The sequence below is a fragment of the Podarcis melisellensis genome (genome assembly GCF_964234715.1).
Source record: "Podarcis melisellensis genome assembly, chromosome: 8".
In the NCBI taxonomy this organism is placed as follows: Eukaryota; Metazoa; Chordata; class Lepidosauria; order Squamata; family Lacertidae; genus Podarcis; species Podarcis melisellensis.
The window spans coordinates 67,532,737-67,604,085 of record NC_138540.1 but is presented as its reverse complement, the minus strand read 5'-3'; the positions used below and the strand labels follow the sequence as shown (position 1 = coordinate 67,604,085).

At 43.8% G+C, this 71,349-nt stretch overlaps 2 protein-coding genes across 8 annotated transcripts in view; both read left to right on the top strand.

Moving 5' to 3' along the window:
• The window catches only part of GMEB1 (glucocorticoid modulatory element binding protein 1), a 23,479-nt gene extending 5,382 nt beyond the window's left edge, over positions 1–18,097 (top strand). For all 4 annotated transcript variants that reach the window (XM_081920688.1, XM_081920685.1, XM_081920686.1 and 1 more), the window contains 8 exons: positions 1–35; positions 710–834; positions 3,515–3,618; positions 5,037–5,191; positions 10,184–10,312; positions 12,394–12,531; positions 15,025–15,147; positions 17,263–18,097. The exon at positions 1–35 is cut by the window's left edge. In XM_081920688.1, the coding sequence (XP_081776814.1) occupies positions 1–35; positions 710–834; positions 3,515–3,618; positions 5,037–5,191; positions 10,184–10,312; positions 12,394–12,531; positions 15,025–15,147; positions 17,263–17,969 (1,516 nt within the window). In that variant the 3' untranslated portion in view covers positions 17,970–18,097. The remainder of the gene's footprint in view (positions 36–709; positions 835–3,514; positions 3,619–5,036; positions 5,192–10,183; positions 10,313–12,393; positions 12,532–15,024; positions 15,148–17,262) is intronic.
• Positions 18,098–23,897: 5,800 nt separating this feature from the next.
• On the top strand, positions 23,898–46,628 carry YTHDF2 (YTH N6-methyladenosine RNA binding protein F2). 4 transcript variants are annotated; one of them, XM_081920651.1, is made up of 7 exons: positions 23,898–24,170; positions 24,552–24,576; positions 26,187–26,266; positions 27,592–27,720; positions 32,718–34,304; positions 42,842–42,874; positions 45,746–46,628. In XM_081920651.1, the coding sequence occupies exons 1-7, from the start codon at positions 24,144–24,146 to the stop codon at positions 45,767–45,769; spliced, it is 1,905 nt and encodes a 634-aa protein (XP_081776777.1). In that variant the 5' UTR covers positions 23,898–24,143; the 3' UTR covers positions 45,770–46,628. The 4 variants fall into 4 exon arrangements, with proteins under 4 accessions (XP_081776777.1, XP_081776779.1, XP_081776778.1 ...); XM_081920653.1 differs by lacking the exon at positions 27,592–27,720 and having other exon boundaries at positions 23,900–24,170; XM_081920652.1 differs by lacking the exon at positions 42,842–42,874 and having other exon boundaries at positions 23,900–24,170.
• The last annotated feature ends 24,721 nt before the right edge of the window (positions 46,629–71,349 follow it).

Sequence of the window (71,349 nt, the reverse complement as noted above, 5' to 3'; positions counted from 1 at the left end):
AACGCACACCATACACAAGCTGGAAGAAGGCATTGGTAAGTTTCCTCTGTGGCAATATGATGCATTGACACCATTTCAACAGAGTTGTCATGGAGCATAATTTGCGGCTTTTGTGTACCAAGGTTCTTCTACTCCCATGGTTGGGTGAAGTTAGGGCCCCAAGAGTAGTAATAAGAGTGCTATGTGGTTCAAAACCAGTTCAAGCAAGGTCTTATAGAAGCAATTATGGTTAATGTAGGCAGAGACTCCATTCAGATGTAATGATAAGTCATGGTTATCCATGATCATGCCATCCCTTTCCCCTTTGCATGTAAGGTGAGAAGAGTAGCCTTTACTTCTAGTTAGCATCAAACCATAGCTCAATGTTTTCTTTGAGTGCAGCACACTCCGGTTTGTGTGACCATAGCTTGGTGCATTTGGTTAAGTGAGCCAAACACTTGCCTCTTCCTTTAAGGAAGGGGCTGTAGCTCAGTGGTAGAGCACGTACTTTATATGCAGAAGGTCTCGGGTTCAATCTGTACATCTCCAGGTAAAAGGATATCTGGTAAGCAAGCCGGGGGAAATGTCTGCTTGAGATCTTGGGAGTGTCGTTGCTGCTCACTGATGAAGCAGTAGTCTGACTTGATACAAGGCAGCAGCATATATTTATATAAATGGCATGTGCTTTGCAGAGGAATTGTCTCTTATTTTCACCTGCTTCTACCAACAGACCCCAGCACCATCGAAACAAATGAAGAAATTGAGATTGCCTACCCCATCACCTGTGGAGAGAGCAAAGCCATTCTGCTCTGGAAGAAATTTGTTTGCCCAGGAATCAATGTCAAATGTGTCAAGGTAACAGCACAGTAAAACTGTCCTTGCCAGCTCCCCCCCACCTCCTCCGTTCTCTGTTGCTTGTTTTTTTGACATAACTGTTCTCATTTATTTATTATTTTCTAGTTTCACTGGAATTTCCATAGGAGGATTATTTGAAGTACATGCAGGCCCCACTTTCCAAATGTTCATCATACAGAATTATCTGAATATAAGGAATTAGGACCCAAACCGCACTATACACACTGCAGATTCAGATATCCAAATAGCTGGACCTATGTGTAGTACTGTAAGCAAATAACCAGCCTTAAGCAAGCTTTAATTTTTTGTGTGTTTTGCTGGTCTGCGACAGCTGTTTCAACAGAAACCATGAGGGAGGGGAGGGGGAGAGATTGGATAAATAAGAAAGCATTTTGTTTCCTTCCTTGTTTGCCTTTTGTAAGGTTTTGGAGGGTTTTTACAGTTTTTTTTCATAGTTTGGGGGTCAAAATTCTGTGGTCGGGAACACATTAAAAATTTCCCCATTGGAATAAATGAAAATCGCCAACTCGTTATGTGGACACCCACCTAATGTACTATGTTTGGATAGTGGGACTGTGTGTGTGCACATTTCCTAGTGTTAGCACTATCAGTTCAGGAGGCAGAATCTTGCTTGTAGGCTTTCTGGAGGCCACTGTAGGAAAAGGATGCTGGACTAGGTGGACTTCTAATCTGACTCAGCAGGATTCTTGTTATGGAAATCCCACCTGGGGCACATGGAAGGGTTTGGGAAGTTTGAACCATCTTATTCATTAGCCTTTCTTTTGCCTCCAACCGGTTTACGCTGGGCAGTTGGCTTCAGCCAGTAATTGTATGCCCCAGCTTATAGGAAACTGGCAGGGGCCATCTTGTAGCAGTGTTGGGAAAAGAGAATATGGAATGCTGAAGGTGCTCCATTGGTCACCACGATCCATACATTTTGTGATAAAGCCTTGAAAGACAAATGTGAAAAGTCTGGCATGTAAGTCTGGATGGAGGTAATGGTAAAAGGGGCCCAGTTTCTAACCCAACATTAGAGAAAGCACATCACACCAACTAGTCAGTGGTGGGAAGTAGATTAAAGTGGATGAATAGCTGAGCTGGCCCACTTAGCATGCCTACCACGTCTGCTGATTCTCTGGTATGCCACAATGCTGACCAATGGGAACCAGAACACTCAGTTCAATTAATCCAGCGATGGACCCAGTTGCGATTCCAGTGAGATTTGAAATTTCTTCAGTTTGCTGATTCTTCTTTTCCGTTTCCTATAAGCCAGCCCTGCAGCTTATCAGGGCAGTAGCATAATTGGATCCTGAAGCAATGGCAGGAGGTACCTATGGAAATGACTTGGAAGGGGAGGCCTCACAACTTATAACCACACACTCGAGGCAGAATAGGAATGCAGGGTATCTTGACCTCAGTCTTGGAGGAGATGCCGTATTTTGAGGCAAGTGTTGGGGCTCACAAGTGAGTTGTGCCCTGGCCTAAGGCAATTCATAGTACAGTGATACCTCAGGTTACATACGCTTCAGGTTACATGCACTTCAGGTTAAAGACTCCACTAACCCAGAAATAATGCTTCAGGTTAAGAACTTTGCTTCAGGATGAGAACAGAAATCGTGCTCTGGCGGCGCGGCGGCAGCGGGAGGCCCCATAGCTAAAGTGGTGCTTCAGGTTAAGAACAGTTCAGGTTAAGAACAGTTTCAGGTTAAGAACGGACCTCCAGAATGAATTAAGTACTTAACCCGAGGTACCACTGTAGTGTCATTGCCACTGTCTTTGTTTCTTATTGCCTGGGATGTTTTGCTTTGTTTCTGAAGGCAAATAAAAACAGAGGTGATCAGGTGCAAAGAATGACAGAGCACAAGAGCCCTGTGGGACCAGACCTAAGCCCTGTCTAGCTCAGCATCCTGTTTTCTGCAATGGGCAGCCAGATGCTTCTGGGAAGGCCACAAGCGAAATGCGAGGGCACAATCCCTCCCAACTCTCCTACTCTTGTTTCCCAGCAATTGGCATTCAAAGCATTTCCCTCTGATCCTGATTAAGCCTGGTGAACCTGTAATAGCAGTGTTGGAGATGAAATTTTTGCAATGCTGTTTGTCATATAGCGGTATTAAAGATACAGTATCCCGCCTGTTCTCCCTTGTATCTGATCATTGCAGAGAGAAGAGCAGAAAGATGGCCGTGCATCATTTAATATATTAGTGTAAGAGAGGGTACCAAGAGAGAATGTAGTACTTTTTTCATGCAGTGCAAGTTAAACTGTGGAACTCGCAGGAGGCAGTGATGGCCACCAGCTTGGATGGCTTTGAAAGATGATTGTACAAATTCATGGAGAACCAGGTTATGAATGGCTACTCGCCATGATGGCTATGCTCTGCCTCCACAATCAAGGTAGCATGCTTCTGAATACCAGTCCTGCTTGTGGGTTTCCCACAGGCATCAGGTTGGCCACCGTGAGAGTAGGATGCTGGACTAGATGGGCCACTGGCCTGAGATAGGATACTGGGATAAAGGAAGCCCTGTTGGCCCTTTCTCTCTCTAGATGTGAAAACTAAGCTCACTAGTTCCTGGTGTGATTTGATCAATGTCCACCTGTGATTGATGGCGGCTGATGTGCTGACTTGGAGATGGCTTATGAGACAGAGTGTCTCCCATTTACCCTCTTCTTTCTCTTTGTTAGTTCAATGATCAACTTATCAGCCCAAAGCATTTTGTTCATCTGGCTGGCAAATCTACCCTGAAGGACTGGAAGAGAGCCATTCGCCTGGGAGGAATCATGCTGAGGTAATAGCCTTCTGCCACTGTAGCAGCCTTCCACCAAAAGCATAATTTTCTGTGCAGTATTCCTCCCGCCCCCATTTAAGTTCCCATCTTTCATTTGTTGGTTAAAAGTGGTGCTGTGGGTTTGGCATGGTGAGATAACAAATGTTTAAGATAGGATTGAATCCTTTTGGCAATTGCATGTTCCCTCAAAGAACGCCGGAAGAGTGTCTTAGGGCAGAAATATGAACAATAAAAATGGAGGGAGTGGCCAATAATTAGCACTTTTTTTTCACAGCATGGGCTGTGTTTGGACATGCAGTCTCTATCAAATGAGCATTTCCTCTGACCATGATACCCTGGACTTGATGTCTACTGAGATTCCAAATACCTTGGCTTCAGTAATGGAACAAAGAGCAATCGCTCCATGGCAGCCCCCCCCCACTAGACTAAATCTGGGGTTGATAACAGTGTCTGGATCAGGATATCAAGGGTACTGTTGCTGCCAAGTCCTTCCTACTGACAGCTGACTTGACGGCAGTGTCCCCTGCCACAAAAGGGGGGGTGTTCATGGGGTTGCCATTTTTTCTCACCAATGCCAGTGGTAATCCTGGGTTGGCTTGCTTTGGTGATGAGTCAGAAAGCAGCTGAGTCCCAGAAACAGTCCTTCCTGGACTAAATGTGTGTGTGGAGCACATAACCATATTAGAGCTTTACCTTTACCTTTTTATTAGAGCTTTTGCTATGGGGTTGTCCCCACAAAATCTGAATTCTTCAACTTTTATAAATCACAGTTATATACCCTGAAAGGTGGGATAAATATCTATTTGAGAAATAAATACATAACTCTTGCAAATTTGTGATTTGTTTAGTCTGTTTCTTGCAGTTATAAAAGAGGGCAAAGAGCTATGATGGGCACAGAAAGGTCTGCTCAGCTTCCCGATTGGCTTCTGAGATTTTGCCCACAAACTTTTCTAACCTTTCTTTGCTAATTAATTAATTGCATGTATATACCACCTTTCCTTCAAGGTCTGCAAGGTACTGTACTTGCTTTTCCACCTCCTCTTATCTGTACAACAACCCTGTGAAGTAGGTTAAGCTGAGACAGTGACTAGCCCAGGGTCACCCATGACTGAGTGGGGATTTGAACCCTGGTCTCTCAGGTCCTAGTCTGATGCTCTAACCAATACACCACATTGGCAAAAATTACACCAGGTAAAATTTACAAGAAAGAAGCATGCTGAGCAATGCATCTGATACCAAGTTCTGGCATTGTTCTGTGTGATTGCAAAAGTGCCCAGTACCACAGGGCCCTGAGTGCCTCTAAAAATGCACCATGCCAAAAATGCTTCATCTTTTTGCCTTGAGGACTTCAGGCAAGAATCCAAACAGAAGGTTCATTTCCCACGATCTCTTCTCCCCCCCCCCCATTCTCTTTGCAGAAAGATGATGGATTCTGGGCAAATTGACTTCTACCAGCATGACAAGGTTTGCACAAACACCTGTCGCAGCACCAAGTTTGACCTCCTGATCAGCAGTGCCAGGGCACCGGTGCCAGGGCAGCAAAGCCTGGTACAGACTCCCACCTCCGCTGACGGTAGGGAACAGGTGAACAGGAGTAGAATTCATCCCTGCCATGGGGCACTGCTGTCTACCATTTCCCTTTCATCCTGTCTTCTCTCTTTTTTTTTTATATATAATTTTTTATTGAGTTTTTTTCATACAAATGCATATTTAACAAACAAAATAGGTTTCATAACATCCTTTCATTCTATTGTGGACTCCCTCACGTCTCCCGCTTCCACTTTCATCATTACAAACAAATTTTTCCAAGCAAATTATCATCTTGTTTATGATCTTAAATCCAATATTTAGGTTAAACTCAAATATAAAATTGTAATTTAATGGTAGACAGTTATTTCTACTCTGACTTCCTTGTTAAGATTCAACCAAATTACAATACTTTTGTAAATAAATCTTGAATTTCTTCCAGTCTTCTTCAACCCTCTCCTCTCCCAGGTCACGGATTCTGCCCGTCATCTCAGCTAATTGCATATAGTCCATCAGCTGCATCTGCCATTCTTCCAGTGTGGGTAGATCTTGGGTTTTCCAGTTCTTAGCAATAAGTATCCTTGCCGCCGTTGTAGCATACATAAAAAATGTTCTGTCCTTCTTTAACACGTTCTGGCCGACCATGCCCAGAAGGAAGGCCTCTGGTTTCTTGGTGAAGGTATACTTAAACACCTTTTTTAACTCATTATATATCATTTCCCAGAAGGCCTTCACTCTAGGACAGGTCCACCAGAGGTGAAAGAATGTTCCTTCATTTTCCTTACATTTCCAACATTTATTATCAGACGAATGGTATATTTTAGCCAATTTCACTGGGGTCATGTACCATCTATATATCATTTTCATTACATTTTCCTTCAGAGCATTACATGCTGTGAAGTTCAGCCCAGTGGTCCATAACCTTTCCCAGTCCTCAAACATAATGTTGTGCCCAATATCCTGGGCCCACTTTATCATAGCCGATTTAACCATTTCGTCTTGTGTGTTCCATTTCAGCAGCAAGTTATACATTTTTGAAAGTACCTTGGTCTTAGGTTCTAACAATTCTGTTTCCAATTTCGATTTCTCCACCTGGAATCCTAACTTTTTATCATTCTTAAACACTTCTTTAATCTGAGCATAGTGTAACCAGTCTCGCACTTTATCTTTCATTTTCTCTAAACTCTGCAGTTTCCAATTGTCTCCATCTCTTTCTAGTATTTCCCAATATTTTGGCCAATTGGCCTCCATATTAGGTCTTTTTCGGGCCTTAGCCTCCAAGGGTGACAGCCACCTCGGTGTTTTGTTCTCTAATAAGTCTTTGTATCTTGTCCAGACATTAAATATTGCTTTTCTGACAATATGGTTCTTAAAGACCTTGTTAATCTTAACCTTATCATACCATAAGTATGCATGCCATCCAAATGCATTGTTAAAACCTTCCAAATCCAGCACGTCCGTGTCCTCAAGAAGTAGCCAATCTTTTAGCCAGCAGAAAGCTGCGGCTTCATAGTACAACTTTAAGTCTGGCAGGGCAAAGCCCCCTCTTTCTTTTGCGTCCGTTAGTATCTTAAACTTAATTCTGGGCTTTTTGCCCTGCCAGACAAATTTAGAAATATCTTTCTGCCACTTCCGGAAGCACTCCGTTTTATCTACAATCTGCAATGTCTGAAACAAAAACAACATTTTTGGCAATACATTCATCTTGATAGCAGCTATTCGACCTAACAATGAAAGTTTTAATTTTGACCAGCTATCCAAGTCTCTCTTAATTTCAGACCAACATTTTTCATAGTTATCTTTAAACAGACTCAGATTTTTTGCTGTTATGTTTACCCCTAGGTATTTGACTTTCTTAACCACAGTTAACTCTGTCTCTCTCTGAAACCGTTCCGACTCAATATCTGTCAAGTTTTTTCCCAACACCTTAGTTTTTTGCTTATTTAGTTTAAATCCCGCCACCCGACCAAAGTCTTGAATTAGTTGTAGTACTCTTTTCGTACTAGATTCTGGCTCCTGTAATGTCAAAACTAAGTCATCTGCAAACGCTTTAAGTTTATATTGTTTCGCTCCGACCCGTATCCCTTCCACCAACCTGTCCCCTCTAATCATGTTCAAGAGCACTTCCAGGACCGAAATAAATAATAACGGGGAGATCGGACAGCCTTGTCGTGTTCCTTTTTCAATTTTAAACTCTTCTGTAACCACATTGTTAACTATCAATTTAGCCTTTTGTTCTGAATATATTGCATCAATCCCATTCTCAAATCCCCGGCCCACTCCCATTCCTTTTAAATTCCCCTTCATAAACTTCCAGGATATATTGTCAAAGGCCTTCTCCGCATCTATGAAAATTAAAACAGCTTTAGTATTTATGTCTGTTTGTAGAAGCTCCAATATATCTATAATGTTCCTTGTATCCTGTCTTCTCTTAATGAGCTAACGCTAAAACAGTTTTCTTCCTACTCCCTTTCCCCATGAGATTTACTTTGCCTGGGAGGGACCCCAGTGACAGAACAGTAAAGTGGAAATAGGGCGAAAGTAGTAGACCTTCTGAATTTCCTATCCTTGGGGAAATCATAATGATTTATCTGTTGAGGCCCTACCCCCCCGCCTGCTCTACCCACTGCTGGATCTCTCTGTTTTTAATGAATTCTGAACTGTTTTTCTCTTTCTTTGAGAAACAGTTGACAAATGAATGGGAATTTCTATGGTTCCAGGAAACAATTTTTAAGTGTATAGACAACTGAGAACCTTCTTCTCAGTGTGCTGAATCCTCCCCCTTATTTTTGGTTCTTAAAAATGTGCAGAATGGTGTATTTTACAGCTAAACCATTCAGGCTTTCTTCTGGCAAATTCATACTCTCTGGAGCCTTACCACTATTCATGCTACAGGTGGCAACAATTGCAGCTTCAAAAAGAAAGGAAGGAAAAAGGGTTGTTGTTTTTTAGAGTGCCACGTACAGTACATGGCATGAGTTCCTTTGTAATACAAATTCTAAGAAAGGGTTTTTTCATTTAATTTGCATTCCTTATTTCATACGAACAGGATTATGATATTTCGCCAACCTTTTAGTCAACTTTTAGTCATGCTAGTGAGAGAAACTTTTCCATTTCCTCTTTTTTCCATTTTTTTTTATTTATTTTTTTGCTGCAGTTAGAAGATTAGCTTCAAAGTCTTTATCTGTGGGTGGAACTGAAGCTTTTAAAAAATGCATTAAATCAATCTGATCCTGATTTAGTCCGCAGCTGGTACATTTTATGCACAGTACCTGGGTTTATTCATTTTGCATCAAAAAAATTAAAAAAGAAATGTTTTCACCAACATAGCCCAAATGCTGTGCCAGTACAAGCTAATTTTTAAAAATAAATCATGCAAATTTGCTTGTAATTCCATATATTTGCTTAATTTACTTTGCTTCTCCTAGTTGTAAAAAGGAGCAAAATGCCAAGCAGAGCAGTGAAGCCCTACCCCTGACCACTGGACATCCTGTTTGGATTACCTGCTGGCTTCTGAAATGTCACCGAATGTTGCCCACACACTTACAAGTGCATCGATATGGACTAGAATCTTGCAAGAAAGAAAGAAAGAAAGATTAGATTCTCAGCATGCAGAACAATTTGCCCAATACTAAATCATGCCATTGTGTTGTGCAGTTGCAAAATGGCACATTACTCATGCCCCTGAGTGTATACCAAAAATGTGAATTGTCTTTCACTTCCACCAAATGTGTAAAATAAAATAAGAATAAGAATAATCAGCTGTCCTGTGATTACATTTCAAACATTTAGCTTGTTTTGCCTATGTGGAGTCAAATACCTTGGTTCCTTTTGAAATGTATTTATTTCATTTTGACTTGTAGCTCATCTCATCTCAAAGGCTTGGGATGGGTAAGAAACAGTATGTTAATCATAAAGCCCCAGTTGCCAACCTTTAAACCCATGTCTCTCAAATTCAGACATTACCATAAAACTGTGCCCAAGCCACTTAATATAAGTCTGTAGGCATTACACACACATACACACAAATATTTGACTATTTTTCTTATCATAATCCTCCATTGCTTGATGAGCACATACAAGTTATTTATGCATTTACTGAATTTGTGTACCATCCTTCATCTGTGGACAGTTCACAACGTAAAAATATAAAATACGTAATAAAAACAAGAACAAAACCAAAACAAACCCATAACATCTCACTCCAGCTGTACCTGAGAATCTACTATTTGTTGAAATTCCTTCTGTTCCCATAGATTTACTTTTTCCTTTACACTTTTTGTTAATCCAGTGCCTTGCTCGTTGATGGTGGTGCAACTGAGATCTTGATCCTATTGCATTTTGGGACGTTAGAGCACATCATGGTCCCTTCCTTCCATGAATCTGGTTGACCATGGCCTGGGCCAATAAGTGAGCCTTGCCTTCTGTCATCTTTGTCTCATCTCAAGGCCAGAGATAGATGGTTCCTTCTTCCAGTTGGATAGGGGAAACACATGTAAAATCACACATGCATAGGTCACCTCCTGGACTATATGTGAAATATTGGCTTGTGCAGCTCAGGCCTGTACATGACAGTTATACGCATGTAGGTCACGTGAAAAAATTATGCCCATGCATAAGAACATCGAAGAGCTTGCAGGCAGAGAGGTGTGCTCAGTGAGCATGGGAATATGATCTGGCTTCCCTCATTACACTGTTGCTTCTGGATAAGTTTGTTTCCCCCCCTTAACCAGCCCATTATGGCTTCCACATGGAAACTCCCCCCCCCCCAATTGTTTACCCAAAGTGGACATAGTTTAAAAGACAATTACACCCGCTCAGTATCTGCATGGCTGATGCTTGGAATATACAACAAGGGTATTGTGGTTTTGTCAGCTGCTGTCGTTATTGGTCTTTAAACTGGCCCTTGGTTTTTTACTTTGCTTAGTTCAATCCATGTATTACGAATCAGGGTGGTCGTGTGTGTGTGTGTGTAGGGGGAAGCTACAGTGACAGCCTGGGCAGTGAAGCATCTTCAATTGTATACTCCCTTCTGCAGGAAGCATCACTCAAATTACAGTGTCTGAGGAGAGTGTGGAGGAAGGGATTGAATGGAACCGTGCTCTGACAGCAGCAGTCACCATGGCAACTGAGGAGGGAATCAAGAAGGACCCAGAGGAGATTTCAGGTATGTCTCTGCTGTTTGCCTGAACGGCTTAGCAGCCCACCTGCCTGGCTCCCCCTCCCCACCTTCAGGCAGCAAAATGCTGCAAAGAGCTATGTTTGTAATTTTATTTATTTAAAACATATCTCACCTTTTCTCCAGAGAAATCAAGGTGACTAGCAATAAATTTTATAAAACCATAAATTAACAAATTCAAAACCACTTTTTTACAACTGAACACTAAAACACAAAGTTGATATTAGAGATTTATTTATTTTTTTGCAAGAGGGCAGGACATTTCACCCATGTTTTAAAAATCGAACTTGCATGTAAAACTCCACACTTCAAAACCCATGCGGCTCCCCCCCCATATTCAACATTTGAATTTCCAAAATTCTGATTTGAATATTGAGTTGTTAAGTGAGTTTTTCGCAGGTGGGGTTGATGGATAGGATGGTGAGCTGTGTGAGATCGTTTTATAGTAAACATCGAGAGGGGGGTTTTTTGGAAGGGAAGAAGTGGGGTTAGCAGAGAGCTGACCTGAAGATCATTTTCATGGCCGTAGATCAGGGATGGAGAACCCACGGCCCTCCAGATGGTCCTGGATTCCAGCCCCAGCCAATGTGGCCAGTGGTCAAGCATGATGGGAATTGTAGTCCAGGAACATCTGGAAGGCCAAAGATCCCCCAAACCTGTTGTAGATGGAGACACATCAGCTGTCGGCTAGAGGCGGCTTTGGATACTACAGTGGTACCTCGGGTTACATACGCTTCAGATTACATACGCTTCAGGTTACAGACTCCGCTAATCCAGAAATATTACCTCAGGTTAAGAACTTTGCTTTAGGATGAGAACATAAATCGTGCTCCGGCAGTGCAGCAGCAGTGGGAGGCCCCATTAGCTAAAGTGGTGCTTCAGGTTAAGAACAGTTTCAGGTTAAGAACGGACCTCCGGAACAAATTAAGTACTTAACCCGAGGTACCACTGTATTTCAATTATTGGCTGGTTCATACAGGCATGCACATTGCTCACCATTGCCTCCTTGCTTGATGGCTTGTACCTAAATGTGTGAACTGCCTGAAGTACTGAGTTTGAAAAATCTGCCCCCCTCCCCTTTTGGAAACTGAGGCGCCATATGCTAATTGGTGCTAAAATTTGGAAAGCTCTGCTTTCGATCTTGGTGACTGTTTAATTGTGCAAATCATCAGTTGTTGTTTTTTTAGTCCTCTCTGGCTCCTCCTCCTAACAGCTAGTATTCAGTAGCATACTGGCTCTGCAACTGGAGGCGCCATTGACAGTCTTATCCTCCATGAATTTCTTTAATCCAGGCTGGAGGTCCAAAACAACAGGCTGGTCTAATACTGCCAAGTCCAGCACAGTCCATGCGTAATGCCCTGTGATTTGGTATTTTTAAAAATATCCAACGCCTCCGCCACAAGGATGGCTTCATTTGTCTTATTTAGAACATACTGTTCAAGCTACAAAAAGAACCCAGATTTGCATATATTGCTTTATGTGAAATATATGCTGCTTTTCAACCTGACAGTGTGTCCAAGATGGGTGAGAATTAAAGAAAAAGGACACACAGCAAGATGAACAGATTTTGGGAGACTGGTGAAGACACATGGGAGGAATGCAGATGTAAAATGCCCACTTCCAAGTGTTCAGATATTAATGCTGCTGCTTTAGCTGCTACAATTGCTGTTCTTTAAAGGCTTTGCAATGATTTGGGGGCATGGTGTGATGGGATGTAAAACAAACTTCTAGAAGTCATGAAATGTAGCTTTTATAGCAATATGGAATTCCCTAGTACTGCTCTCTGTATTCAGAGTTGAATTTGACTATTATTTTTTGCCGGGTGAGGGCCCTGATGGCTAGTTTTACAGCACAGTTCTATGCAAGCCTATTCATGACTAAGCCCCATTAAATTTAGCAGCACGTGCTTCCATGGAAATGTGTGCAGCTTTGCAGCCTTAGAAGCCAGTTTCCAGAGATGCCTCCTGCTATACAACGTTTTGCTGGTCTTGGCATGATTGCCAGTATAGCTTTGCAGTGCAATTGCCAACTGATCCTTCCTTCCAAATCTTTCTCTTCCCTTGTGCCAGAGGACACACTGATGTTCTGGAAAGGAATCGCTGATGTGGGGTTGATGGAAGAAGTTGTCTGCAACATTCAGAAGGAGATAGAAGAGGTGCTGAGAGGTGTTCAGGAGAGGCTTGGCCAGTCACCCTTCCAGGTTACCGGTGGGTAGGAGGTCAGCAGTTTCCATGTCAATATGAAATGACTACCAGTGGGATAGACTTTCATGCTCTTTTTATCTTTGTGACGTGTAGCTGTGCACTGTATTTAATAAGTCAGATTATAATCCTCCCTTCAGTAACAGGACTCCCAGGGCGGTGTATGGTTTGAAACTTAAGAATGAGTTTTATTCAGCTGAGTTCCACTCACAGTACATTCATTTAAGTTAGTCATACCTATTCATTTCAGTGAGTTTGTTCTGAGTATGATTATCATTCCATACAACCCTTGAAAATTGCAGAAGCCACAGCTAAACTCACTAAAATCCAGAATGGCTGTAAAACAATACTAATGTTGCGATCCCATAAACCACCCTAGTGGGGAACTGAATGGGGCTTAGTTCTTGGCAGACATGCATAGTACTGTGTTGTTACCAGCCATAAAACATGTTGGAATGGTCAAGCAAATAAAAGTAAATACAGTCTTCACCTTATGCCAAAAACACATCAACATCAATGCCAAGCAAGCTTATCTGGGAAGTACCATGACCAGGTACTGACCACTTGGGATGGGGAAAATAATTACTTTAGAATATTTATGTTTGTCTTTTCAACAAAAAAAGTTCTCTCAAGTGGTTTCTATAGTAAAACAGGGCAACAAGCGAAAACATTCTGTTTCCTAAACCATTTCCCCCCTAAAGCTACTAGAATACTCTATGCAGTTCATAAGAGTCTTGATGGCGGAATCGGGAAAGTGGGCATAAGCAGCTCTTGGCTTTCAGACCTCTTGGTGAAGGCCATTGGAGGTTTGGGGGTCAGTGATGTAAAAGTCCTTTCTCTGTCCTTCTAGTTGCTGTGGTTGCCTTTTCAGGGCTACATTAGCCATAAGAGAAAAGTCTCCAGTACAATACAGTAATCAGTTGGCTTGATGGATTATTGTGTTTTATCCTACTCTTCCATAAGGGAGCTCAGGGTGGCATACATGTTTCTCCTGCTTCTGTTTTATCCTTGCAACGCGCTAGGTTAGACACACACAGAAAGAGAGTGTGTATGCTAAATGTAACTGATTTCTTTGTCACTAACACAAAGCATGCGAACCAGCATGCATAAAAATGTAACATGGGGATTTGCTTTGAGATGCCTGGGTTTTGTTTTGTTTATTATTATTTTAATTAAAATGATTTCTTTCCCCAATGAAACTTCCACAGCAGTTTACATAATAGCAATAAAGTCAATTCAACCAGTCCCTGCCCACAGGTATACATAACACAAAAGGAAAAAGAGATGAGGAGGGAAGAGAAAACATGCTCTAATTCAATAATAGTTTTTACATTGACCAAATGAAATAGAACAGGAGCTTTTTCGTGCCAACTGATTGTTATAAGGGTACTGCCAGTGGCGTAGCGTGGGTTGTCAGCACCCGGGGCAAGGCAGGTAATTTGTGCCCCCTAACCCATGGATTTGCGCCCCCTAATCCTAACCCCCAGATGTTGCGCCCGGTGCGGCCGGCCCCCCCTGCACCCCCCACGCTACGCCACTGGGTACTGCGCAGGATTTTCTTTTATAGGTTGCAGTTCTAAACTAGGGAGCACAGTGGGAGTTACTTCTGAGTAAATCTATACAGTGGTGCCTTGGTTCTCAAACTCAATCTGCTTTGGAAGTCTGTTCAACTTTGAAAACGTTTGGCTGATTGATTGGCTGATTGGCCCCGGAAACAATGCCAACAGCCAAAACAGATGTTCGGCTTCCGAAAAATATTTGCAAACCAGAACACTTACTTCCGGGTTTGCGGCGTTTGGGAGCCGATTTGTTTGTCAACTAAGCCATTCAGGAACCAAAGTTCCACTGTATCAGATTGTGCTGTAAATGGGCCAGATGTGGATGGGATGCATGGATGGTTGAAATAGCTCTCACTTGCATTTGCACAAGCATGCCACTGACTTGCAGTCACTGGGAAACAACAGTGGGATATACAATTGCCCTCGTATCCCATAGTCATCTGGCTGGCCACTGTGGAAAACAAATTGCTAGAGTAGATAGGCCTTTAGTTGATTCACCAGGACTCTTATGACGCTCTTAAGGAGACTTCTGGCCTAATCCTCAAAGGCCTATTTTCTGCTTTTATTCAAATATCCAAGGATCTCACTGCCAATGTTAAATGCCAGCAGAGATGCTTTGACATCCCAAAGCAACAGTTTTCCATGTGCGGTTCTCGTGAGAGGAACTGTCAAGAGGAACTTTTCATGGCTTTTGATTTTGATTTCCTTCTGATGTAAATCTTGACCCATTGCACTGTATTATTAATATTCAAAATGAAGATGATGTAAACGACCTCTGTACTTCATTCAAGATCACTTGCGTTAGCTGCAGAAGCATTAGGTAATGCAGTACTGGTGAAGAGGTTCAAGCTCTTTGTGATGAGGTGCTCTCTCTCTGTCTGTCTGGATGTTGGATTCTGTTTAGAAAACTAGACAATAACCCATGGAAGTTTTTCTGTAGATGCTGCTGTCCTAAATAATGTTGCTCACACTTTTGGCCTGATGGACACTGTCAAGAGAGTGCTGGACAACAGGAAGAGTCAAACGGAGCAGGGAGAAGAACAGATTCTTTATACTCTGGCAGGTATGTTAATGACTGGGAGCACATTTCTTGGGATGTTCTAAATCTATCATCTCACTGTGCAATAAATGTGCTTTTGTTGTTCATTTTGCCTCACAGCCTAGTCAACTATTCTCAAGACTGCCCTTCTTCTGCTAAAGTGTTCGGATTCCCGTATTCCGTTGATGTCGCCAGTGTTCTCCAATGCTTGTATCGTTTTGTAAACTTGTGTTTTTTCCCCCCTTTTCAAATATTCTGTGAGGACAGTGTGATTCCCTGCTATACAGTTTCGGCCCAGGAGTGCTATTTTTAGCCTTGTCATTTTTAAAAAATAACAGCAACTTGCATTTGCAAGACAGCCCTCTCCTTTCTTCTTGAAGCAATGCCCCAGGAGTCGTTGTAGTGGTAGAAGTAGCCCCCGCTACAGTAAGTTATGGAGCAAGGCTGTAGCCTTTTTCAGGAAGATCCAGGTCTTAGTGGTAGAACACATGTTCTACATGCAAAAAAAAAATTCCCAAGTTCAATCTTTGGCAACTTCGGTAAATGCTCAGGTAGCAGGTGTTGGGAAAGTCACAATGGACAATACTGGGTCAGGTGAACCAATGATCCAACTTTGTATAGGGCAGTTCCGTAGGTCCACAAGGACCCAGGATTTAGGCTTCCTACAGTAAGAGGTCCTGGCAGTGAATTGGCTCAAAATAGTTAACATCTATTGCCATTCTGAGTCCCTCCCTTTCTTACTATATTTCCCACAATCATTTTTTTTTTAATGCAAATAGCAGTCATGGGAAATGCTGAGCAGGGTCTGGACTGTGGGGAGTTTTTAACCATTTCCCCTTTTATGGTTTCTCTCTCTCTCTCTCTCTCTCTCTCTCTCTCTCTCTCTCTCTCTCTCTCTCTCTCATCTTACCTGCTCTTTGCATTTGGAAGAAAGCTCCCTTTGATGCCAATGGTGGCTTCCCTTGCTATTTAAATAGAAGTTAGAGGACTTTTGTTGTTACTGTGACTCCCTTTCCTTGGTCCCTAAAGTCCTGACACAGTAACACCCACACACAGAGAGGATAATATGGGTGGGGTGTTTCCGGCTATCCTACCCCTTGCCTTCAGAAGTTTACAAGCTGCTCTAGGAGAGAGATTGTGAGCAACATCATGGGAGGGGCTTTTCTTAGACCAAGCTCACTTATTATTTTGGCTTTTGGATGTTGTTAATATACTTTTGCTATATTTACAATGCTAAAATGTTGGTGGAGGGTTTGTATGTTGTTATATTTGATTGTCTTGTTGTTGTATCATGTTATTAAAAAATTGTTCCTGTATGGTTTGATTTTGAAATGCGTTCCTGAGCTAATTTGGGCATGGTTTCTTTCCTTCTTTTTTTGTAGAAAAGCGACACACAAATAAAATTACAAACAAAAGAGTACTGGCATTCTTAAAATGTGCATTTTAATTGCATTCATACCTAATTTTTCCATAAGTTAAAGCACTGTTTCTCTACCTAATACCAATGATTATGTTTTGGCATGTGTGCATATGTGTGTTCCACTTCCTTTGATAACTATTGTGTACAGTGACTTTTTAAATTTAAGATTATTGGTAGGGTTAGTATTAGCTGTGTATGGATTTCCATTTCTTGCCAGAAGGTATGAATTGCATACCAATGCTCTGGATTTCTGTACACAAGTATGATAGCCTCATCCCACAGTTTTCTAATGTTTGAGGACACTTTTGATGGTTTAAATACATGTTGTAGGCTTGAATATTTAACACATGATGCATCTTTCATTCGAATAGCTTGTTGCCTGCCCTCCATAGCGTTGTTCTTGGGAGGTTAGTATTTAGCGAGGGAGATTCTTGGCTGTCATTTCCCCCCTCCCACCCCCTTCCCATTTTTGTTCCCTGAAAGAATTGGATTTGTCTGCAGAGACAATCTGTTCCGCCCACCTTTCCATCCTTTTGATGGGGAGCAGCAGAAGTGGCTGAAAACTCTTTCCCTGCCAAGAAGCTGCTTTGCTACTCTTGCGAAAATAATCTGTTTTTCTCACTCCCCCCCTCTATTGGCGCTTTGAGGAGCCCCTGTATTCTTGGCAGCTTCTCAAAGGTTTCTCCCGCTTGACTGTGTAACTTAATTTTTCCTTGCAGACCTGGACCGCCAGCTGGAGGAGCAGAAGAAGTTTGCCAGGGATCAGAAACTAAAGTCCCAGACTGTTCAGAACGTGGTCCTCATGCCCGTCAGCACTCCCAAGCCGCCTAAGAGGCCCCGGCTGCAGCGTCCAGCCTCGGCCACCGTCCTGAGCCCTTCCGCCCCCATCCAGCAGCCTCAGTTCACAGTGATTTCGCCCATCACCATTGCACCCATGGGGCAGCAGTTCTCTGTGAGCAACATTCCAATGGCAACCATCAGCCAGGGCTCCAGCCCAGTGACTGTCCATACTTTGCCATCAGGCTCACAGTTGTTCCGCTACGCCACGATGGTCTCTTCCTCCAAGACCAGCTCCTCCGACACGGTGACCCTTCACCCGTCTTCCAGCTTGGCCCTGCTGAGTTCAGCTGCCATGCAGGACAGCAGCACCCTTGCCAATGTGGCCACAGTGGTGAATCCTGTGGAACTGGTGGCCATGGAGTCTGGCCTGACCTCTACTCTCCAGGCTGTCGAGGGCACTTCAGACGAAGGACAGACCATCATAGAAATAGACCCGGCACCTGATCCGGAAGCTGAGTCGGAGGAATCCGGGGCTAAAGCTGTGATTCTGGGAACAGAACTGAGGACTGAGGAGAAGGTGGTGGCTGAGGTCGATGAGCACCAGCATCAGGTCCACAACGTAGAGATTGTGGTCTTGGAGGACTAGCCAAGAAGCCAGATTGTAATGTTGCTTTGGGGTTCATCGATTGCTTATTTGTTTTTTCTTTCCTTTTTTTACAGCCTTTCAGGTAAGTTCCCATAGGATATTAAAGGAAAACAAAGATTTTCACATGGGAGAGAGCAGCGTCCATTTTTACTGAAGGGGGAAGGGAAAGGAAACATATTATCCTGCCTAATCCTAAGCACTCCCACAGAAGGGAAACAAGCCCCTGCAGTTACCAAGATCGCACAGCGTGTGATTACAGCCCATAGACCCAGTTTTGGAAAAGACACTTTGTCTACACCTTGTTTACACTTCAGTTGTTTTGTCTTAGAAATTAATGGAGCCGGGTACCCGAAATGCATCTGACTAATGGATGAGAGTGATTGTGGGGAAATGGGATCCTTACTTATTCCTCAGCTCTCAACCACCATAAGAAATTACGTTCTGTGTTACCTTATCAACTGTGCTAGACTTTTGATTTTTGCAGAGAGGGGGAGAAAAAGAAATTGCAACCCCCCCCCACTTCATCCCGATTTGAGAGACCACAGTCCCCTTCACTCAGATGCTGACGTTTTTTGTTTAATTGTCTTCAACTTTCTGCAGCAGCTCACACCCTTGAACTGTTTTTGCCCTTTTGTGGCTCTTAGAACTGGATTCTCAGCTCTCCCTTTTCAAACCTTGCACGCACATGCACACATACACACAAATCAGACATAGCACCCAAGCACCACCTGCCCTTTTGAGTATTGGATTGTCGTCCTGGATGTATCAAATGTGGGTTGTGCTGTTGCTGTGGGCTCAGCAGGCCAAGTATACCTGCTGCTTACTCTGCATGCTGGGAACATACCAAGCTTACTAGATAAATATATATATATACGTGTGTGTGTGTGTGTGTGTGTGTGTGTATGCATGTTTGGTGTTCCTAACACTTTGAGAAATAGGTCAACAGAATTCTAGCCTGGCACATCACTTCAGCAATGTGACTGCCTGGTCTCTCCCTCCCTCTCTCTTGTTTCCTTAAGGAAAGGGGAAGGAGTGAAAAGGGATTTCCTCCCCCCCCCCTTCCCACTTGGTTCATTTCTTAAAAATTGGAAAAATGAGAAGACTTTGGGGGAATCTGACAGAAATTTCTAAAGCCAGCAGTAAGAATACAATACTTTGGGGCATGGGTGGAGTGCCATTTGTTTTTTTGTTTGTTCATTTTTTGCATTAAAAATTAAAACAGAAACCAAAGGCTAACTGGATTATTATGGTTATATCAGGTTCTTCCTTTCTCACCCATTTATCATAGAGCAACCCCATGGAGTAGATTAGGCTGCGGGTATAACTCTCCCAAGATCACTCAGTGCCTTCAATTGAGTGTGGGGCTATCCTATTCTAACCATGACACCATACTGATACTCAGTTAATGGATATGTAGACTGGGTTGTATCCAGTGCTGTTTTTCTAGAAAAAGAGGTGCCGGAAAACACCATGAACACCTCCCTCATTCTCCTGGAATGGAGGTGGCTCCTACCTGAGAGGTGCTGGAACTGAGTTCTGGATGGGAAAAAAAGCCTTGGTTGTATCCAACTAAGCTCGGATCAGAGTAGACCCGTTGTGCCTGTTGATTTCTGTAGCTCTATTCTGATTGGGACTTAACATTGGAGACACCACACTGTTTATGAAACACTTCCAATTGGACTGGCAATGCCATGTCCTTCCCTTCACCTCTGCAGTCAGAGGGCAACTATTACCTCTCCATGTTAAAGATTGGCTTGCCTAAGGCCACCGTATAAGCTCACGGCAGGCAGGCGTGATATTCATGCTGATTTGCAGCTCCACCTCTTAGACATGCACCATGGCAACTTTCTGTAGTTCCTGCTGCACAAGCGCAACTTGGGTCAGCTATCCACAGCTAATCTCAGTTTGCTTTTGCACTCAATTGTGAATGGCTATCCAGTGTTAAATAGACACATACAACTTATAACCCCTTTTCTGGAGGTGCCTGATTTTTCCCCCATTGGTACATGGAATTGTTGATTCACAGTTCCACTGGGCATGTGGGCGTCTCCAAGGGTGTACGAGGGCACAGTTGGATCTACTGGATTTCTGAACCCCAATTAACAATGTCAACAAGAGCATTACTCCCCTAAAATGTACTGCTGAAATGAATTCAGAGTGGATTTTGTGTGTGTCAAGAGTACTGTGATCTCACTTCAGTTCAGGGATTCAGAAGAGAGTTCTGGGTTCTGAATTATTTAATTCATAGTTACAGATAGGTAGCCGTGTTGGTCTGCCATAGTCAAAACAAAAAAAAATCTAACTAAGTTAGTTCTTGGTGTGAGCTTTCGTGTGCATGCACTTCATCTGAAGAAGTGTGCATGCACACGAAAGCTCATACCAAGAACTAACTTAGTTGGTCTTTAAGGTGCTACTGGAAGGAATTTTGTTTTTGTTTTAATTCATAGTGTGTGTCTTTGTGTGTGTGTGTCCTGGCTCCAGTTGTTAATTTTAGAGTTCTGATAACAAAGTAGATTCTGCATGTCTCAGGTCTTGCCAACCCTGTCATAGGGGTCACTTCAAACAAGAGGTTTAAAGTATGCACCTTAAAAAACGTTGAAATGCAAACATATTATCGTCTGGGTGTGCTTGCCAGTGCATTTGCATCATGTGTGAAGTTACCTTAGAAATGGACCTATGGGTTTCATGCCTGCCAAATGAAGAGCGATAGGTTCTTGATCAACTGTTACATCTGTTTCCTTGCAATTTCTCAGAACACTTCTGAGAAAGAGAAAAGACAGTTTTTATCTCATTCATCCTCACAACGATCTGGTGTGGGAGGCTGTGTTGAGTGATGGCATTTTGTACAAGGCAAGCTTGTGTTTATTGCTGAGGGAGGTTGGGAGGAGACTGCTGTGAAGGGCAATGCTGGGGCTCCCAAAGTTGCCACCATTAGATTGTAGACAACCACAGTCAGATTGCTATCTCTAGCGATTCTGGTTTGAGAACCTTCAAATCTTTAAATGCATTTATTATCATTGTTTATTTCCTTCCTGGGGTAATGTACACTAACAGTCAATATTCTGTGGCTGCAGAGCGTGATGGTGAGGGTGGCTATAATTAATTTGATTTCTTATCCTGACCTTCACCACAGGGTCTCAGGGAGGGATGCCACAGTTTAAAACTGAGTAGCAAAAGCAGTTTAGGACAAATTACAGTCACAGGAATAGGGTGGGCCATGGAAAAAATATCTTGGGTATGAAGGCCAGGGTAAAAAGAGGTGTGTCTTCAGCATACAATGGGGAACTATGTAATGAAGGTACCAGGCACACCTCTGTGGGGAGGGAATTTCACAACCTAGGAGTTGCTACAGAAAATGTCCACTTCCCAGCATCTTCCTCAACCTCTGAGGGTGGTGGAACTTGTGCCAGTTTAAACACCTGAGAAGGTCTGCAGGGATGGGGACGGTCTTTCAGATATTTGGGGCCTAAGTCCTAGAGTACAGGGGCTCCCAGTCTGTGGTCCACAGAGCAGTAGTGGTCCTCAGGGCTCATTCAGGTGGTCTGTGGCACGTCCCCATTAAATATTCATATTGATTTTTAATTGCATTTTTATTGCTTCTTTTATTTCTCATACTGTATTGTATTTTATTGTGGCTGCAATATGAATTCTGTGGAATTCAAACTGTAAACTCAGTAAGATACATACAATATAAGAAATAAAAAGCAATAAAAGTACAATTAAAAACTATACATCATCTAGCCCAGCTCATTACAACTGCTACAACATGCAGAAAAATCATTAAGTGGTCTGCCAAGACCCTTAGCAATTTCTAAGTGGTCCATGGCGGGAGGAGTTTGGGAGCCACTGGTTTCAGGCTTTAAACACTAATGGGAGCACCTTGAATTGGGCCGGAAATGAATTGGCAACCCATGCAGCTGTTTTAAAACAGGGCCTATAAAACATGAATTATTCCTCACTGGACTTCTTTTGTTTGTTTGTATGGAGTGGTTTGTCTGTGTTATGAGAAAAAAAACTGCTCCTTTTCCCTTATGGGGTACCCAAGAGCCCATATAGAGTCCTTTTGTAGGTTCTCTTATCGGTACGAGAAAACATATACCAACCAGAAAATGTTGAGAAGCAAAGCAGCTGATCTTTATTAAAGCTGTTACAACAGGGTGCTCCCCCCCCAAACATAACTTGTTGTTTAGTCATTTAGTCGTGTCCAACTCTTCGTGACCCCATGGCCAGAGCACGCCAGGCACTTCTGTCTTCCACTGCCTCCCGCAGTTATGATAACTACTCAGTTCCTAAATCCAGATCACAGGTCACAGGCTCACACCCTATTCATATCTTAAATGAGGCCTTAAGACAGGATTTGTGAAAGAGACAATGAGGAGATTTCCCATTTCCTTCAACCTTGCAGAGAAATATTTGAGGTCATTTTGGGAGAGAAAATGGTTTCAGGACTTTTCTTTGGGTTTGACATGTGGTTTACATACAGTGGTACCTCGCAAGATGAAATTAATTCATTCTGCGAGTTTTTTCGTTTTGCGAATTTTTCGTCTTGCGAAGCACGGATTCCCATAGGAATGCATTGAAAATCAAAAGGAAATCAACTTGCAAGACGTTTTCGTCTTGCAAAGCAAGCCCATAGGGAAATTCGTCTTGCGAATCAACTCAAAAAATGAAAAACTCTTTCGTCTTGCGAGTTTTTCATCTTACGAGGCATTCGTCTTGTGAGGTACCACTGTATTTGTATGTGTTTGCTTGGTACATTTATGAACATCTATTTTGTATTCATAAGACCTTAAAATTCTTATAACATCCATTTAGGGCTGCATTCAGACAGCACTTTATTCTGTTTCCCCAAAGTTTCCTTACCTGATAATTTCCAAGGTTTATGTGGTATTTCACAAGATGTAAAAGTTACTTCTGGAAAACTAACAGAAGCTTAGTGCTCATATCCATGTTAATTTGCTTCAGGAAAAGAAAAATCTGTTTGCAACACCCATTGACCTGTAAAATCACAGGAGTTTGCATTGTAATTTCCTGTGAGGGAATTTGGGGCAGCATCCCAATTTTATGACTCTGGAGAAAAGCCTAGGCTCCAGTTGCAAACTGCTGTGCACGATGTCACCTGCATCTGCTAGGGCCTTAAACTATATACATGGGCAAAGCCAGGATTTTTGGTTGGGGGGGCAGAACTGACTTGATTGGTCAGTTACAGATAGGTAGCCGTGTTGGTCTGCCATAGTCAAAACAAAAAAAAATCCTTCCAGTAGCACCTTAAAGACCAACTAAGTCAGTTCTTGGTATGAGCTTTCGTGTGCATGCACACTTCTTCAGATACACTCAGATACACTTCAGATGTGTATCTGAAGAAGTGTGCATGCACACGAAAGCTCATACCAAGAACTGACTTAGTTGGTCTTTAAGGTGCTACTGGAAGGAATTTTTTTTGTTTTGATTGGTCAGTTAGTTAAGTATTTCTATTTTTTTTACTGCCCCCCGGGTACGCCCATGGCTGTGCGTGTGTGTGTGCGTTTTATTAAAAATATAATAAAAAAGCAGCCAAGGTTGTTAAAGGCATAGGCCCCCTTTCAATAAATTAACAGCCTCCGCCGTCTTCCTTGGCTGCATTTTTTATACATATTATAAAGCTTACAGCACCTTTCCGGAAGGGGGCGCTAGTGACAACTCTCCCTCCTCCTCCTCCATCGCCCCACCCCTTTCCCAGAGCGGTTCAGCACATTTACCCATCATGCTTTTCTCTGCCCCCGCATCTTCCCCTCTCCCCCCCCCCCCCACCAGCGCGGTCTCTCACCGCGCGCTCCCTTTACCGCGTGACACCCAACCCTCGCCGAGTGCGCGCATGCGTGCGCGCGCGGGGGCGGACCATAGAGAGTGGGGGTTGTTGTGGTAGAGGGACGGGGGCTAGAGCGTCGAGGCGAGAAGCGGGCGGAGCCGCGGGCGGGGCGAGCCAGTCAGAGTCCGCCAGGAAGCCGAGAGCGAGCCGCGCGGTGTGTCTCCTCCTCCTCCTCCTCCTCCTCCTCGCTCCCCGGACAAAGCCGCCGCGGTCTCCGCCACCACTACCGCCCCCGCCCCTTCGCTTCCCCCCCGGGCCCCCCCCTCGCCTCACCGGCGCAGCTCACCTCGGAACGAGGCCGCCGCCAGACGCCGCCGCACGGAGCCATGTCGGCCAGCAGCCTCTTGGAGCAGGTAACCGGGGTGGGGGGTGAAACTGGCTGGCGGCGGCGGGGAGCTGGAGGTGCCGCGCTGGGAAAGGCCCCGGCTTCGGGCCTACCGGGCGGCTGTGGTGGTGGGAGCATAAACGGGCAGCGAGGAGGCCCCGCGCGCCCTCCCTCCTCTCCTCGCGTCGCTCCCGTTTCAAACGAACCCCCGCCGTCAAGCAGGGCCCGGCCTTCCTCCCGCCGAAGCCTCCCCGAGTCAGGCGGAGAGGCCTAGGTCTTGCTCTCCGGCTCTTCCCTTCCTTCGCGTCTCCGTCGGACTCGGAGTTCGGGTTCCTCCTCTTTTTGCCTCATCACCTTATGTTTCCCTTTCTTTCTCTTTTTCTCCTCGCCGCCGCCGCCGCCGCTGCAGAGACCTAAGGGCCAAGGCACCAAAGGTGAGTTGAGGGACCAGCCGCCGTGGCGGGACCGGGAGAGATCCATGAGGGGTGGCCGGGGAGGTGGTGTTTTCCTTTTTTTTGGGTGGGGGGGGAGTGTGGGTGGGGGGAAGGTAGCGCGTTTTCCGTTCATGGAGGATAAGGGAGGGACGCCTCCCGTCCCATTTTTCGATCGGACCTCTTGTTTCCTGAAAGGCATGCAGGTGAGGCGAGTTCCTGCCGTGCCGCCGTCTCTCCAGGAAACCGTAGCGTGGGTTGCCGCATGGGCAACACACATACGTATCCGTGTGACTTTTGAGAAATAAAATGAAACAGAACGTGGCAGGGAGGAATGCAGCGTGTTTTCCCGTAAGCAATGATGCCCCCTTGGGGGGAAGAAACTGGAGGAAGTCGTCATTGCCTTACGGTTTAAAACTTCGTTCTAGTTATATGTGTGTGTGTGTGTGTGGTGTAAGGGAATCCCAAATTAGTTGATTGAGATGAGAGTGACGAGTTATCCCTGGTTAAGAGGGAAAGTGTGACGTATTTAATAGGCTCTTTAATTCGGCAGAGCAAGGAGCTGGGTGCTTGGAAATTAACGTTTTGAGCTAATTGCAGAAGTGAGTCATAGTTAAGAGGGTGCAGTGCACATTAAAAGGTGGCAGTGGCCAGTTTATGTTAGTGGACTGAGGGGGTATTGCATGTTCCCATTTTCTCTAGGCTTCACCCACCCTCAAAGCAAAACCAAAAAACAACAACACACAAACACAACAAGTTTTAATAAAAAGATAATGTATGGCTTACTGCTGGGGTAGTAATTGTGGTGCCATCCGGATGTTGTTGGACCCTAATTCTCCAGCATGCATGGGCAGTGGTCAGGTATGATGGGAGTTGTAGTCTAGCAACATCTGGAAACTGCCCCATTGGTTATCCTTGGATTGCAATATGAAGATAACAGCTCAGAAAAGGGCCCTTTGACAGCTTTTTCAGGAGGAGATCCTTTAAGCAAAATTGGTGGCAGTGAATAACTGGAGATTGGTGGTTTGCCTGAATATTCAGGCTACAGGAGAAGGAATGGACTCATTAAGTTTCTACAGATCTTTTAAGGTGAACATAAAGGAGAGAAGCTTTAAAAGGCCATATAAATGAGAATAGTTTGTAATGTTAAAAAAAGTTAAGGGGATCATTTCATGGGTTCCAGTTGCAGAACAAAATTCTGCCAAAGCCTGTACCTGTGTTTCTCCCTGCCTCACTTTGAAATGCTTGTGCGTATGAGATGGGCTGCTCGAAGGGGAAAGTTCCTATTAATGAAGTTGCTCCTTAACTAAGTTTAAATGTAAAGCTAAAAGATGCTTTTTGTGGCTCATGTAGCTGTAAACAGTGTAAAGAGAGTTCAGTTGTGTGTTTGATAATGGCAGCATATACAGGGAGTAATTTGCCCTTTAGTTCCCCAACCTTGACAGTGGAAGGGGACAGAATTGAAACAGAAGGAAAATTGACATATTTCATTTTCTATGTGCAGATATAGGGATCAGGTGGCAAGACTTTCTAGGTCACAGGGTGTGGTTTTTAGACAAGATAGAATAAACTATATTGGTATTGAATAATGCTTGTTATACATTTGTTTTTAGTGCAAAATGGATCGGTGCATCAGAAAGATGGATTAAATGATGATGATATTGAACCTTATTTGAGTCCTCAGGCCAGACCGGTAAGTGATAGAAAACGTACCTATTTGTTTAATGGGTGGGGTGCATTATTAGTAATTGTTTCCTTTTCTGCTATCTAGCTTTCAGGATGCCTTTTGGGCTTGACATTGTACAGTTAACTAACGGCTGACTGAATTGGCAATGCTATATAGATACTCATATGTAACTTATATGGAAATATGCAGTGCACTGTGCTGGAAGCATGTGGTAACAACTGAGTGTTAGCTGAACAATGCTTATAAATGTTGCAAACCTAGCATTAAGTAAATATTCCCCCCCCCCAACTCCTCACCCAGTTCTCCTTAACATGGGACCCGGTGCAAACGTCTTTCAGCTTCCTAAAGGAAGTGTAGACTACATATAAACTTCTATCTCTGTTTTTATCTGTATAAATTGTTTAAGCCTCTTTAGTGGACCAAGGCCACAATCCTCAGCACACTTACATCCTAAATTCTGTGCTTGAAATTCTGCAATTAGCTAAACTGTAAAAGTGCCATTGATTTCACTGGGACTTGCTTTGAAGTAAATGTGCTTAGACTTGTAGAATAAATCAGAGTACAGAATGACTTAGTTCTAGGAGATTTCATTTAGAACACTTACCTTTTTGATCTTCACCAGCAGTTTAATTGTGTGTGAAAGGAGGGGTGCTTCTACTTTTGTTAGATTCAGTCTTCTGATTTAGATGAGAGCTAAAAGTTTCATTTTGACTACTTAAAGACAGCCGTTATTCTCCCTACTTCTGGAAGGTGTTTAGGTTCACACTGTGGCTGGGATCTGCTGGGAGAGAATTCCATCATTGTCCAATAATACATTACCGCATGCCATAGTGTATTCTAGTGCACATTTAGCACGATCACGTAGACATATCTAGTCAGTCTTTGAGTTTGTGACAGGATTAAAGTAGCCTCAAGCTGTTCAGTGCTTCCTGGATACATGAGTATCTTGAATTGTTCCCAGAAGACCATTGCCTCTTGAATCATGTTTTAAGGTGTTCCCAATCACTGATGTGTCAAGACTAGCTGTAGGCAGGTAAAAACATTGCAGTAGCATTCAAAAAATATTGCAAAAACATTCAAAGTTGCAAAGGCACAACAGGTGACTTTCAATTCTGAATTGATAAGAAGGGGCAGTTGCCTTTTCTGCTGATAACTTTGTGAAAAGTGTTCATGCCACTGAAGCTACAGCTGTATGAACAGATATAAGAACATTCCATGCATGTAAACCTGAGGAACCCAGGGCAGACCATCCCCCATACATGCTGGATGTTCCTATTTTCCTGCAATCAAAGGTCTGCTACTCATCATTACCTCACTTTTATTGGCTTCAGCTCCAGTTGGCTTGTCTGCATCCCGTTCCCCACTTACCCTGGATATCAAGTAAACTGACTACAGGACCTTGGTCGGATGAAAAGAAAAGAGCTGGGTGTTACCAGCGTACTTATGACACCTCATGCCAGGTCTTCACTTGATCTTGCTTAGTGGCCTTATGTTATATATACATGTTAAATAGTAGAGGGTGGAATCCTGTGGTGCCTGGAAGTTTACAGGGAGCTGGGTGGTTCATAGTGCTTCAGGAATTCCCTGCCAGGAATGAATGGAAATTTTTGAGTAATTGTGTAAATATCTTACAGGCCTTGTAGTAGTGATAGCAAAACCATGTGATCTGTTCTTCCAGAGCACAGTATGTTGCAATTACTTATTTGTGCCATGGTGAAAAATAATTAGATTTGGGGGCTCAAAAACAGTTTTCCTACTGGACATGATTGAACATTAGAGTGGCCGTCCCAGAAAACAGTCATCTGGATGCATCTAAAGTGATAGGAAAATGGATCTATTTGGCAGCCTGTGACAACTGGCTGGAGTTATCTAGGGTGCTTTCAAGCAGAGCAGAGTCCTGGACAGTCTTAAATCTCATTTGATTTTGCTTAACGCTGATCCCTTCTACCCTGATCATTGCCCAGTGTTTTGTTAATAAAAAAAATGTGCACATGGGTGTTACTTGCGCCTGGGTTCCTATCATCACACCCCTCACAACTGGTAGACGATGCCAACAAAAAGTCAATCAAGATGAGAGGAAGCCCCTAGATGCCAACTTTTAAACTCCAAATTAAAGCATTGCTTTATTTGTGAAGTAGATGTCAACCTAATATTGGTAGGCTTGAGATAACTATGTCTTTGGATGTAGGGAACCTTGGTTTTACCACTTCATTAACTGGGCCTTGGTTGTTACATTATAATCCTTAGTCTTCGCCTTGGAAAGTTTGCATTGCTAGATATGGAATGTCATCTTTGTACTCTTCAGCTCTTCAATTTCTTAAGTAGTAGGTCTTCTGTAAACAAGAGAGATTTTGTTAAGTAGTGGGTGATTATTGTGGTCAGTTTTGCATTTGGGGCAGTTCAATGACAGTTCACTATCAAGATCAGGAGTAGGCAACCTAAGGTCCGTGGGCCGGATGCGGCTCAATCGCCTTCTCAATCTGGCCCACAGACGGTGCAGGAGTCAGCATGTTTTTACATGAGTAGAATGTGTCCTTTTATTTAAAATGCATCTCTGGGTTATTTGGTGGGCCTGCCTGCCTGGTGTTTCTACATGAGTAGAATGCATCTCTGGGGCATAGGAATTCGGCTGAAAAAGGTTGCTGACCCCTGATCAAGATCAATGAGGGGTTTTTATGTGCCTACCCCCGCCCCTGGTTCTGCAATAAATTTGGGTGTGGGTGAACTGGACCAGTGTCAGTGTTTTGTGAAGTGGAGCACATCCAGCATACAGTGAGCCCAGTGCTATCAGTTTACATCCTTAATCTTTAGGTGGTGGTGGAACATATTCTTGATTAACTTCAATTAAGATTTAAAAATTCATGGTTTTTGTGTGCAGCAGTATGCTCAGTTATGCCATTAATGCCTGTTTATTTGCTGGCATTAAAAGGAAGAGTTCTGACAGGCTTGAGAGATATGTTTACACTGTTAAAGCAGTTGGTCCTTGGGGGAGCTGTTTGGTTCCTGGAGTACATCTCAAATGCATAGCCTCAAAAGAGCTTACAGAAGTAACATTTTGCAATGATTATTTAATGTGATGCCATGCTGGCAACTGATATTTCAAGTTAATGACAGAGACTTGCAGGTCACAAGTTCATCCTTTGAAAGGCTTAGGGCTGCGCCCAAAGTTAGCGCTAATCAAAATTGATCCATTGAAGTTAATGTGCATAACTTAACTTATGTCCACAAATTTCAATGGGTCTTCTCTGAGTTGAACTTAGTTGGATACAACCCTTAGTTTCAAATTTTCACACTCTCAGCATGTCAGATTCTTCCTTTTCTCACTCTTTGATCAGTTCAGTTATCTGAAAGAAACCACAGTTGATTTTCCTGCTTCTACGGTGACTGTGTTATGTCCTATTTGAAACTGGCGGGTAGGGAAGCCCAAACTGGACATGAGAATCACCATGAGTGCTCTCAAAAGAAGCAGACATGCTTGTTGTCTGCCGCCCCTCCCCGCCTCACTTCTTGATGATATTTTTAAAAAACTTTAACAATGTGGAGTGATATGACATAATCAGTTGCTACTCCTGCCACACATCACACCTGTGATACAAAGTTTTGTAGTGGGTAAACTGAACATTATCATGCCATATGTATTGAGTTGTGTCCAGCTGAACTTTACTAAGAGCAGGCCCACCAAATTTAACAAACTGAACTTCATCATGGTTATTATTTTCAATGGGTCCAGTCTGAGTAGTACTGGCATTGGATACAAGCCATTATCCTTAAGCATTAGGGAGTTGTGGGTTTGTGACAGCCATGATTTGCCTTTAATGTTATGTTTTGGTCTAAGTCACCACTTAAATGCAATGTAGGTTCCTGAAGCAGAGAGAGGTTGAATTTGCCAACTTTTCATTCTTTTAGTAGCAGCAGTTATGGTACAGATATTATAGCATTGGCCATTGATGAGCATACATCACAGAATTATTGTGAATGAATGAGAACTTTCTTGCTTACAGTACAGGTATGGGCGACCTGTGTCTCTCCAGATGCTATTGGACTCCTGTCAGCCCCAGCCAGCATGATTGGGAAGCTGTTGTAGCTGAACAAAATCTGGAGGGTCATAGGTTTCCTATCTGTGCTATAGTACCTTTGCAACCTAATCCTATGCCAGTCTAAAGGTTAGTGCTGTGAGCGGAAGATTGCACTTCAGTGATCTACAATGCAGCTGCACAAGGCGGAGATGCCACTTACTTTTTGAACTGCTCATAACTTAATATTATTTCTAGAAACCATAAGGTTGTATGTGCAGAACTGCATATGTTCTTCCGCTGTGCACATGGTGCTAAAGAGGCAGTCGGGTATTAATAATTTTAGCAGGTGTGGTCTCCTTGCTTGGCATAAATCAGGCAGTTCTTTCCACCACCTGCAAAGTTTCTTCTCACACATTCAGAAGTGTATGATCCCCTTGCCCTCCATCACAGCTTGTATTCTATTTGAAGCCAATAAATATAAGTTGCAGCATTCATGGCACATCCTCTGCAAGGTGTCTGTGTCTTTCATGGATAGGGGGATGAAGTACAAGTACTACCTTACTGTTGACAAAGAAGGCATCTTTGCTGCGGCCTCTGGAAACTGTTCGTTGGCTTATGAAGCATAGCCATAGCCCTTTTCCCAATGTATCTGAATGTTTTTACTTACATTAGTTGAATCTATCCTATGCTTCCTGCAGGGAGCTTCTCCCTGGTCTCCAAAAGCCCTTTGGGCAACTCACCAGTTGCTGCAGAGTGTTGGGCTGGCTCCCAGGTGTAGAGTGACACTGTAAGGTGTTCCCTTGAGCTGGGTGTCCTGTGCCCAGTCTTATAATCTACTCAGACTACACAGCAAAACACATGAAGAGGGTCTTGGTTTAAATGGCTTTGAAATCTGAGACTTGTCAAATACAAAACTACTCATTCTTGTAGGTCCAGAGACAAAAGATTTTATCCTTTCATAGCTTGTTGCTGTTCTAACCTTATGTGGGTCTGCTGAACAAGTAACATGGGCTGAGAGATGTTTAAATGAGAACACTTTATCAAGAAGGAATGTTTCTGCTGCTGTGGGGTCGACAACTTATATTGTAGCTGAATGATCAAATAACTTTCACCTATGATCTTGCATTCTAGAACAAGATGAAGCTTTAGGCAAATTAATTAGTATCTCAACCTAGTCTGCCTCACTACTTTGGGCTTCTTGATGGAAGATCAAGAGACATACAAAAATTCATGGGTGCTGTCCAACAGCTGTGCACATCTTATTATGGCTTGTACAGGGGGAACTCTAAATGTGCCCACTAACTGGAGCGTGGGTTTTGTCTACATTTCTTTAAATCTTATACTTACTGGTAGATCATAGAAAATGCATGATCCCTTCTTATTTGTAGAGTGGGGCTCAATGTAAGGTTAATTCTTAGTTATTGGCAGAGACTCTGGGTATAAACCCCAGAAACAACTTAATAACTTCAAATAATAAACACATAATTAAAAACTATTCTGAACTTTATTTGGATTTTTAAATTTGAAATTGTAGTGAATTTTCAATCCACACTCAAGTGTAAAGAACACAGTTAAAATACAACCTGGTCAGAACTCTTTATCAGTGGTAAAATACAGTGATCTTGATAATGTCTTGGGCTAAAGTCCTTAATGTGCTAGTGCTTTGTGAAGCACCAACCAGATACTTTCAAATGTTTGAGCCACTTTGGATCTTAATGTTTTCTGAGCCCAAAGGCATGTAAGTTTAAACTGCACCAAATTATTTAGAAAGAAAAAAAGAATTGCAAGAACTGAGTCCTCCCTTCACTTTTTCATTTTTGTTTGAAGTATTTACGTGTATAAATTTTGTTAAATATATAAATTTTGATTGTAATAAGACCTCCAAGTGCCTTTGTAAGGAAATATTAAGTCTTACCAGCCTGGTAACCACGTAATAGTCATCATTTGAAACCTGTTATTTGCTTTCTGTTCTTCACTGGTATCAATATGCCAACAACCTTTGATTGTATCAATGGTGTCTACTGCACTTATCAATTTACTTAGCCTTAATTGTGATTACTTTTAGTACAGTAATCTTAGTTTATATCCTGCTAACCCACAATATAGGTCAGAAGTGCAAACACCACATGTGCTAGACAAGTGGGCACATTTTGGAATATCTTTGTGGTTTAGGGTAAAATGCAGAATGATTCAATTTTCACTGATACTTTAAAACCAATATGTAGCTTATTTTTAATTTTATTATTTCATTTGTCAGTTGTTTTGTACAATAAAAAGTCTCAAAGCAACTTGACGAAAGTGTTCAGTGTTAGCTACAGGTTTCAGTAAATAGGCTTGCCTTGAAAGTTCAATGTGGGGGAAAGGTCTGTGGAAAGCATATATTGTTTCATGCTGCAATGTGCTATTCATTTAACTGTTCAGTTCTTGCTTTTCTCTTCCAGAACAACGCGTACACTGCAATGTCTGATTCCTATATGCCGAATTACTACAGTCCATCCATTGGATTCTCCTACTCTTTGGGTGAAGCTGCTTGGTCTACAGGGGGTGATCCACCAATGCCCTACTTAACATCTTATGGACAGATAAGCAATGGAGAACCTCACTTTCTCCCAGATGCCATGTTCGGACAGCCAGGGGCCCTTGGCAGCACACCATTTCTTGGACAGCATGGCTTTAACTTTTTTCCAAGTGGAATTGACTTCTCAGCTTGGGGCAATAACAGTTCTCAGGGGCAATCAACTCAGAGTTCTGGATATAGTAGCAACTATGCTTATGCACCAAGCTCATTGGGTGGAGCCATGATTGATGGACAGTCTGCTTTTGCTAGTGAGACCCTGAATAAGGCACCTGGCATGAATACCATTGACCAAGGGATGGCAGCTTTGAAGCTAGGCAGCACTGATGTAGCAAGCAACGTCCCAAAAGTTGTTGGCTCTGCTGTTGGCAGTGGGTCTATTGCCAGCAATATTGTAGCTTCCAATAGCTTGCCTCCAGCTACCATTGCTCCTCCAAAGCCAGCATCCTGGGCTGATATTGCCAGCAAACCTGCAAAACAGCAACCCAAGTTGAAGACCAAGAATGGCATTGCAGGGACAAGTCTTCCACCACCTCCCATAAAACATAACATGGATATTGGAACTTGGGATAACAAAGGGCCAGTGACAAAAAATGCTTCCCAGGCTTTAGTTCAGAATATTGGTCAACCACCAACCCAAATATCTCCCCAACCGATGGGTCAGCAAATGAGTAACAGCCCTCCAGCTGTGCAGCCTTCCGCTGGACAACAGCCACAACCCCTGCCACCTCCACCACCCCAACCAACTCAGCTGCCAGTGCAGCAACAGGCAGCTCAGCCTGCCCGCTGGGTTGCACCTCGTAACCGTGGCAATGGGTTTGGCCAGAATGGAGTGGATGGTAGTGCAGTTGGACAGTCTCAGGCCACTTCTGGTTCTGCCCCTTCGGAGCCACACCCAGTCTTGGAGAAGTTGAGGTCCATCAACAACTATAACCCTAAGGATTTTGACTGGAACCCGAAACATGGTCGGGTTTTCATTATCAAGAGTTACTCTGAGGATGATATCCACCGTTCCATTAAATATAACATCTGGTGCAGTACAGAGCATGGTAATAAGAGACTGGATGCTGCTTACCGCTCCATGAATGGAAAAGGTCCTGTTTACTTACTTTTCAGTGTCAATGGCAGTGGTCATTTCTGCGGAGTTGCAGAAATGAAATCTGCTGTGGACTACAACACATGCGCAGGCGTGTGGTCCCAGGACAAATGGAAGGGACGCTTTGATGTCCGGTGGATTTTTGTGAAGGACGTTCCCAACAGCCAACTGCGGCACATTCGCCTAGAGAACAATGAGAATAAACCAGTGACCAACTCCAGGGACACTCAGGAGGTTCCTCTGGAAAAGGCTAAGCAGGTGCTGAAAATCATTGCTACTTACAAGCACACCACTTCCATCTTTGATGACTTCTCACACTATGAGAAACGCCAAGAGGAGGAGGAAAATGTGAAAAAGGTAACTTGCCAAACTGCCAGGATTTAGTAGGGAGTAGAAACAAAGGGGAAGAATTAGGTGTGATTATATGACCATGGCCTCCTCCTCCTTATAAGTGAGTTTGAAGGGGGTGTCATTGCTCTGTAAACATTTATTGAGAAGCTTGTGTAGCACAAAAATACATTATATTGGAATACTGTTAGCAAACTTCAAATAGGCCTCTTTCCACTGACACAGTGAAAGGGCTAGATGAGGCTTCTTGCAGTCTTATTCATGTGTGACTTTAACGAAGATCAAATTGTTGAGCTTCAGTGAAAAGTATGACTGCATTTTTGTTTTTGGCCAAAACATTTAATATGATTTCCCCATTTTGTACTTGCAGTTTGTTTGTATTCCTATATCTATGGTCTTTTGACTAGAGCAATAAAATTAACTTGACATCTCTAAAAGATATGCTGAGGAAAGTGTTGCTTCTTGGTGAGAAGATGCTAATAAATGGGAAGCAGAAACATAGGGCAAGATCCAAACACCTACTTTGGGCATGTCCAAGGCATTGAGAACATCTGGTGGAATACTTGACTTCTGAATAGGAGGCCCTTATTTCATATCAAACTGCTTATGAAACTTCACTGTTTTGAAAAAGCCATGTCATATGACATGAGGATTGTCTTTTGAGGAACACAAGTCCATACCTCCGTTGGGCATCGGAAGCCAGTTGCATTAGTTTTCTTATGTAGGTCTTTGAAAGATACTTTATATACATCAGGAATGGGGAATCTCTGGCCCTCCAGATGTTGCTGGACTCCAGCTCTCATAATCTTTGTCTATTGGCTGAGCCAGCTGGGGCTGATGGGTAGTCCAACAACATTTGGAGGGCTGCAGGTGCCCAATTCCTGGTACAGAGTAAGGATGAAATCCAGTGCTGCTGTTCTGCTTGCAACCCTGGGTTGGAGGACTGAAGGGGAAATAAAAGATTTTCCTCCCTATCTCCTTTGCTGGATCAGAAACACGTGGGATGACAGCATTAACACTAAAACAAATCCTGTGACATCTCAAAGACTAACACATTTATTATGGCCTAAACGCTTCACAAGATAGACTCCCTTCAACAGATGCATGTATGGACTAGAATAATTCCAAATGTATGCCACTGTAAACCAGCATAAGTGTTTGCTTCCCCTTTTGGTATACATAAGTGCAGGTTTTCTGGCACTGATGATGAAGAAATGGTTGTAACCTACCCTAGGACCTCATGGTGAAGGGCAGGTAATAAATTGAATGAGTAATAATAGGGCACACGTTCTTTAAAAAGTGTTGCATGGGAAAGGTTAATGTGCACAACCACCTATGGGTCTCAGGTTACTTTGCGAACCTGGAAGGGTGTTGTTTTTTTAAAGACTGAAATACGACCTCCATCATTTTTACAACAGTGGCTTATGAGCCACCTATGTTGTAAAAATGCAATGAGCAAGGAAGCAAAACTAAGTGGGCAAAATAGACCTTGGAGGTGCTTATGTTTATGGTTTGTAGAACTTCAAAGAAGGTGCAGGAAGGAAGAATGGCAGAGTAGTACAAGTATATTAATTCTTTCAAGTCCAGTGGGTACTTGATGGTTTCAGGCACTCCTTTTAAAAATTGAAGTACTTTTGTTAAAATTCAGCTTATGTATTAACAGCAATGCAGACAATGTTAAAAGCTGATACGCTGCTGGAAAAGCATGCTTTTAAGTTAAAAGCTCCATGAGTTGCCTTTTGTTCCTCCTTGGAGTTAGATCAGTGGACCCTCAAATAGACAAATAAAAACAGTATTATTTTGTCCTTAGTATTGTCTAAGCAAAGTGATTTTTTTTTAAAAGTATGTACATTTGTTTTATATAAGACTGCCACAGTCTGAAAAGTACATTAAAAGTGGTTTGGTTTGTAATAGTTCAGTGTTTAGCATATCAGTTTTGGATGTGTCCTCCATGTTATGAGAATCTGACCCTAGCCATGAATAGGCAGAAACTCTTTAAGTGGGAGCTGACTTTTACTTTTAATGGAATGTAGTAATGGTTTTAAGAAGAAGTGGTGCATGTCATCCTCTGTAGCCTGTTCTGTTGGCTTCTGGAGAAGAACTTCCCCATCTAAGTTGTCCACGCAGCTGTAAAGTGGCATAAGGCTTATTGGTCCACTACCATTTGTAACAGAGGTCGTTTTTCAAAGAGCTTGTTGTCTTGACAGTTGGCAGGAAGATGGTAAGAGATTCTCCATCCCTGCTCTTTGAAAGATCAACACTTCAATTTGCCTGATGTGTAACTTTTTAAAGCTACAGTTAATTTCATTGGTTGGGGACCCACCTAATACTGTAACTCCTCAAGTGCTACTTTGACATGGTAATATTGGGAAAACTTGTATTTTCAAGGGGCTTTAGATTTATAACAGTATTCTGTGAAACTGTAGCACCCTAACAGCAGTCAGAATGTAGGGATACAGTCAAACCTCTGTTCCCAAACTCCTCCATTGTTGGACGTTTTGGCTCCCAAACGCTGAAAACCCATAAGTAAGTGTTCCAGTTTTTGAAGTTTTTCGGAAGCCGAACGACCAACACTGCTTCTGCTTGAGTGCAAGAAGCTCTTGCAGCCAATCAGAAGCCGTGCCTCAGTTGTCAAATGTTTCAGAAGCTGAACGGGCTTACGGAATGGATTATGTTCTACAACCGAATTTTGACTGTACACTCTTAAACCCAGGCAAGAGCAGCTGTTTTTTGTATTCTCATGAACCACTTGTTGTTCCAAGCAGTGTTGGGGGGCGGAGGTATATTTTGCTACACAACCAACTTCTTTATGAGTGATCAGGTTCTATAATAAAGCACCACCTGGCAGCAAGTGTGAAACATTTTTATGAGTTCCTTGCAGTCTTGCATATCTGAGACATCATATGTAAAACCAATAGAAAGCAGTAATGAGTGGAACATCTCTTAAAATATAGTTTCAGAAGTCATGGTGAGAGACGCTCTTAATGTTTTACCACATCCTTATGAAAATGTTCTCAGGATGGATAAAATTGGATCATAGGAACCTGGGAAGCTGCAAGTTAGAACATTTGTCTACTTCGCCTGCAGCTCTCCAGGGTCTCAGGCAGATGGTCTTCCCCATAACCTGCAACATGATCCTTTAACTGGAGGTGTCAGACATTGAGCCTAGGACCTGCTGCATGCAAAGCATGTTCTGCACTACTGAACTGTGGACACGTGCAATATCAGGATCATGGGCTGCCAGTTGGCCATCTCTGCCTAACATGACCTACTTGGAAGTAAATCTCAGTGAAATTGGTAAGCTTTTAATGTGCCACAGTGCTCCATTGTTGATAGAAAACATTTGTTCATCTTTTTTAGAGCTCTGGACTATGTAAGCAAAGTACATACTGTACATACTGTTTAGAGCTTTAAGAATTTGCCTAAAGATTTGCATTCTGCAATGGCATTTTTTGTTTTTGGCTGTCCAGAGTTCTCTCTGCATATCTCAGAGCAATGTTTCTCAAACTTAGTTCTTCAGCTGTTTTTGGACTACAACTCCCATCAGGAAGTTGTGGTCAAGGATGATGGGAGTTGTAGTCCAGCAACACCTGGAGGCCCAAGTTAGAGAAACACTGTGAGGGTGAGAAGCCCAGAGGAGTGGGCATAATCACTTGGAGACTCGCACACCTCTGATAGCCTCAGCAGCTATTTAGGCAAGCATTTTTTCCTTAGAGAGTTACAGTGGTACCCCGCAAGACGAACGCCTCGCGAGACGAAAAACTCGCAAAACGAAAGGTTTTTTCGTTTTCGAGTTGCCTCGCAAGACGAATTTCCCTATGGGCTTGCTTCGCAAAACGAAGCTTGCCCCGGGGACAGCGGGTCTTCTCTTTTGAAGCAAGGGGCGGCGGGGAGATCGCTTCTCCCCACCGCCCCTTGCTTCAAAAGAGGTCCGGGGGCAGCTCTTCCCGCTGCCCCCGGACCTCTTTTGAAGCAAGCGGCTGCGGGGAGATCGCTTCTCTCCGCAGCCGCTTGCTTCAAAAGAGATCCCGGACCTCTTTTGAAGCAAGCGGCTGCGGGGAGATCGCGTCTCTTCGCAGCCGCTTGCTTCAAAAGAGATCCCGGACCTCTTTTGAAGCAAGCGGCTGCAGGGAGATCGCGTCTCTCCGCAGCCGCTTGCTTCAAAAGAGATCCCAGACACCTGCCCCAGCCGCTGGGCTTCGTAGCGCTGCTGCGAAGCCGGGCGGGGGGGCGGGAACACCTGCCCCAGCCACCCCGCTTCGGAACGCTGCTCCGAAGCGGGGTGGGGGGGCGGGAACACCTGCCCCAGCCGCCGGGCTTCGTAGCGCTGCTGCGAAGCCGGGCGGGGGGCGGGAACACCTGCCCCAGCCACCCCGCTTCGGAACGCTGCTCCGAAGCGGGGTGGGGGGGCGTGAACACCTGCCCCAGCCGCCGGGCTTCGTAGCGCTGCTGCGAAGCCGGGCGGGGGGGCGGGAACACCTGCCCCAGCCACCCCGCTTCGGAACGCTGCTCCGAAGCGGGGTGGGGGGGCGGGAACACCTGCCCCAGCCGCCGGGCTTCGTAGCGCTGCTGCGAAGCCGGGCGGGGGGGCGGGAACACCTGCCCCAGCCACCCCGCTTCGGAACGCTGCTCCGAAGCAGGGGGGGGCGGGAACACCTGCCCCAGCCGCCGGGCTTCGTAGCGCTGCTGCGAAGCCCGCGCCCCCCAGCCTTCAGAAGAGGTCCGGGGACAGACTGTCCCCGGACCTGGTCTGAAGGCGGTTTCCCTAGGAACGCATTAATTGATTTTCAATGCATTCCTATGGGAAACCGTGCATCGCAAGACGAAAAAACCGCAAGATGAAGAGACTTGCGGAACGAATTAATTTCGTCTTGCGAGGCACCACTGTATTTGGAGAATACTCCTTTCAAGAGGCCTGTCTCCCATTCATACTTAAGGAAGAAAGCCTTCTCTGTTCTATGGTTATTGATAGTTATAATCAATAAAATAGCAGGATAAGTAAAAACAAACAAACAACCCCAACCCCACCAAAATGAGTGCTCAGAACTTGATTCAAGCAAGTATAGAAAAACTGTAAATTCCCTGGTCTGGTGATCACTAAGTGAGGAACTATGGACTGTGGAGACCACCTTTCACATAAGGGAGCTCCATTCCTCCAAAAATATCAGAAATGTAAATCACTGAGTAGTCACATTCTATGAATACTATACCTGAGCACTTGGAACTTGGTTGTTGAGCGTTCAGTGACTTACACATTTGCTTTGCTCTGATTCAGAGTGTTCAGATTTGCTCCCTTTTTCTTTTGTGCTGCTCCCAAAGCTAGTGTGTTTAGAAGAGATGATTGATTGTAACAAAAGTGGAGTCAGAGGGGAGCTTGTGGCTTAAAGACACTCCTATACCTCTGTCATTTGAACACTGTTCTTAGTCCTCAAGCCAGTTGCTTTGGCCTCTATTTGGGACTAGATTTAAGGGGCTTGAACTTTGCCCTTGAGTCAGAGCCATAGCCAAGCTAGACTTGCTGTTCCTTCTTGCAGCAGGATGGTTTGAACAGTAAGCAGGCAAACTATATTTCAGAATCCTGTGATGAAGCCTGGTTTGCAGCATTAGGGTTCAGAAAGCTCTTCACTACTTTTCCTGATTTTGCCACTACTTAAATTTCAGTTGGGGTAATAACACTAGCAAGTACCTCAATCTCCTTATCAGATCCCCTTAGAATATTCTCTGTTTTTTGTGTGTACCTAATTCTACAGGCTTGGATTTGAAAGTAAATTTTGGCAAGTTGCTAACAGAGGGCTAGTTGCCTTCATATGGGGGAAAGGCCATAGCTCAGTGACAGAGCATCAACAGGTCCAGCATTTTCAGTTAGGTCTGGGAATGTCTTCTGTCTGAAACCCTGGAGAGCTACTGCATGTCAGGGTAGACAATACTGAAATAGATGAACCAGTGGTTTGACTCAATATCAGGCAATTTCCTATGTTCCTGTGATTGTTTTAAAAACATTTCCTTAAAAACGAGTGAAGATACCGTATTTTTCAGTCTATAAGATGCCCCCATGTATAAGACCCCCCTATTTTTAGCGACTCAATTTAAAGAAAATGAGGGGAGATGGCCCAGAGTTGTTGCTCCTCCCACCCATGCAGCTGTGAGCTCCCCCCCCCCACGTTTCTCACGCGCAGTGGCATCAGGGGAAGTTGCGTTCCTGCCAGCCGGTGGGCAGGCACACAGCTTCTCCCCCCCCCCCACGCAGCTGCGGGCAGGAAATGCTCCCTAGATTGTTTCCTGCTCACTGTGGCATTGGGGGAAGTTGTGCTCCCGCTTCTATCCCCCCCGCCATTCTACTATCTGTGTATTGGATGACCCCAGTTTTTAAACATGATTTTTGAGTCAAAAAACCTTGTCTAATACACGGAAAAACATGGTAAGAGAAATATGAGCATGATGGCCACGGTGCAGAATTTCACAGATGGAAATAACTTAAGAGAGCCAGCATGAGGTAGTGGTTAGAGTAGGCTGCAGGGGAGACCCGCCTTGAAACTTACTGGATGGCCTTGGGGCAGTTGCTTTCTCTTAGCTTTTCCTTCCACTGTCTGGTGCGCTCCAGATGTTGCACTCCATTTCCCAGTGCCTCTGAACATTTGCCCATGCTGGCTGGGGCTGATAGGAGCTGGGTAATTTTGGCTTACCCTAATCCAACACAGAAGATTATTTGTGAGGATAAAATAGAGTAACCTATATCCATGTTCATTGAGTAGGATACAAATGCAGAAAATATCATTTACCTATTTTGTAAGAGTCCTGCAGCTCTGTTGGCACAATGCAACCTCTTCTTCCTCTCCTGTTCCTTCCAGTCCCCTGTTCACCCTCAAAATCAGTGCTGGAGATTTTGGGGACCTTCCAGAGCATTTTTATGGGGCACATGTGTGAAGGAGAGAAAAGGAAAATGCTATTGCACCAGTGGAACTCAATTGGCGCAGCATTGACGCAACCTTCAGTTCCTTATAGGTCTTTCTCCTTACCTCCCCACCCCTGCCATTAACTCAGTGCCCAAAGCATAGTCAGTATTTGTACAATACGTAATTAAAATAGTTTGTGAGACACTATTCATTCTAACTTCTGATAGGACTTCAAAGTGTATTAATGCTACCAATTCTTAAAAGCATCTCTAAATAGCACCTCATGTCTGTCACGTTTTTGCTTCCTGAAATAAAGTTGCAAAAAGTTTCCTTACTCTGTTGTTTCTGAAAGGTTGTTTTGAAGCTATCTTACTAGGATTTGTTAAGAAGCATCACTGCCATTTTAGTTAGGAGTTTGGTGTAATGTACTCAGTCAGGGTTGGAAGCCTCATGCCCGGGGACTGAATGTGGCCCTCCAGGCTTATCTGGTTGGCCCTTGATGCTTTCTCTTTGGCTACTCCCCTCTTCAACCTGCCCCCCCAACTTGTGCTGCTTCATGCCTTCCTTGGGTGTCTGTGGCTGGCATGTGTTGTTGAACTTTGATAATGTCTCTTTCTTGCCTGGACAGTGGATGTAGAGATGAGCATGTGGGATAAACACGTGGCCATATAAAAACCTCTGGCTTTTCCCTGGCAAGAATGTAGCCTACTACACAAGCAGAAAAGTCACATCCACTGTGCTGCCTCCTTTTGCCTCTAGTTCCTTCCTTGTGCCATGCATGCAGCCCTTGAAAAGATCTATGAAAGAATGTGGCTATCAGATTTTTCCCATCCCTGTTCCGCATTATGATAACTGCCATGCCATTAGCTCACAATGCATTCCCTTGGGTACAAAGTTGTATTTGCAAAAGTGGAAAGCACTTCTTTTGAAGGCAAATCAAAGCTGCTTGTGAGGGTTTGTCCCATCAAACACTTTAGCATATGTCATGGGTTGGTGAAGTTGACGAAATCTTGAGGGCTGTCTTGAAAAACACTTCTGCTTGCTTGAGCAAATGTGTTTTGGACACAAGCCATTGGCTATTAAGCAATTTGCAAAACATTAGTTTGGCTGATGGGGCTGTGTCTCAAGTTCTCATGTTCCCTATTCCTCTTGCACACTCAGATTTCCTGATTCAAAGTGAAGGAGGGCACCTCTGCTTTGTGTAACCATAGTATAGTTCTAGTTCTTGTTTGGAGGCAAAACAGAGGTTGCACAAATCAGTTTGTTCAGTTTTGGATATGCTGACACACCGTGGTTTGCTGGAAGTGGGGAGTGAATTGGAACATAGAAGAGGAGAAACATGCAACGTGAAAGCATGATTCCAGTGACCTAAGCATAGTTGAATTTTTACATAGAACAAGCTGAAGAGTGTAGCTATTGGGACAAGATGGCTAACGAGAATTTTACATACATTTACATACAACATCTTAGTTGGGCCCCTAGTCCATTGCTTTGTTTGCATTGATAGTGTACATACGTTCTTCTTCCAGAAGAGAGAACTTTCATATGCATAAGGCATCAGGTTTGGGAATATGACAGATGATTTGCCCCCAGCATTTGTTTTCAAGGCTATTATCAGTGCAATGAAAGCTAATAGCATTAATTGCTTTCTAGGTGCTGTACAACGATGACTTCATTCAAATTATGGTAAATCTATATAATTTGTATGGTGATAAATCTATCAGAAGCTAAATTCTTATATAGTATTTGAAATGCTGTGTTAGATAGCTAATGCATTATAGAAGTTTCAGATTGGCTTCGGTGTTTATAGTAACTACACTCAATTTGTAGAAAACACATGGTTGTGGGAATCAAGCAGTAGAGGGCATCACCTCCAGGACTTAAACTAGATAGGCAGAGCTTGGCCACAGATCTTGAATTCTGGATTACAGCTAGGTTGCAGTAATCCCGTGGTTTGTGTTCAATGCTTGTCCTACTCGAAGTATACCCACTGAAGTTAATGGATATTACTTGCTTAGTTTCATTAATTTAAATGGGTCTCCTCTGAGTGGGACTTACTTGGATACAACGTAGAGTGTTGTGATGTTTCCCTTGAAGACTCTGGATACCTTTTTATATAGGACCACTTTTCCGTACCATGTTTTAACACAGTCCCAAACTAGGTTACCATGAATTAAACAATTAAAAAATGTAATGCATGAAACTGCAGAAAATTTTTAATAAAGCGGTTAAAACAAAAACACACTTTCAGTAAAATCCCTAACACCTGGTAGAATAAAACATTTTCATTTGTCTCTGAAACAAGATTAAGAAAGAATGTTGTTGGGCTCTCAGGCAAGATTGATTAATTAAAATTAGCAAAAAGAAAAAACAGTTTATGGTTATTATTGTTGTTACTGTTTTTAACCTCCTTCCACAAATTTTCCAGTATATTAAATGTGAAAAAAGCAAACATCATTTAAATCAAGCTTCCGGTTGATTCACCTTCATACATTTCCTAAACTATGGCACAAATCTCTCAACTAAATTATGTTAACTTGCAACTAGCTAAATTATTACACTTTTAGTCTTAAAACCAGGCGTTGCATCTTCGCCACACTGTATACCCTCTAAAGCAGTCTTTTTCTGGTGTCCTGGTGTTCTTCAGATATTTTGGACCACAACTCCCATAATCCCTGACCTGCTGGCTGGAGTTGATAAAAGTTGGAGTTCAAAACATCTGGATGGCACCAGGTTGGGGAAGGCTGCAGCAGGGTGTTGTGGGATAGAATTAGATCAGAAATGTCTACATGCAGGATGTTCTAAAGGAAACATTCTGGAATAGTATACCTGATACGATTTCCAAAACAAAAGACAACACTGGATAAATTATGGAAGGATATCTTACTCAGTTGCAGCTGTGATCCATTGAGATCAGAAAGGATGTACTTTACCTTACATTTGCTTTTTGCTCTGGAGAAGTAATTTTCTTGCCGATAAGTAAAATTCCAAATTTTGTCCCAAGTCATGTGGTCTTCCCATGTAACCTGTGTCTGCTCTTCTACTTACTCTGTGATAGATAACATCTTGCAGCATTACCTCTTTGGTCATCCTCTTCTGACAGTGTTGAGGGCTGAGTCCTAGATTGTTTTTTCCTGCATTGGGTTGTTCCTGTGTTTCATCAATAGCCTTAAGGGAAAGTGGAATTAATAGCCTTTCCCCATAGATTATAGTCCTGTCTTTCACATTCCTGTTTGACAGCGGAGTAAAAGAGACAATTGGGGTTTCCCTATGGTAATCTGGTTGGCCACAAAGGGAATGACATGGCGGATAAGATAGGCTTATAGTTTGACCCAGCAGAGCTTTTCTTTTCTTACAACTTTGCCAAGACCATCTAGAAAGTTAATGAAAAAATGGGGATTTGAACTGTTGATAGGTTTGAACTATTGAATAGGCTGGCCTATCAAAAGTCTAGCATAGTTCAGCAAAGTGCCCAGGCAAACTTCTGTGATGGAGTACAAACTTAAAGCATCAGTACAATTTCCATTAAGGAGCTTTGCATTCGTATGTAACTTAAAGCTTGTCTCTGCATTCCTTTAGATTTATATGGGAGCAGAGTCTGCACTGTTGGCATCCCTGCCTTGGTATCAAACATGTGATAACCAGCTGACATGATGTTATCAGTAGCCTGAAGGGATCAGTTATGCCTGAATAGTAAAGGGATTTCTTTGCACTCTTTCTGAAGTGCTGCTAGTTAGCAGCTTAGCCTTCATCTTTTAGATGGGATGCATGCTGAGTGTCCTGCAATATATAGGTTCAGACCACATTAACTTTCTGCTTTTAGCGGTTAAATTATAAAATAATCAGGTAAATGGAAGGTGCAGCATGATTACATATAGTTTGTTCACATAAATGGAATGGAATGCAGCTAAATTCTATCCTGACACCTTTTGAGTGGGAGTGTTGTGTTTTCAGTTGCCATCACCTCTGGAGAGCTTTATGCCTTCATAGCTTAGTTTTCAGTTGGTGTGTTGATAGCACACTTTATACCAACTATTGCATTGCCACTTGTTTACTAATTTTTTCACAATGTAAAAGAGGAAGAAGAAACAGAAATTACCACTATCTGGCTATGGGGTAGCAACATTGTGCTCTCCAGGTGTTGTGAATGACAACTTCCATCAGTACTAGCCAGCATGATCAACGGTCAGGGATGACTGGAGTTGTGGTCCACAACATCTAGAGGGAGCCACGTGCCTACCCTGATCTAGTTAAGGTCCAAAAATTTGCTGATTGTTAGAAATATTGGGGTCTCTAGGAGGACGCAGACCCAAGTGAATGTTTTTCATGATACAGACTGGCTTGCTTCAAAAGATGTTTTAGGGATTAAAATGTGCACAAAGCAGGTGCTGTCTGGTATATTTGGAATATGAGGAGGTAGCTCAGCTCAGCTGAATATCCACAGAATGACTCTCATCTTAAGTCATTAACCTATTCAGCAGTGAAAATAATACTATTAAAAGTTTTACAAAACTGCCGTGCCACTAACCACCGCCTTTCTGTCTCTCTCTCCTGCAGGAACGTCAAGGCCGTGTCAAGTAAAATGCTGAGCCCTTCCACAGAGACTGCAGCAGACATGCTGCAACATGGATATCTTTCAGAAAGGACGAAAAACTACACCAGAGAAAATTAGAACTTGTTTCATTGACTTCATACAAACTCTTATAAACTTACAGTTTTAAAAAAAGTATTGGAATTTCACAAGAGACATAGGACTTAAAAACAAAAACAAAAAAAACCCTTCTAGGTAGAGTAGAGGTGAAAACTGTCCCCTTTCTTTTGGCTTTGGTTGTGATTTCAGAGCATACGCTTTGTTTTTTGTCTTTTTACTATGTTGATCGGATTTTAAAGTCCGCAAGTGGCATATGCCTTTTTCTCTAATTTTTAAACCTGCCGCTTCCCTGGTTTCCTGGCCTTCTAAACCTCTCTTCCCTCTGTTTTTTTTGACATTTGCACTTGGAACACCGAGTTGTGACTTTCTTTTGGACATCTACCATGGAAAGTGGAATAAATAACATTTTTTTCCATGGACTGGAAGAGGAATTTTATGAAGAATTTGATTTTTTATGCCTAGAAGATTTGAATGGAATCTGTCGGCAAGGTCGTGTCTGAGGGGTGGTTCATTTTCTCTCAAAGTCAAATACGAAGAGTCCTAAGAAATGTTCTGTTCTTGTGCATTATATGGATTACAGATTAAGTCTGGCTTGATTTGATTTGAAGGCTGAGAACAGTGGTAAAAACTTGTTTGTTTACAGGAACATTAATTTTGGAAGAAAAATATTGTAAACTGTGTAGTGAATGTTTCTTCAGTTTTCTTGTTAAGCCAATGAGGAATGGGCGCTGCCTTTCTTTCACCATTAATCACTTCTCAATAATAAACGTGAGATCCTGTTGAGCATCACTTTTTGGCCCCTTAGTTTTTAGTCCGTAGGCCACTGCTTTAGCGCTTGTGCACAGCAACAAGAAGCTTCAATATGAGGAATAAAAGTGGGTGTGGTGAACTTCAGTGAGGCTTTCCAGCCTCTAGTTCGTTGGCTAGTTCTGGTCTTTCTCTTTTAAGAATTCACTTCTCAGGGAGTTGCTGCCTGACTATTATCTTAACACCAAAGGTGACCCCTACTCTAAAGCAAGTAGCATTTATGAGGTCTCCTTTTACAGGCCAGGTTTTTGTAATTGCAGACCTGCTTTACATCACAGTGGTGGTCTCTTTGATATTGGGGGATGATTTGTTTGGTGGTATGGGGCATTTCTGCCTACGTAAGTGAACTCTTGTTTTCCGGGCGGGGAAAGCTATCCCAAGTTTGAAGCGTTACCTGAATTGCTGAGGTTCATTGTTAGCATATTGCAGCTGGACCAAATTGACAAGTAGAACAATGCTAGGATTAAGTAATACCTGTTTAAGTAAGTTGCAGTAGGGGATGAAGGACAAAGGGACTTGATTAGGATTGAGATGATACAACAGAAATAATGACAAAAGTTCAGGCCAAATACGACCGAGGCTGTAAAATTATGTTGAGAGCTTGTGATTAGTACTAATGTGACCTCTGTAAGCTTTTTGTCTAGACAAACAACATTTCCTCTTTTCCCATTAGTCCAAACTTCTGTTCCATGCAGTCGATTGGCTCAGGTGATATGTCTAAAAGACCCTTCCAACAATATATGCACGACTGTTCATGTAAAAATTTGCAGAAATTTGACCAAGTCAATAGCAATTGAACAGAAATGAACCCACAGGTTATAGACTATTCTGCTCAGAGTGCTATATAAACAGGTCTTAACAATGGGTAATTGAGCTAGAATAAAAGGGGACACTTATCACATGAGACCTTGCAATTGAAGGGCTGCGAGTGGTGGGAGAGAATGTGGCCACCTAGATGTTCAGTTTTCAAAATTAAAGGAACAAAAAAATGCCCTGTCCATTTTCCTTTGATCTTGCACTGCATGTTTTTGGGTGTGCTTCACAAGAATACAGAGGCAAACAAAGGTCTATACTTCTGACTTACCTCATTCATTTTTAACACGCTGCCCCTTGCTTTGCCTCTGTGTACTTGTCAGTCTCAAAATTAAGCTCATGGTTTCTTTGGAGTGAAACATACCATGTGCCTCAGTTTGGACAAACCAAATCTTGGCTTGTTTCCCGGCAGTGTTGCAGGAGTAGAGCAAGAACAAAGTTATTTCACCACCAAGTGCTAACTCAGACCTACTTGCCACCCTGGGCTCCTTTGCAAGGAAGGGCAGGATATAAATTTAATAAATGAATAAATGCAGCAACTTTGCTGCAGGTAGATATCATGGCCTTGCCAGACCATAGAGCTATATAACACTTCTTATTGTTTGTGCTTTCTAGGCCTAATAAAAGATGCAAAGAGGAGATTCATATGAGCTTTGAATCTCTAACTCTTAATAACTAAAGCAATTCACAACACTCAAAATGTCTCTGCCACTTGTGGCTAAAAGACATTGAATTTCTTGTTGTGTTAGTGGTTTTGCAAAGGGCATTCCCTTTAGGCAAGCCTTTGCCAGCTGATTCTTTCCAGATATTTTGGACGACAACTCTCATCAGCCCCAGCCAACATGGCCATGATAGCTGGGACTAATGGCAGTTGCCCTCCAGATGCTTTGCAATATCCCAGGTTGGTGATGCTTAATGTTCTAGAAAGGATACCTTTCTGGTATGTGTTCCATTTAATTGCATATACTTTGTTGTCCTCCCAACATCTGCAAAATCCTGACCATGACATCACTCAGTTGTGTATGGCACTAAATACCCACGTCTTTGCAAACATGGACCTTGATTTGAATGTGTGTGGAGTGCTGCTCTTTAGATAGGCATGGTATATACAAACAAAAAGATGTGCATGACTATCCTGCAGATTTTGAATATTGTTTGGTCCATTATGATGGAGAACTGGACTCTGATTTTTATTTTTAAAAAGGCTTCCAAAACTCAGGATAGATCCCTGCATATGAACAGGGTGGTATGCATATTCTGCTGTTGCAGTACACAAGTGCAGAAATTAACACTGGGCAATTTGAGTTTCCTGGACTGCAAAGGTTTAATGGGCGTGTGCGTAAATGGAGAGATGGGGTGGAAGGCAGAGAACAATTTCTAATTGTTTGGTGGTGTTGCTGCAACTGCAAAATATACTTAGAACTGTTGCATGATTAAAAAAAAAATCTTACCGGAGTTCTAGTAGATTCAGTTTGCATATAAAGGAAGAAAAAAGCTATAGAAAAAAATCGCACTTTGTTTTTAGAGAGTGCATTGAAGATCCATTCATTACCTTCTGTGCTGGAGCGGAAGGAGGATCCTTTTTTCTTAAGACGATACTTGCTATTTGCAGTTTTTAGAAATGCTGCTCTTTTTTTTTTAAAAAAAAAATACCCGTTTATCAAATACACTTTTTGGTCGCTTAGAAGGTTTTTTAATCTGTGAATCATAACTGAGCAAAGAGTGCAACCTTATAAATTATAGAAAAAGCCCCCACAAATAAAATTTGTACTTGTTAACACAGAGATAGCCCTGCATATGCCGCATGCTGGCTCTTTTGCAATGAAATTGCTGCAGAGATCTTTTTTAATTATTCGTAGCCAGACTTGTAGGTGAAAGCTCCACTGCAGGGTAGTTGCCAAGGTTGCTGGAAAGGAAGTGGCAGGTAGGACATGTGAAATAGGTCCCGTGAAGTGAGACTGGGGGATATATCAGTGGCCATGGCTCACAAGTACACGGGGTTGTTTTTTTTATCTAAGGCAAAAGAGACTTTAATCTTCTGCTCCTTGTAGCCTCTTCTAGACTTGCTTTGTATTGCTGCTGGTAGCAGATGTTCTAGCTTATTTGTGGTTTTTCAGAATTCAATTTGAACATCAAATGGAGCACTTAGGCGTAGAGTGGCTTGTGTGTCTAAAGCAAAACAGGCTGACTTTCCCTCCTCCCCATCCACCTATGCTGGCCTCAACCAGGGGTGGGGATCAGGGTGACCTCATAAGATAAAGTTGGTTTTTCTTAAGTAGTGTGTTGCCTTTAACAGAGAAATGCATTTTCCGTTAGGCCATTTTTTCAAAAGCATCTGACTGTACATTATAAAAACAAGTATTTCCATTTAGCTCAGTCATCCTTTGGAATCGTGGCTTGCTCATACTTGTTCATACTTGTAGTGTGTGAGAGCAAAGAGCTGTAACTTGGTGGCGGAGCAAACATTTTGCTTGCAAAAGGGTGTCAGGCTCAACACTTGGCATCTCCAGATAGGGCTTCTCTCTGAAACCATGAAGAACCACTTTCTGGGGAGACCTCAGATTTGCTGTGCATCCGCTTTATTTTTTACTAGAGCCCCAACATCCACCAGCTAGGGTACCAACCAGTGCAAATGGCATTCACATAGAACTAAATAATTCTGAGGCTTCCACAGATTGCCCCATTCCTGATGATCCCCAACTGATGTAAGTTGTGTATGTGTGCTTATGTTTGTGGAGTGGAGTCATTTTGTTACCTTTTTAAAGCAGGTGTCCTTAGGATCAATGTCTGTACCTGAGGACTGGATAGGCCAGAGTAACACCAATTTTAAAATAGGTATTAGAGGGAAATCTGATAAATTTCAAGCCAGTTAGCTTGATGTTTTTCTGGGGGAAGTGGTGGAAAGCATGGCTAAAGATAGAATTGACAAGCATACAAAAGAACAAGTCTTTGCTGAAACATGGCTTCCGCAGCCCTGCCTCGCTAACCTTTTTGTTCTTTGAGAGTGCCCAAAAGCATATAAATAGAAGTGATCCAGTCAATATTGCATACTTATAGTTTCCAATAGCATTTGATAAAGCACCTCAAAGACTACTGAGTAAATTTAGCAGCCAAGTTGTAAGAGGAAGAAGTCCTCTTACGATCAATAACTCTTTAAGAAACAGGAAGCAGAGGGTAGGAATAAATGGACAGTTCTCCCAGTGGAGGTATGTAGAAAATGGAGAGCCCTATCCAAGGATTTATATTGGGACACTTGTTCCTAAATTATCTCGAATTAGGGGTGGGCAGTGAGGTAAGACAGGTTTGCTGCCAGTACCAATTGTTCAAGGTGGGTAAAACAAAAATGGAATTGTGAAAAGTTCCAAAAGGATATCTTTGGAGCTGGGTGAACGGGCAGTAAAATGGCAAATGCAATTTACTGTAAACAAGCATAAAGTGATACACATCGAGGTTAAAATAACTTAGTTTTACTTGAACCACATAGGCTCTGGTGGTGATTGACCAGGGACAAGACCTTGGGGTAATAGTAGATGATTCAAAAACGATGTTGACAGAGTAGCTGTGGAAACGTTAAAATCCATGTTAAGTTTAATTAGGAAAGGAATTGAAAATAACACTACCAATAGTAAAGGTAAAGGTACCCCTGCCCGTACGGGCCAGTCTTGCCAGACTCTGGGGTTGTGCGCCCATCTCACTCAAGAGGCCAGGGGCCAGCGCTGTCCGAAGACACTTCCGGGTCACGTGGCCAGCGTGACATCGCTGCTCTGGCGAGCCAGAGCTTCACACGGAAACGCCGTTTACCTTCCCGCTAGAAAGCGGTCCCTATTTATCTACTTGCACCCGAGGGTGCTTTCGAGCTGCTAGGTTGGCAGGCGCTGGGACCGAACAACGGGAGCGCACCCTGCCGCGGGGATTCGAACCGCCGACCTTTCGATCGGCAAGCCCTAGGTGCTGAGGCTTTAACCCACAGCGCCACCCGCGTCCCGCGAACACTACCAATAACCTAATGCTATTGTAAAAAAAACTGTTGTGACCACACTTTGAATACTGCATACCGTTCTTGTTGCCTCACCTGAAAAAGATATTGTGGAGCTGGAAAAGATTCAAAAAGGGCAACCCAAATGATCATATTTACATATTTACTGCATTTATATTTCCAAGGTGATGTACATATTTCCATTGTACCCTCACAACAACCCTCAGGTTAGGCTGAGAGTGAATGACTGGCCCAAGGTGACCCAGTGAGCCACATGGCTGAGGATTCGAACCCTGGTCTCCCAAGTCCTAGTCCAACACCCTAACCATTACACCACACTGGCTCTCAAAGCTAGTGCCCAACATTCTACTGTGTTCTGTGACAGGCAATAGACACTTGCCTTATGCCAAGGCAGACGACTGGTCCACGTAGCCCAATGTGGTTCACACTGACTGCACACTGCAGGGTTAGGATTCCACTAGCACTTTAGGGTTTCCAACAGGATGCATTCCCAGTCCCACCTGGAGAAACTGGGGGTTGAACCTTGGACTGTTTGCATGCAGAGCATGTTCTCTGCCAACTGAGCTACATCAGTTAAGATTCATATAAAAACCCTATGAACGGCCATTTTTTTATATTGCAAACCACAGCAAAATAAAATGACTTGGTAGTTATTGCAACTTCAGTGAACTAAGTTCTTTAAAGAGCCAGATTCATTTTTCAGCTTTTGCCTGTCATCAGATCTAGATCCTTGCTTAGCAAAGCCATGGTTTGGACTTGCATATATTGATTGAAACAAGTTTTATGTTCTCTTTTTTTGGTTGAGTCCCACAACTGTGTTCTGTATCTCTGCAGACCTTTCTGTGGTCGAGATGGAGAGCCTGTGACTTTCTAGGTGGACTACAGCTCCCCTGATTCCTGCCACAGTCCATACTGGTTGGGAGATGGGCTCCAACAGCATGGAAGCGCAATCTCTTACTCCCTCTTCTAGAGCTTTTAGTCAGGGAGAAGACAATCTTGCCCCTCTCCTCAGGTAAAGAAAGCAGGTATCTGAAGAAGTGTGCATGCACATGAAAGCTCAAACCAATAACTAACTTAGTTAGTCTCTAAGGTGCAATTGGAAGGAATTTTTTAATTTAATTTTAATTGTTTTATTTTGTTTTGACTACAGCAGACCAACACTGCTACCTACCTGTAACTAGGATTCTCTGAGTGTGTTCTGACAATCTCGGTAAACTCCATTCTGCTGGGGATTCCTCTGACCATTGCCACAAATTAACTGAGAATGTCATCTCCAGTCACTGCTTAGTTATGAAAATCATGGCTGGGAACGGTGCAGATGCTGGTAAAACCTTCCCCCTGTGCAGAGCTAACCCTGGATGCTTCTACAGCTTTAAATCAGGGTGAGATTGACGCTCACCTCTTGTCTCTCTAGGGTGGGAACCTAAGTTCACATGTTCTAGGATGGGAAACCTTTGGTCTTTCAGGACTCTAATTCCCATCAGCCCCAGCCAGCTTGGTCAAAGGTCAAGGATGATAGCTGTAGCCCAACAACAGCCAAACAGCTGCAATTTCTCCATCCTTGCCCAAAGAAGTGAAGTGAGTGGTTGCCTTTTCAGTTCTCCGCTAGTTGTGCTTGCAGCAGCTACAATGAACTCAACTGCAGCAACTTGCTTTAGTCTGTCTTGGGGCCCCTCCAGACTGATCCTTGCTTTTTTGAAGGCATATTCTGCAACAACTCACTGATACAAGAATACTGTGTTAGTAGCAGATTTGGATGGGGCGTGGGTGGTGCTGTGGTCTAAACCACTGAGCCTCTTTGGATTGCTGATCAGAAGGTCGGTGGTTCGAATCCCCGTGACAGGGTGAGCTCCCTTTGCTCAGTCCCAGCTCTTGCCAACCTAGTAGTTTGAAAGCACACCAAAAAAAGTGCAAGTAGATAAATAGGTTGCGCTCCGGCGGGAAGGTAAACAGCATTTCCGTGTTCTGTTCTGGTTTCGCCAGAAGTGGCTTGGTCATGCTGGCCACATGACCCGGAAAAACTGTCTGCAGTCAAATTCTGACTCCCTCAGCCAGTAAAGCGAGATGAGCGCACAACCCCAGAGTCATCTGTGACTGGACTTAACTGTCAGGGGTCCTTTACTTTTACCTTTTTAGCGGATTTGGACTGGACAGTCCATCCTTACTTTCTTAGTTCTTCTGTGATGCTTCCATGGGCAGCTCCCCCTCCCAATCAATGAAATAAATAAAAATACTTAGCCAACTGACCAATTGTATCACAGATCTTGGTTCTGCGCCCCCCCCCCAACATCAAGCCTGCCCCATTAAAATTAATCCTGGCTATGCCTGTGGATGCTTCCCCAATATTATTCTATTGATATCTGCAGGGTGTGCTCTTGTGTAAGAAAAACAACAAAGGTAGTGGAACATTTGTGGTATGAAAAGTTATGGGATTTCAATAGAAAGCTGTGGACCTGCATTGATTGGAAATGAAACGGTATGGCTGTCCTAAAATTCTGCAGGTGCAATAGTATTCCTGCTTCGTGCCACTGCTCTCGTTTGCCCCAGCTTGTATATGCTAGTGGAGCAGAAGCACTTTGCAGGCATTTTGCTAGAAGCGCCGTGTGGCTTGGCAAGGCCACCGTATTGTCAGGTGGTTCTGCCGCCTCCCAGCTCAGCCACCTGCTCTGCAACCTGCCCATCACATTGAATTTCCTGACAATTAGGCTAACCTTCAAGCTTCTCCCACCCGCCATTCTTTTGCAAAGTTGTTGGCTGGTTCCCTTTGGTTTAAAGCCCTGATGAACCTAAATAATAATGCATGGTTTGATGGACTTCTATCAGGAATGGGAAATATTTTTCAGCCCAAGAGCTGAAAAATTACAGCTGCATTACAGTGGAAGGCAGAGTCAGAGGCAAAAGTGGGCAGAGCAATGGATCTGACCCTTGGGCAATGGACCTTTGTCCAGTATTCCAGCCATGGAATAAAACAATTATGGTGGTGGTTGTTGGCAACCACCTGTCTTGAGAGACAATGGAGTGTGCTTCCGGGGGGTGAAGTCATAGAATTATAGAGTTGGAAGAGACCACAAGGGCCATCGAGTCCAACCCCCTGCCAAGCAGGAAACACCATCAGAGCACTCCTGACATATGGTTGTCAAGCCTCTGCTTAAAGACCTCCAAAGAAGGAGACTCCACCACACTCCTTGGCAGCAAATTCCACTGTTGAACAGCTCTTACTGTCAGGAAGTTCTTCCTAATGTTTAGGTGGAATCTTCTTTCTTGTAGTTTGGATCCATTGCTCCGTGTCCACTTCTCTGGAGCAGCAGAAAACAACCTTTCTCCCTCCTCTATGTGACATCCTTTTATATATTTGAACATGGCTATCATATCACCCCTTAACCTCCTCTTCTCCAGGCTAAACATGCCCAGCTCCCTTAGCCGTTCCTCATAAGGCATCGTTTCCAGGCCTTTGACCATTTTGGTTGCCCTCCTCTGGACACGTTCCAGTTTGTCAGAGTCCTTCTTGAACTGTGGTGCCCAGAACTGGACACAGTACTCCAGGTGAGGTCTGACCAGAGCAGAACACAGTGGCACTATTACTTCCCTTGATCTAGATGCTGTACTCCTATTGATGCAGCCCAGAATTACATTGGCTTTTTTAGCTGCCGCGTCACACTGTTGGCACATGTCAAGTTTGTGGTCAACCAAGACTCCTAGATCCTTTTCACATGTACTGCTCTCAAGCTAGGTGTCACCCATCTTGTATTTGTGCCTCTCATTTTTTTTGCCCAAGTGCAATACTTTACATTTCTCCCTGTTAAAATTCATCTTGTTTGTTTTGGCCCAGTTCTCTAATCTGTCAAGGTCGTTTTCAAGTGTGATCCTGTCCTCTGGGGTGTTAGCCACCCCTCCCAGTTTGGTGTCATCTGCAAATTTGATCAGGATGCCCTTGAGTCCATCATCCAAGTCATTGATAAAGATGTTGAACAAGACCGGGCCCAAGACAGAACCCTGTGGCACCCCACTAGTCACTCTTCTCCAGGATGAAGAGGAACCATTGATGAGCACCCTTTGGTCAAAGCGCTGCATTAGCAGCACCAAAGTCCTGGAGCGCAAGCCTGAGCAGTGTGTGTGGAGTTCTTGGGCTGTCCAGAGGACAATACCTCCTTCTCGGCCTTGCTGATGTGGCCCAAAGGAAAGCACAGCAATATGTTTGGCACCAGCTTAGCCTCAGGAGTTGCTGGAAGGAACTCCTAAGGTGCCATCCAGCTGTTTTAGGATGTTCACTTTGGATTTGTGTAGAGTAAACTCCCTAGCCTTTTCTCTCTCTCTCCCCTCCCAAGATATTCTGCAAGGCAGCAGAGGTTTAGGATCAGAGTTCTCCTAGGTGAGCTACCTTCCCAGGTTGATGAGCCCCATCTGCCCCTCACTTGAAGGAGAGTCTCCACCCCCCATCGTTCTGCCCAGACACTGAGGTCCAGCACCGCGGGCCTTCTGGTGGTTCCCTCACTGCGAGAAGCCAAGGCAGAGGGCCTTCTCGGTAGTGGCACCCGCCCTGTGGAATGCCCTCCCACCAGATGTCAAAGAGAAGAACAACTACCAGACTTTTAGAAGACATCTGAAGGCAGCCCTGTTTAGGGAAGCTTTTAATGTTTAACAGACCACTGTATTTTAATACTTGGTTGGAAGCTGCCCAGGGTGGCTGGGGAGACCCAGCCAGATGGGCGGGGTATAAATCATCATCATCATCATCATCACTTCCCTCTACAGCATGTGCAATAACCACTTCCTCAACTGTTGGACCCACTGTTGGTCTCGTCTGCTCAATCCGCCAGTGTCTGTCTCTGCATGCAGGGGAAGTTCCAAACTCACTGAGGGTTTAAGACCCACCAGCTCCCCTCACCTGGTTTAGCAGCCAGTCGAAGCTGTTTCTCGGGATGTGGCCATTGTCACATGCTGACAGCTTCTCAGAGCCACAGGTGAGAGCTGAGTGCAGGGTGGGGAGCAAAGGCAGACAAACTACCCCAGAGCTACTACCCCTCCCCTAACATCCCAGACGCAACAAGAGGTTTATATCGGAACTTTCCAAAGTTGTGTCGCACAAATGCTCCCCACGCTGGAAAGGGGTTAGTTTAGCTTCCGGTTTGCTAGGAAAACTGAATTACTGCATCGTGAAATGATGCGTGTGTAAAAAGTGTGTCACCAACAAGAAAAGTCTGGAAAGCTCTGGTTTATATGCAAACGTCTTTCCTCCAAAGAAAGAAGAGGCATTATTGCAGTTGCAAGGACACATTCCAACCAGGAATGGGGACTGAGGTTGAGGTGTTGCCTAGGCAGTGTTTCCCAACCTTGTGCCTCCAGCTGTTTTTGAACTACAACTCCCATCATCCCTGACTAGCAAGACCAGTGGCAAGGGATGATGGGAATTGTAGTCCAAAAACAGCTGGAGGCACAAGGTTGGGAAACACTGGCCTAGAGCAAGTCCCAAGGGCCATATAGAGAAGTCTGGAGGGCCACATTTGGCCCTGGGCCCTGAGGTTCCCCGGTCTGTTTCCTGCAAGAAAGATGACAGCTGCAAGAGTTCTGATGCTGGCAGTTCTGTTGCTAAATTGGGACCAGGCCACAGTTATTTCTTGTCCACAGTACAGTGGTACCTCAGGTTAAAGACGCTTCAGGTTACAGACTCTGCAAACCCCGAAATAGTACCTCAGGTTAAGAACTTTGCTTCAGGATGAGAACAGAAATCGAGCGGTGGCGGTGCAGCAGCAGTGGGAGGCCCCATTAGCTAAAGTGGTACCTCAGGTTAAGAACAGTTTCAGGTTAAGAACAGACTTCCAGAACGAATTCAGTTCCTAATCTGAGGTACCACTAGCTGCTCCAAGGCAGAAGAAAGCTGTACAGCTTTGGAAGGCTTGTGGCCTCCGCTTATGATAAGTGTGGGTTCAGTATCTTGAGGCAAGAGGTTACAAGGGTTTATTAAGCAGAAGTTAAAACAAGTGCTTTTCGCTGGAGCCCTCTCAGCCAGTCAGGCTCTATAGCCTGCTTGCACCATTCTCCAGGGAACATCTCTAAACTCTCATTCCAATGTTTCCTGCAAGGAAATGTCTCTAAATCACTACAGTGGTGACACACATTTACAATTCACTTCTTCAAGATAGTATCCGTGATGTTCACTTGAGGCCTCCTATCCAGGCATAGACAGATCTCAGGCTCTGCACATGCTCCCAGTGCACTCCAGCTGCTGGCTTGTGAAACCATGTATATATGATGTATTTTTATTCCACATAAATACTGCATTTTGATGGATCTGCTCTCCCCAAGCCAGCATCAATCCAATTTGAAAATGTAAGTCCCCTCTCTCTGTACATTCCACGTTCTCTGTGCACTCACAATTTTCAAGAAAAAGAAGGAAATACAGCCATTTTGTAAGTTTAGGAAGTGCTTTGAAAGAGTAAAGGATAACTTAGGATGGATATTTTTACAGAATGCTTGACGTTTTCTCTTTATTTTACTCTTAAACTCTTACTTCTTGCTGCAAGCAAGCGAACATGCTTCTTTATTCTGAAACTGAAAAGCAAAGGAAAGTCCATAGGGTAGAATCTTATTCTAGCCCACAATGCAAAGTTCTAATATTTAATTCGTCAAGTGTTATGTTGCTACACAGATTGACTTTCCCCACGGTCACGGAAGTAATTATACGGGCTGCTTGCGATAATGCAAAATCCCTCCTCTGCCAGCGAAAGTCTTCAGTGAGTAAACACTTGGGGTTTCTTCTAGATGAGACTTTTGCTGCGCACTCACCCTGCCTTATTTGCCGAATTTTTCAGAGGATTCTGCTCTTAATTTGCTCCTGCTCTTAAAGCAAATGGCCGTTCCTTAAATGGAGGCTGTCTTAAAGGTAAAGGGACCCCTGACCATTAGGTCCAGTCGTGACCGACTCTGGGGTTGGGTGCTCATCTCGCTTTATTGGCCGAGGGAGCCGGCGTACAGCTTCCGGGTCATGTGGCCAGCATGACAAAGCCGCTTCTGGCGAACCAGAGCAGCGCACAGAAACACCGTTTACCTTCCCACCGGAGTGGTAACTATTTATCTACTTGCACTTTGACGTGCTTTCGAACAGCTAGGTTGGTAGGAGCAGGGACCGAGCAACGGGAGCTCACCCCGTTGCGGGGATTCGAACCGCTGACCTTCTGATCGGCAAGTCCTAGGCTCTGTGGTTTAACCCACAGCGCCACCCACGTCCCTGGAGGCTGTCTTATGTCACAAATGAAAAAGACAATTTCCCCAGAAAAATCCTGTGTGCGAGGAGGAAGCACCCAGCCCCCACGTCGCTACAGATCTGCTTATCAGCAGATAAGGTCTGCTGATAAGCTACCAATCTGCTTATCAGTATATTTACTCTAACTTGGGGTACAACCCAAAGGAAGGCTCCTTATGCAAATAGTTGCATTGAAAGGATGTGGCTTCCTTGGAACTGTACTTTACCCATTACAGAAGTAGAATTCCCAGTTCCTTTAACAAACTACAGTCCCCAGAATTCTTTCGGGGAAGCCACACGCTTTAACTCTATGGGGTGTGTCTACTCAGCCATGTCTTATGCAGAGTTCTCATCTTGATCGTAACCAGAACTTGTCCTTCCAAGGCCAACCAGCAGAGGGACCCCTTACCTTGCTGCAATTTTTAAAATTTTATTTTACAGAGAACCTTTAAAGAAATATAAAAATGTAGCCCTGTTGGCTGGGAAGAAAGCAGTATCTCCCCACTTTAAACAGTCACGGCTTCCCTCAAAGCTTCCTGGGAACTGTAGTTTGTGAAGAGTGGTGAGAGTTGTCAAGAGACCCCAATTTCCCTTACATAGGGCTGCCATACGTCCAGAATTTCCCAGACAAGAGACTGGGAAAATGGCATTCGGGCAGAATTTTTGCAAATCGACCAACAGCTTTTGTGTCCGGATTTTCACATTTGGAAATATGGCAACTCTGCCTCACAGAGCTACAATTTCCAGAGTCCCCCTGGGAAGAGGATTGTTGAACCACTCTTGAGAATTGTAGCTCTGTGAGAGAATTAGGTGTTTCCTGACAACTCTCAGCACCCTTAAGAACCTGCAGTTCCCATTATGCTTTTGAGGAAGCCATGATTGTTTAAAGTGGGTCAATGCTTCTTTAAAGGTATAATAATAATAATAATAATAATAATAATAATAATAATAATAATAATTAATGAAACTTGGTTTTCAAAGAATATCTGAAAAATAAATATAGTAGTTTAAATTCTGTTGCAGCATTCGAGGAACTTCAGTAATAGATGCAAGGTAAATATAAGAAATTAGATAATTTAAGAATAAGTTTAATTATGATAAAAGTGTGTATTGGCAATAAGTAATATGAAATTGAAATATGGAATAGACGGGAGGTTGGGTCTTTAGTGTTAAGACCAATATATGTTTTATTGTTTGCTAAGAAAATTATGTGTCTATGATTATTCTTGTGTGTAATTTGGTAATTGTGGTTTTTTTTCTTTTTCTTGTATCAATAAAAATCTTAAAAAACCAACAACTTGTATACTGCCCTATACTCACAGGTCTCAGGGTGGTTCAAAAGATAAAATCACAATATAAAAAGACAGAATACATAATAAAATAAAAACAATAAACCCCAATAACCCCCCCCCCAATATTTTAAAAGGGCATTGGATGTCAATCAACCAAAGGCCTGGTTAAAGAAGAATGTTTTGCTTTATAGATACATACTCTGCATATTTTATAGATACATACTCTGCATATGATCCCTGCATATTTTATATAAACTAAACCATTCAGTATTCCATTATTACATCCATCAAAAATTATTTGCACTGTTGAATTTATCTGAATGCTGCCAACATTTTCAAGTGCACACAATCCCCCCATATATTCGATAAACATTTTCCAGTTGTCTTTAAACGTACCGTATTTTTCGCTCTATAAGACGCACCAGACCACAAGACGCACCTAGTTTTTGGAGGAGGAAAACAAGAAAAAAAAATATTCTGAACCCCAGAAGCCAGAACAGCAAGAGGGATCACTGTGCAGTGAAAGCAGCAATCCCTCTCACTGTTCTGGCTTCTGGGATAGCCGCACAGCCTGCATTCGCTCCATAAGACGCACACACACATTTCCCCTTACTTTTTAGGAGGGAAAAAGTGAGTCTTAAAGAGCAAAAAATACGGTATGTTCTTCTCGTTCTCTTATTCTGGGTGTTAGGTCCGCAAGCTGCACGTATTACTAATGGCAACTTTAAAAGGGACGTTTTTGCCTGGTGCCTAAAGGTGCATAATGAAGTGCAAATGGGTCTGGAGACTTCCAAAATCTGCACCAGAACAGTACTTTCACATGCTGTCCAAACCTGGATGTCCTGATTTAATCGGGACAGTGGAGGGGTATGCTTTCATCACCCAAACATCACAAAACAGGGTGTGAGCCTCTGAGTCTTTCAGAACTCTTCATCAGGCCTAGATGGCAAACATCTAGGGGGAAGAAGAGAAGGGAGCAAGTAGGCTGATAGGGAAGCCATGGAGTCTGCATCTGGTCACCATCTTAAGATGCAATATGAGAGGAAGTAGCAGGCATTCAAGTGAGGGAAAAGTGACTAACATTTGATAAATCAAATGACTGCCTCAAAAGGAATAGTTGTAAACAAAAGCAAACCAAAGAGCCTTGTTGCACCTTAAAGTCTAACACATTGATTTTTGTTTGTGTGGCCTAAGATACATCTGATGAAGTGGGCTTGAATCTATGAAAGTTTAACATAGCATCATGTGGGAATGTTCAGGGAGGCAGGAGAGGATATATTGTTTATTAATATCCTTCCTAACTTGCGCTAGCAAGTTCTATAACTTAGCAGAGTTTTACATTCCTCTTTTTAAACGCACAGCGGGTAGCTGGTTGCAGGCTTGTTTGGTTCCTGGAAAGTTCCCTTTTATCCCTCTTCAAAGAATAAACACGCCACAATCTTGTGTAAAGTATATAAAAGAAGTTTACTCACATCATCAGTTCACAGTTGGATCCCTGAAGGCAGACTTAGTTGCAAATACAGTGGTACCTCTGGTTACAGATGCTTCAGGTTACAGACTCGCTAACCCAGAAATAGTACCTTGGGTTAAGAACTTTGCTTCAGGATGAGAACAGAAATTGTGGTGGCAGTGGCGGCAGCGGGAAGCCCCATTAGCTAAAGTGGTACCTCAGGTTAAGAACAGTTTCAGGTTAAGAACAGACCTCCAGAATGAATTAAGTTCTTAACCCGAGGTACCACTATATGTACATGTGGATCTACCCCATATGGCGGTTAATCCCAGTGACAGCAGACTGGCAGTCACTGCAGTTCACACGATGAAAGGAAGATGGAAAAAGAGGAAGTCAAAGACAGGGGGTGTGCTGCATGCCTTGCCCTTTTAAGGAAAGCTTTTAATGTTTAATAGGTTATTGTATTTTAATATTCTGTTGGAAGCCACCCAGGGCGGCTGGGGAAACCCAGCCAGATGGGTGGGGTATAAATTATTATTATTATACCTGGGTAGAAAAGGTCAGCCCACCTCTAGTCACATGCAAAGGAAGTATGTCCCAGCCAGGAGGAAACAGGAAGTTTTTGACTGGCTGGACCAAACATTCCCCCGCATGTCCACTCTAGGAAAACAAGGAATGTTGTACTTGACTGCTACTTATGTATCACATCCCACACATAGAAGTGCAGCATTGGAAGGGACCCCAAGGATCATGTAATCTAACCTCCTGCAATGCAGGAATCACAGCAATCCCTGACAGCCATCCAACCTCAGTTAAAAACTCTCCAATGAATGAAGAGTTCACCACCTCTCATGAGAGTCTGTTCCACTGCTCAACACGCTTACCATAAGAAAGTTCTTCCTAATATTTCATTGGAATCTCCTTTCTTGTAAAGCGAATCCATTGTTTTGGGTCCTACCCTCTGGAGCAGCAGAAAACAAGCTCACTCCATCTTCCATGGGACAGCTCTTCAGATATTTGAAGGTGACTATCTGATGCCACAATAAATCAAGGTATTCATCTTTAAGGTGGAACAATACTCCTTTGTAGTTGTTTTTTTTTTTTTTTTTTTGCTGCAATGTGAAGCTTATAAGCAAGTCAACTTGGGAGCCTGCCTACACAGGTTAAATGGCAGGGAATAGACATGCACCCACATTCACCAAGGGTGAGGAACCTGTGGTCTTCCAAGTTCTCTCTGACTCCATCTCCCCTCCAAAACCTTGCCTATGGGGCATGTTAGCTGGGGCGGATGGGGAGCTGAGCAACAACATCTGGAAGGCCACAGATTTCTGATCCTTGATACGTGTATAAAAATAACAATAGCAAGCCCAGGACTTTTTCCTGATGCGTCCAAGACCCCTTGATTGCCTCTGCTGCTTAAATAGCTCATCTTCTTGCTTGCCTGTCAGGTAGAGATGGGAGTTCCAGGTGGCAGATACAAAAGAAGTATTCTCTAGAGAGAGATGTGAGCCTTGTAAATCTTTTTTTTTAAAAGGGGTGGGGGTGGGGAAAGAACAGAAAGGGTTAATGAAAACAGCTAATGCTATGCATGAACCCGGTTGGGGGCGGGAAGTGGTGCAGTTGGTGCGCTCTTGCAGTCTGTTCCCTTGGGAGGCTGGTCTGTGTGTTCCTCTCTCTGAGCCTGTGGCTGCTCCGAGTGATGCATTTATGTATGAGATGCATTTATTTATGAACTGCTGGCCTCTCTACAGTGGGGAGCAGCCCTTCCCTTCCCTGTTATCATCCACGCTCTGTCAGATTAATAGAACCAAGGCCTGGAACTGCGCTGAAATATATCAGCAGGTTTGATCCTATTCATTCAGGACTCAACTGAGACCAAAGCTCTCTTTCCCACAACCAGGGTTAAATCAGCTATGGCCAAGGTAGGGAGGCTGCTGTGTTGCCCATTGCTGACTTTGTGAACGGTCTCTGTGCTTGTGTGGCACACATTTGAGCTTTGCATGAAATGTTTCCGACTGAGCGACTCCTGCCTTCTTGCCCCACAACGTAGAACTTTTTTTGCGCGTGTGTGCGCACACACATCCTTGCATATGTTATACACAGACTAAGGTTAACGCATCACATGATGTGGCCTCTCATCAACAAAATGTATAATTGGCTAGTCTTTTAAGATGCCACAAGACTCTTGGTTGTATTTTGAAAACAACCATACAGTGCCTCATCACCAGTAGTTCCAGGGTGGAACTAAATACGGGTGGGGTGGGACCCTATAAATAAGTCAGAAATTAGATTGTTAAAGCAAGAGAGGGGAAAAAATCCCTATGGAAAATCACATTTTAAAATTTCCTGCTCTCTGGTGCCATCTGGTGTTGCATGTTTATAGCACATTCAAATTGCTGTTTCTTTACTATTGTGCCCGAGTCCCCAGTCTCTCCTCTCCTATATGCTGCAGTGGCTGCACCATACTTTAGTGGGGACACTGCTCCAGCCATAGTTTAGTGTTGCATACATACCATCCATTTAAAGCACAAGGGTTGCCTTAAAGAATCCTGGGGACTGTGGTTTACCCCCACAGAACTATAATTCCCAGCACCCTTAATAAACTAAAGCCCCCAGTATTCTTTGGTGGAAGTCATGCTTTAAACATGCTTTAAATAGAGCACTGTTCCCAGTAAACTATGGCTGGGAAAAATCAAGAACTCAGAAGAAGTCAAACCAATGTCTACTGCTTCCCCTTCATTTGATGAAGAATATTATGGTAGTTGCCAGATTATTTTCAGCAACCAGGGCTGTCTGGCTCCCTGTTTGAAACCCTGGGAAGCCTCTGCCAGTCAGTCAATACTGAGTTAGATGGACTAATGGCTTGTCTCAGTATAAAGCATATTTCCTAACTTTCTCAAAGAGACTCCAAACAGTGGTTTATATTTGGAAAAACCTCTCTTGCAGTTGCAGTGACATATCAGCCAGAATCACTGGGGAGGGTAGGTGACATATTTTAAGCTATAGAGATGCAATAAAGTTATCGCAAATGTCAGTAGTTCAGTTCAGGTAGATAGTCACTTAATCACAAAGGGGATTAGGTAATATTGTGCACCTGTAAGGTGCAACAATTTCCTACATTTTGTTTTGAGTTTCTAAGCAAAGCCCCATTTCCTAGATCAGGGGTAGGCAACCTAAGGCCCGTGGGCCGGATGCGGCCCAATCAGCATGCTTTTACATGAGTAGAATGTGTCCTTTTATTTAAAATGCATCTCTGGGTTATTTGTGGGGCATGGAAATTTGTTCACCCCCCCCCAATATAGTCCAGCCCACCACATGGTCTGAGGGATGGTGGACTGGCCCACGACTGAAAAAGGTTGCTGACCCCTGTCCTAGATGGAGATGGATTTCTTCCATACACCTCCTGCTCCTCACAGAGCTATTTTGGCACTTAAATCATTGCTTCATTATTTGGTTCAGGGATTTCTATCCTCCCCTTCAACAAATCCCCAGGGTGGTAAATTTACCACAAAGAGAAACCCTTAGTTTCTATTGAGCCTTGAATGAATAGAATCAAACTTACTGCCAAACCCAAGTGGGTTAGCCTGGGCCAAAATGCTCCCCCTCCCCAAAGCCCTTGCCCCAAATGCCATGCTCATCCTTTTCCTCTTCCACTGCAAACTCATCCCTTCTCTCTGTTTGGAGGGAATTGTCCAGAAGACCAGACTGGAGACCATGTCAGAAGCATTCCTTCGATCCTTCTTGTTGATGCAGCAGCTGCTGTCTGGATCAGGCTGCTGGTCCATCTGTCAACCTACCCACCCGAAGTCCATGTCTTCTGAGGACGTGCATAAGCCCCTTTCTTGTTTGTGTGTGCATGCACACACACACACACACACACACACACACACACACCCTTCTTGGTCAGCCTTGTGCATCCAGGAAAGTAGGCTGTTTCTAACCAGAGCCCATTTCAGCCTAACACTCTTGGCAGAATCCCATTCGTCTTTCTATAGGGCTGGTTTGTACTCCGTCTACAAGAAGAGAAGAAGATGCTGCCCTGTGGGTAAGAAAATTTACCAATAAAACCAGCATGTTTGCATTTTGTCTTATAGATAGAGCAGTAGTTGTAAAAGGATCAAACAGCACTTCATGCAAGCTTGGTTTAGATCCCTTTTAGGATCCAGTTAATCAGTAACATAGTATACCTGTTACTGTGATTAACAAATTGGAGTTTTTTCAAATTTACATGGCAACACATTCCGACTTTTGCATTCATCAGCTGCTCTGTATACCTGAAGGAGCATCTCCACCCCCATTGTTCAGCTCTGAGGGCCTTCTGGCGGTTCCCTCACTGCGACAAGTGAAGTTACAGGGAACCAGGCAAAGGGCCTTCTCGGTAGTGGCACCCACCCTGTGGAATGGCCTCCCATCAGATGCCAAGGAAATAAACAACTATCTGACTTTTAGAAGGCATCTGAAGGCAGCCCTGTTTAGGGAGGTTTTTTAATGTTTGATGTTTGATTGTATTTTTAATATTTTGTTGGAAGCCGCCCAGAGTGGCTGGGGAAACCCAACTAGATGGGCGGGGTATAGATGACGACGACAACAACAACAACTCTGATAAAAATGAAATGATGTTATTTCCAAGGTGGCAGTTATAGAGCTTTGAGGATGCAGTGCTCAGAGGGGCTTCATTCACTGAAGGTAAGTGATGGCTGAGACCATAGAATCATAGAGTTGGAAGGGACTGCAAGGGTCATCTAGTCCAACCATCTGCAATGCAGGAATCTTTTGCCCTATATGGGGCTCGAATCTACAACCCTGAGATTAAGGTTCTCAATGTTCTACCAACTGAGCTTTCCCCCATGTCCTGTTAATGTGTCCAGTGTGCACACCCATAAGTTATTCCTCTTTGCTAACATTGTTAGATCTGTTGGTATCTCCATAGCCATTATTGATAGGTCTGACAAGCTGTGGTTCTCAGAACCAAATGTTTAGCAACTGGCTGCTTCACCTTTTCTTTTTTGGAAAATATTGTAGATTTGTGGTTTCTAAAACATCTACATAGGCTGGCTGTAGTTTTACCTACGTACTAGATGTGGCATTCAAAAAAATTTGCACTCTGTGATATGGCTTATATTGTAGGGCCTGCAGGTGGTCGGCGTTTGTTTGGTTTTTGAAATAAGCAGCTAGTCCTTACTGAGGCTGAGAAGTTCTTGGAAGTGTATAAGGTGACACCTCCAAAATGTTACATAGTGTGTGCTTGTGTGTATATTGTATGGCAAGTGACATTTCTTAATAGCTTTTTACATGTAGTCGCCTCTTCGTGGCTATGACAAGCAGGCTATCTTATGGCAAACATACACATAAAACACAATTGCACGCCCATTTTTTCGGAGTATGGACTTTTGAGAGTTAAAACATTCTGTCAGAATCGGACACAGAGCACTGACTGTTCTGCTTGTAGTAGAGGTGTATGCAAAATGTCACCGTATAGCATAAATATTGTGCGGCTGGAATGAGTGCAGCACAGATAGCTTGAGTTGCCCTCACAGGTGATGGGAGTTAATGCATTACAATGATCCACTGAATCGACACAGTGACCCACTTTGTGTATCTGCATGTGTAGTGGACAGGGAGAAGGAGTGCCGTGAACCAAGTCCTTTATATATAGCAGGACCTGGGTGTGTGCGTGGTGGTCCAGAGAGAGGGAGCGAGAGAGCGCACAGCCATGCTTCGTCAGCCTGCAAAACTGCTCCGCAGCCACTGCCAACACGGTCTTGATGAGTGCGACTTTCCCCTCTGCAGTACGTCAGTTGCACAGAATGTTCTTTGTGCTGGAGCAGATGCCTCTTGTATGCAATCTGGCCATGTTTGCAAAGCCGGGACCAGGATGGGGGCAGGGGAAGGAGGGAGGGAAGCGAATGAGCTCAATTACGTAAGTGGCAGAGCAGCATTTGGGCAAAGAGGTCCTGATGATGCGTAACAGTTTGGAGGATCTTTAAAAATAGCGTGTGGGGTGGGTGGGTGGCTGCGTGGAAAGTCCAGAGGAAGCCAAATGGTGCATTGCTTGCTTGTTGCAAAAGTAAGCAAAGGGAGGGATGCTTCTTCTGAATTTCTGTGTAACCTCCTTCAGTGCCCTGCGGATCCTCTCCTTTCTGATTGCTAAACCTTGCAGCTTTCTTTCCATCCTTGGGCCCGTCTCCTGGTCCTGGTCCTCTCCTACTCATTATTCTGGACCACTCCCCATTCCCATTTGCTTTCCTTGCTTCCTCATCCAACGACTCTTTTCCTAGGCCCCTTTTTCCTATCCCAGGTTGGGGTAATAATAATAATAATAATAATAATAATAATAATAATAATAATAATAATTTTTATTTATATCCCGCCCTCCCCAGCCGAAGCCGGGCTCAGAGTGGCTAACAACAGTAAAATGATAAAAACATTCTAAAATCATTTCATTATAAAATTAATTCCAATCAGATAAATGGCAACCATTGGGCTAGAGTTCTGTGAGGATTGCCAAAGGAGTCAGGCTGTGCCCTGGCCAAAGGCCTGGTGGAACAGCTCTGTCTTGCAGGCCCTGCGGAAAGATGTCAAGTCCCGCAGGGCCCTAGCCTCTTGTGACAGAGCGTTCCACCAGATTGGAGCCACAGCCGAAAAAGCCCTGGCTCTGGTCGAGGCCAGCCTAACCTCTCTGTGGCCTGGGACCTTCAGGATGTTTTTATTTGAAGACCGTAAGTTCCTCTGTGGAACATACCAGGAGAGGCGGTCCCGTAGGTACGAGGGTCCTAGGCCGTATCCCTGAGGTTGTTCCCCTCACCCTGTTCCATGGCTGTGGTTGCTATGGAGATGGAATGACCAATGAGAGGCAAGGTGGGTGGAGGAGTCCAGTAGGGCATTCTACAGAAGGTTCCTGGTTCAATCCTTGGCATCTCTGCTTAAACCAGGGTTAAGGAACCTTCTGTCTGAAGGCCATATCCAGGCCCCTGGCTGGCCGGCCTAATTGCATGCTGGATAGAAGTAGAGATGGGCAGGTAATTATTATTATTATTAATATAATGGATGTAGTGCTGCCTGCTGAGATTGCTGTCACGGAAGGGCTGGAGCAAAAGATTCTTTCCTTCTGCTGCAAAAGATACCCACCCTACTGCTCAATGCATGTATCTTGCAACCACAAAGGAGTAGAAGAGAAGTGGATTCTTCTTCCTCTTTTTCCTCCCACAGGCACCCCCAAAAGGCAAAATACAGACATGGATTTGTGAGAGTCAAGTCCCAGAAAACAGAGTCTGCCCCTGGCAGGTGGGGTAGTTGGAGGCCTTGTGGAATTTGCCCCACATATTGCTCCGTTCGGGAAAGACTCTGCTCAGCATAACAGTGGATCCGAATCTCAAATCTGCTGCATGTTGCAAGGAGAATAAACTTTTCCTGGATAGCCCTTGTGGCTCATAGCAATGACCATCACAAAGCTTGACTCTGGTTCTAGCTTTACACTTTTTAAGAAAAAAAAAGCAGATAAATTGACTTCAGTTATGTCCCTGAGGTTGTTCCCCTCACCCTGCTCCATGGCTGTGGTTGCTATGGAGATGGAATGACCAATGAGAGGCGAGGTGGGTGGAGGAGTCCAGTCGCTTAGTGCAGAAGTGTCTGCTGACCACAGGAAGAAATGCAACGTAAGCCCTTTCCCTACTTTCTTGTACAACCAGCTTTAAGGACACCTAAAACTCAAGGGTGGGGATTTTTTTAATGGTCTGAGGACTGCTTTCCCTTCTGGGAAGCTTTCTGAGGGCCACATGCCCAGAGCCAGATGTGAAAGTGGGTGAAGGAATACATATAATTTTACCTTTGTGCAGGAGGTTGGTTTCTGCACACAGCCACTCACCTTTCTCTCTATCCCTGCTTCAGGCATCCTCAGAGGGCCAGGATCCATTGCAGTCCACCCTGGATGTGAAGCAATACCCAGAAAGGGGTGTGAGCAGTGGAGAGTGTGAGCTTCGAGAGAGTGTCATGGGCCAGGAAGAGAAGCCGCATACCGTACCCCTGGCCTGATGTTCCCCACCCCTGCTATAATAATAACAGTTGCTATTGTTATCATCAGTATTAATTATTTGCTCTTCGCCCTAAGTCCCCAGGAAGCCTTCTATTTCGCCATTAAGAATGCATTCTTCCACAAAGGTTTATTGATGTCTGTTTTTGGCTCTTTTAAATGATTTTTGTTGTATGTTTTTGTTTATATTGCTGTAAATGGCTTTGATATATCGTATTTTTCCACGTATAAGACTATGTTTTTTGCTAATTCTTTTAAGTAAAAAATTGGGGGTTGTGTTATACACGGTTGGTGAATGCGCAGGGGTTTGGGGTCAGGCTCTGGCGCAGTTGGCCTGGGTTTGGGTTTGGGCTCTGGCGGGGGTGGCATTGGCTTGGGTTCGGGCTCTAGCTCTGGCCCAATTTCTTAATTTAGGGTTCAAAAAGATAGGGGTCATCTTATACATGGGGGCGTCTTATACACTGAAAAATACGGTATATTTTCTGACTGCCATAATAATAAATCACAACAACAATTTACCTACCCTTGACCCTAAGGTCAACATTAAAACGCAATGCACTGGTATCTCTGGTTGCAAACGGTATCAGTTCTGGAGGTCCGTTCACAACCTGAAAAGAATGCAACCTGTGTCTGTGCATGCGCGGGTCGCGATTCGCCGCTTCTGCGCATGCACGTGATGTCATTTTGCGCGTCTGCACATGCGCAAGCGGTGAAACCCGGAAGTAACCCTTTCCGGTACTTCCTGAAAATGCGCAACCTGAAGCAAACATAACATGAGGTACGACTGTATGGGGGAAAAAACAACCTGTTTAAAACCAACGTAAGGCTCTGACAAACGCTTTGTGATAAGTGTGAGGACGAGAACCCGTCCACTGACTTCGCATTGCACCAGCTCCTTCTGTACCTTCTCTCTTCCCTCTCCTTCCTGTTGCCGACTCCTCAACAGTCTGTCCATTTCCAGGCTGCAGGCAGAGGGAGTCTGGGGTGGTGGAGCATTCCTACAAGTGCCGAGCCCAAGAGATCGGCATTGTGCTAGCTCCTGCCACATGGAAATATGGCGGTGCAGCTGCTGCGTAGGCAAGAGCAGGAGGTGCAGGCATGCGGTCCAGGCAGTTTTTTTTAAAAAATTAAAACCCCCAAACCCATCCCTCCATCACTTTCGGTAGCTCAGCCAGGGCTTCCCCTGGATGCAAGTCAGCGCATCAATCTGCGAGAAAAAAGAAGCTTGTTTCCTTATCATCCAAAGCATGGTCTAGGCCAGGGGTGGGGAGCCACAAGTCAAAGGGTCCTCCATGCTTCTCTATCTGATCCTCATTACCCACCCCACATCACATACACCTCCCCATCTTCTCCCCCTCCCCAAATGTTTCCCCCTGGCTGGAACATATCCTTCAACCCGGAGAATGCCTTTTGCTTGCCAGCATGGAGATTTGAGAAGAGTGTGTGTGTTTGTGTGTGTGTGTGTTTGTAAAAACTAGCTCAATGTACACAGGGAAAGCATGCATTTCTTGCTCTACCTAGTTTTGCCTCTGGCTCCGCCCACCACTGTCATGTTACCCCAGCATGCGGCCCTCAAGGTTGTGAGACCCCTACTCCTGTTCTACACTGTTCAAGACCTGCCAGGGGATGTGGCTGGGAGCCAGGGGGTGGGATTGTTGGGGGGAAGGAGGCACTTAGAGAACAAACCAAAGTTTTGACAAAATCAAATCTGCTAGCCTTAGCACCTTCCAATGTGCTATGATTAGTTTAGAGATGCAGATGAAAGGCAGTTTCTCACCAGCTCAAACAGGCTGAGTGCCTTGCCACAAAAAGGGATATTGGCTGGTCATCTTCCAATGTGCCTGGTTCCAGGGAGGTCCTTGAAGGTCAATGACACCTTTTT

Coding starts and splice junctions, on each gene's coding strand:
- YTHDF2 (XM_081920651.1), top strand. CDS start 24,144: ATGTCGGCCAGCAGCCTCTTGGAGCAG. Junction 24,577..26,186: donor TAAGGGCCAAGGCACCAAAG/GTGAGTTGAGGG, acceptor ATTTGTTTTTAG/TGCAAAATGGATCGGTGCAT. Junction 27,721..32,717: donor CTTATGACACCTCATGCCAG/GTCTTCACTTGA, acceptor TTTCTCTTCCAG/AACAACGCGTACACTGCAAT.